General features: G+C 42.9%; 3 protein-coding genes across 8 annotated transcripts in view; 1 reads left to right on the forward strand and 2 right to left on the reverse strand.

Annotated features, from left to right (window-relative positions):
• The first annotated feature begins 15229 nt into the window (after window positions 1–15229).
• LOC120035100 (pericentriolar material 1 protein-like) lies at window positions 15230–55556 on the forward strand. 6 transcript variants are annotated; one of them, XM_038981874.1, is made up of 40 exons: window positions 15230–15389; window positions 20193–20316; window positions 21168–21419; window positions 21761–22090; window positions 22749–22919; window positions 23640–23759; window positions 24095–24275; window positions 24409–24518; window positions 24883–25168; window positions 25452–25641; window positions 29253–29462; window positions 29804–29970; window positions 30081–30304; window positions 31274–31404; window positions 31578–31707; window positions 31890–32075; window positions 32351–32529; window positions 32729–32914; window positions 36511–36793; window positions 38822–38967; window positions 39506–39732; window positions 40833–41010; window positions 41504–41823; window positions 42218–42376; window positions 42553–42609; window positions 43293–43465; window positions 43751–43882; window positions 44729–44864; window positions 45035–45187; window positions 45559–45662; window positions 49241–49375; window positions 49818–50042; window positions 50163–50222; window positions 52051–52183; window positions 52478–52620; window positions 52700–52775; window positions 53054–53250; window positions 53456–53548; window positions 53680–53800; window positions 54065–55556. In XM_038981874.1, exons 2-40 carry the CDS (start codon window positions 20212–20214, stop codon window positions 54088–54090), a joined length of 6435 nt encoding a protein of 2144 aa, XP_038837802.1. In that variant the 5' UTR covers window positions 15230–15389; window positions 20193–20211; the 3' UTR covers window positions 54091–55556. The 6 variants fall into 6 exon arrangements, with proteins under 6 accessions (XP_038837802.1, XP_038837803.1, XP_038837806.1 ...); XM_038981875.1 differs by having other exon boundaries at window positions 32354–32529; XM_038981878.1 differs by lacking the exon at window positions 50163–50222.
• Window positions 55552–60300, reverse strand: LOC120035101 (acid ceramidase-like). The gene is made up of 14 exons (XM_038981881.1): window positions 60164–60300; window positions 59989–60035; window positions 59521–59611; window positions 59329–59415; window positions 59130–59208; window positions 58936–59010; window positions 58758–58803; window positions 58344–58488; window positions 58093–58147; window positions 57925–58006; window positions 57583–57714; window positions 56693–56816; window positions 56426–56482; window positions 55552–56289 (listed from the first exon to the last, which is right to left on the reverse strand). The coding sequence occupies exons 1-14, from the start codon at window positions 60239–60241 to the stop codon at window positions 56200–56202; spliced, it is 1188 nt and encodes a 395-aa protein (XP_038837809.1). The 5' UTR covers window positions 60242–60300; the 3' UTR covers window positions 55552–56199.
• Window positions 60301–62078: 1778 nt separating this feature from the next.
• LOC120035145 (protein FRG1-like) overlaps window positions 62079–71665 on the reverse strand; it is a 19145-nt gene continuing 9558 nt past the window's right edge. The window contains exons 4-9 of the mRNA XM_038981945.1: window positions 70450–70507; window positions 70035–70149; window positions 69649–69753; window positions 69353–69444; window positions 62787–62897; window positions 62079–62374 (exon numbers count right to left, since the gene is read on the reverse strand). Coding sequence (XP_038837873.1) covers window positions 62338–62374; window positions 62787–62897; window positions 69353–69444; window positions 69649–69753; window positions 70035–70149; window positions 70450–70507 — 518 coding nt within the window. The 3' untranslated portion in view covers window positions 62079–62337. The remainder of the gene's footprint in view (window positions 62375–62786; window positions 62898–69352; window positions 69445–69648; window positions 69754–70034; window positions 70150–70449; window positions 70508–71665) is intronic.

A 71665-nucleotide genomic window follows, 5' to 3' on the forward strand; every position in this document is an offset into this window, starting at 1 on the left:
TTTTTTGTCGCCGCCGCTGGACGCGAATCAACGTGGGCTCCCGAGTGGTGCAGCGGTCTAAGGCACTGCATCTCAGTGTTTGAGGCGTCACTACAGACACCCTGGTTCGATTCCAGGCTGTATCACTACCTGCCGTGATTGGAAGTCCCATAGGGCGGCGCACAATTGGCCCAGCGTCGTCCGGGTTTGGCCGGTGTAGGCCGTCATTGTAAATAAGAATTTGTTCTTAACGGACTTGTCTAGTTAAATAAAGTTTAAATAAAACATTTAAAAATGAAAATGTGAAACAGGGAGTTTTAGTTCTTCAGAGAAAGTGTAGGTGTATTCGAACCATTATATTTCCTAAGCACTGAAACATTTTGCCATTTTGGTTTTGGAATCACAATCATGAAACACCCCTTAAACATATTACATAATGTTCTCACTACAATTTAGGACTTACAGTGGCCCAAGTTACAACTGGCTAAATCTATGACATTAAAATGCCTATTTACTCTGTTCCATCTGACTGTGCAATACACTGTCTCATCAGCCCAGCAAGGCAATTTATAAACTTGATCTCCACTATAAAAAGCATCTAGACATTATCTCACATTTATTTTAGACTACCACTTTGAGGTTTGTATAAGGAGATTTGTATAAACCTTGCTGTCTTTCTCTCCGACATTTGCAACATTGTTTCAATATTCAAATTCGATCTCCAGCTGTCCCATAGTAATGAACGTGTCGGGAGCCGGGACGAGACAGACAGTCAGGCAGGCAGGCAGCGTTTCTCAGCCAGTCGAGATCATGAATCAGCTAGCACAATTTAAATGGATATATTCAAAGAATGTCAATTGAAAAAAGGTCAAACGAAACAAAGTGCAGCTCGTTTGCAGTCTTTCCAGCTTCAGTTTGAAGTGATTTTGTTAGCTGTGTTGTTGGCTAGCTCCTCTGAACAACAGTTTCCTGACGAGAGAGCTCATTTTCTATGACAAGCGAAATCGCGCCTCATTAGCTCATTGTTATGGATGTATCCAAATAAATGTCACTAGAAAACAGCGTAAACAAATGCAAAGGAAGCTACTGCTGTTATTCTGGCTGCACTGTTTGACCTGACTGTAAGTTAGCTGTTGTTGGCTAGCTAGCAACAAGGGATAAGAACGTTGCCAGCCAGTATGGCAATGGAACATTTAGAACGAACGACTGGGTCGCATCCATAGATCATGTCTCTGGCAACCGAACCGATAGAATGAACGACCTTGGGTAGCAACCCTAGATTTGTGTTGGGACTATATCTTGTGGAAGGATGAAATGGTATGAATAAAGTAATCAATATAACATTTTTAATGAAAATATGTCAATCATTATTTGAATATGTTGAATATGTTGGTAACCCGTTGTATAAAAGTACTTATTTTACACATGATCAGAGAGGGAGAGTGACATTAACCCCTTTACCAAAAGAGCAACTTCAATCTACAAATATCTATTATTGAACAGCGCTTCACTTAGTTGTAAATGAGAACTTGTTCTCAACTGGCCTACCTGGTTAAATAAAGGTGAAATAAAAAAAAACGTATTTTCACACAATTAAACATCTTGCATGCAATTGTTAAGAGTCATTTCAGGGGCTGGGCCAGCCTACAATATCTATTCAGTTATCTCAATGAATAATTTAATGGGAAAATTGAACAATAACAAGATAGAATGAGACAAATATATAATTAATTTACACCTACTAATATGTCTTCCAGCTGTTTGTTTCCAAAAGATAAGTCGCTTGATGGTTAACCCATGCCCCAGACATCTAATGACGATGGTCCCCTCCTCAAAAAAGCGGTAGGGGAACCAACCTTTTCCACCACATTCATCTAACAGGGAAGACACAGAGCTTGGCGTGGATAACATACATACTGTACATACTGTTTAGTGTTACAGGTAACACAAAACAACAACATTACATGTTGTCTGTAATCTATTGATGTGACTAAATGCATCTGTAATCTATTGATGTGACTAAATGCATCTGTAATCTATTGATGTGACTAAATGTATCTGTAATCTATTTGATGTGACTAAATGCATCTGTAATCTATTGATGTGACTAAATATATATGTAACCCTGCCTGCTAGGGTCTCAGCCATATGACTTGGGGTACCCACCCTTCCCTGACCCTGTGGGCCTGCTGCCTTCAGGTGTGTAAACCTGAGTTGGTACTCTCCTGGCCTCCACGCATGGTCCCGAGAAACGACACTGCTCCTCTAGTTTTACGGCCAGATGCAACTTGACTGTCCTACCGTTGCCCACACCTTTGATTATAGCAATTTTATTGTTCAGATTCCCATTGAAGGCAACATAGGCAGAACAGCAAAGAGACCATGAGGGTGAAGTCCACCTCTAGTTAGTGTGTTTCTGTCGTGTGGAGAAGAGGATGAAAACCATTTTTATCAAGGACACCTCTGTAAAGAGACAATGACAGAAAAGTGCGTGTCCTCTTTCTCTTGGACCAGTTAAATATATGTTTAGCTCGTACTTTTTGATAAGCAAACACACTTTTATTCTCTTTCTCTCTCTCCATCTTTCTACCTTTTCCACCTTGCACTCCCTCCTTTCTAGAGTAAATCATAACCATGCAGAGACTGAAGGAAATTGATCACCTCCAATCGTCTGGCTTTGGTATACCCCGACCCCGACCCAGACACAGGCTTTAACTCCTTCACTGGTTCTCCCACGACTATGTCACATTCAACAACGACAGTGCGATGGTGACAGAGCGCAACCCTAAGAAGGCGTTTCATCGACAACCAACTGCTACCAGACCAGGGCTTACCGTACTATGAAGTGCGCAATCTGAATGCCCCAGGGTCTGAGAACCTGCTGGATTATGTTAGCGAAAACCACACAGGACACAATGACAACAGCAACATAGACCGGATCATCATCAGCCTGCAGTCAGACCTGGTGTTGGACAGGATCTACGTGACCCAACATCACAGAGGTGCTTTTGACCCCAAGTGCACCTATTGCATCAGTAAGGGGTATGTCAGTATCATCCGTAACCTGGAGCTGGATTAACTCCTGGAGCAGACTGGATCCTCTTAAGACTTTCTCCCCAGGCCAAGGTCATAAAGACAGAGGCATCGTACGCATAATCTGATGGTCAAATTCAAAATCTTTCACCTAATTTTTTCCTTCTTCTTAGAAATGTATATTAGGCATGGGTATGACATCATGTCTTCGATATTCCCCATCCATTATGCGTTGTAGGCAATTGTGAATGTTTTTATTTTTACAAAAGGCCTTGGTTTTAGACGTTTCACATTCTGCCACATTTTTTGTTATTTTTCCCCAACAATTTCACCTGCAATAGTTATTGCCACACTAGTCGGAACTAGGAAACTGTAGTTATACATGTGTAACATCAGTCTCACCACATCAACACCATACTTTGAACAACAGACTGTACTGTACTGTTTGACCATTATATCATTAATCAAATAAAATGAAAATGATTTACATAGAATAATGTTCAACAAAAGTAAATGAATCACATATCCATTTCTCTGAAACCTGGGTCATTCCACCAATTAGGTGCCTTTTGAGTGATGTAACCTAATTTTAACCCCCTAAAGTCTAAAGGCCCGGGTGTAAGAGTCACACAACCAGCGCTGGAGATGGAGCCAACTGTAACGGCTGTCGAAGTCGTTCTCCTCCTCAGACGAGGAGGAGCATGGATCGGACCAACACGCAGCGAGGTATGTAGACATAATGAATTTAATTATAATAACGAATACGAAAATACAAGACAAACTACAAAACAACGTCAACAGACCTGAACATGCGAACTAACATAAAACGAAGAAAGCACGAACAGACTAAACAAAACGAAACAGTACCGTGTGGTGCACAAACACAGACACAGCAACAATCACCCACAAACAAACAGTGAGAACAGCCTACCTTAATATGGTTCTCAATCAGAGGAAATGTCAAACACCTGCCTCTAATTGAGAACCATATCAGGCAACACATTAAACCCAACATAGAAACACATAACATAGAATGCCCACCCCAACTCACGCCCTGACCAACTAAACACATACAAAAACAACAGAAAACAGGTCAGGAACGTGACACCAACATGGAAAACCTAACAAACTTTTCTATCCCTGCAATTTTGTGTTTGCAGACTCAAGCAAGTTGCTAGCTGACCAAGATTAGTTTTATTTCAGTAACTTTAACTAAAGTCTAAGGGCCCGGGGCTGGGTTTTCTACTAAGCTAACATATGGAATTATTTTAAGATGGTCATACCAAGGATAATTTGGCTATTTCATTTAGACTTTTAGGACTCTTTTATCTAACAAAATATAAGGTATATACTGAACAAAAATATATACGCAACATGTAATGTGTTGGTCCCATGTTTAATGATCCCCAAAATGTTCCATACGCACAGAAAGCTTATTTCTCTCATTTTGTGCACACATTAGTTTTCATCCCTGTTAGTGAGCATTTCTCCTTCGCCAATATAATCCATCCACCTGACAGGTGTGGCATATCAAGAAGGTGATTAAACAGCATGATCATCATACAGGTGCACCTTGTGCTGGGGACAATAAATTGCCACTCTAAAATGTACAGTTTTGTCACGCAACACAGTGACACAGTTTTGAGGGAGCATGCAATTGGCATGTTGAGGAATGTTCACCAGAGCTGTAGCCAGAGAATTTAATGTTCATTTCTATATTATAAGTTGCCTCCAACGTCAATTTAGAGTATTTGGCAGTACGTCCAACAGGCCTCACAACCGCAGACCACGTGTAACCACGCCAGCCCAGGAAGTCCACATCGGGCTTCTTCGCCTGCGGGATTGTCTGAGACCAGCCACCCAGACAGCTGATGAAACTAAGGAGTCGTTTTGTGAGGAAAAACTCATTCTTACTCCCAAGTGGGTGGGCCTATGCCCTCCCAGGTCCACCCATGGATGCACCCCTGCCCAGTCATGTGAAATCCATAGATTAGGGCCAAATTTATTTATTTAAATTGACTGAGTTTCTTATATGAACTGTAAAATGTTGTGTTTAAAATTTTGTTCAGTATATTGTTTTTAATTATTTGATGAAACACTTAATTTGGCCTTACTGATATTAGCCCATAGAAACACATTGAATAACAGATTCTTACATGGAAAAACAGTCCAAAAAGAAATCAAAAGGAGGTCTGTCCTATATCTGAGAGATACAAGAAAGCTCATAAAAAAAGTTGGGGTTTAATTACCCGTATACCTTTGACATGGAAGTTCCATTCATTTTTCATCCCAGTACCAGGTTACCTTCAGAGGAGTCCCATGACACTTGTGGGGGTCATAGAGCAAAACACCATCATGTTCATGAGAGTCTCATCTTTCCATACAGAGGTCATATTAGTTTGGATGCTACAGGCGTTCTTGTGAGAAGAAAGATTTTTGGGATGTCTCCTGGTCTGACAAACATCACCTTCCACCACAGATGCGGAGGGCCGACATCGGCGGATGCGGTAGGAGATGCAGCCCATGCACAAAATACAGATATCTGTCACGTTCTGACCATAGTTCTTTTGTGTTTTCTTTGTTTTAGTGTTGGTCAGGACGTGAGCTGAGTGGGCATTCTATGTTGTCTGTTTCTATGTGGGTTTCTTGTTTGGCCTGATATGGTTCTCAATCAGAGACAGGTGTTTTGCGTTGTCTCTGATTGGGAACCATATTTAGGTATCCTGTTTTGTGTTGGGGTTTGTGGGTGGTTGTCTTCTGTCTTTGTGTCTATGCACCAGATAGGACTGTTTCGGTTTTTTCACATTTGTTGTTTTTGTAGTTTGTGGTGTTCACGTTGATTTTCATTATTAAACATGATGAACACTAACCACGTTGCGTTTTGGTCCGATCCCTGCTACACCTCTTCAGACGAAGAGGAGGAAATCTGCCGTTATAATATCTCTAGTTTAAAATTTTGATGGGGAATTTTTAAATGATAATTAGATTGACACATGGGTACGTCAATCTATTTTAAAAAAACGTTCCCATCCCAAGAGGTTAATAAAGAAATACTATAGTAAGTGCCTATTAGGTGCCAAATAAAGTAACAGCCATAAATCCCATTTACACTATGATTTGACTATTAGATATTCAATGTCTCGTTTGAAAAAAATATATTTAAAAAGGAATAGTCACACCATATTAAAACATTACAGGGTTGACCTTAAAATGAGGGACAGGTTGTTGTTTTTTACCTTAAAATTAATCACTAATAAAAATCATCTTCAGAAATGACTTTGTCAAAGCAACCAAAAAACTAGGGCTTTACAATGATGGTGAAGACTTTAAGAAAGACTTTAAGTGGGTTAAAATATTACTACAATTCACAGAGGACGCAAAGAGGGACATATGTTAAAATGCAGAATTCTGTCACTTTAGTAAGTCTTTCTTCATAAAAAAATGTTGATTTATAGATTTTTCCATATGGTCTAGGTTATATTAAACAATACGTAATTTAATGTAAGAGGCTTTAAAATATCAACAGCACTTATTTTGCGGAACGACCCACCTACAAGAAGAATGATTTAGAGTTACTTTGCTTTCTTAACAGTTTTGTCCATATCCTGCTTCTTATTCTCATCTCCTGTCAGAAGATCTATCTTAATTGTATTTCTTCTTTCCACTATCTTCCTGTTTTCTTTCTTTGTGGATGAACAGTATATGTCAGTTGAGGTTAACCTTGTAATTTAAGCTTTTTCCAACATTCTCCACATTTAAATGGTTTCTCTTCCATGTGAATCATTATATGTTTGGTTAAGTCACTCTTTTGCTTGAAGCTTTTCCCACAGTCAACACAGCTAAATGGTTTCTCTTCTGTGTGAGTCAGTAAATGAGAAGTTAGGTTCCTCTTCCTATTGAAGCTTTTCCCGCAGTCGCCACAGCTAAACGGTTTTTCTCCTGTATGATTCTGGATATGATCATTGAGGGTCTCCTTGCGATTGATGCCTTTCCCATATTTTTCTCCTGTGTGTATCATTTTATGTTCGTTCAAGGTCTGCCTGCGAGTGAAACTTTCCCGCAGTCACCTTTCCATTTTCGTTCTGTTTTGTCTTTGTGGACAAGCAGTACATGCTTGTTAAGGCTAACCTTGCGATTGAAGCTTTTTCCACAGTCACCACAATTAAATGGTTTCACTTCTGTGTGAACAAATATTTGTTTGGTTAGTTCTCCTTTCAGCTTAAAGCTGTTCCCAGTCTCCACAGCTAAATGGTTTCGACCCTGAATGAATCTTCGAGTGCATATTCATTCGGCCAACCAGAGTAAAGCATTTGCCACAGTCATGGCACCAATTAGTTTTTTTTTTAGACGTGGTGCTGTTCTTTGTTTTTTTTCCCTCAAAGGTTTGCGATCCAACAGTTTAGAGTCATTCCCTCTGTCCCCCAGTCTGGGTTTGGGGAAGATCACATTCACTATTCACACAGGGGGGTGAACATGAACTCTATGATGTCAGCCTCCTGTCCCTGAAGCTGCCCTACCTCCTGACTGGTCCTCATTTCCTCCTGCTCCTCTTTAATCTGTGTGGGCGCTGTGTCCTCCTGCCGCAGACTGGGGCTCCACTCCTGCTCAGCTATAACCTCCTCCTCCTCAGAGACAGCGAGAGATAACTGGAGGGAGTCTATTCTACGTAGTTTAATCTCCTGTGTGACCCGCAGCAGTCTCTGAAGCCGATCATTCTCCTGTTTCGATCTGGAAATCTCTGGCCGATACTCCTCTACCACGTTCTCTACTACGTCAAAAATCTCCACTGCAGCCACCATTAAACGCTCACTAATAAATACACTCAGACTGTAGTTTAGCCATTGTCAGAGGACTGAGCGTTCGGGATTCAGTTCACTGCGTCGAAACCCACGCAAAGAATGTGCCATGTGCAAAATCAAAACAATCCCCCCACTAATTCTACTTCTGTGTTTTCTTTTCTGTTTGTCAGCGGTTGGCTAGTCCCAAAAAAGAAAACAGCGCCCCTAGCTGGATAGTGTTATGAGCTGGAGATTAAAGGTTGATATGGCGAGTGTAAAATATTTAAAATAATCAATATAATGGAATTAATACAACGGGTTGTTCTAATTCTGAATGCTGGATAAAACCGCGTTCCAGCCGGTGTATATTCCACAAGTTACCACCGGCTAAATCTATGACGTTAAAATGCCTATTTACTCTGTTCCATCTGACTGTGCAATCCACTGTCTCATCAGCCCAGCTAAGTAATTCATAAACTTGATCTCCACTATAAAAAGCATCTAGACATTATCTCACATTTCTTTTAGACTAACATTTCGTTTTCAACAGCGGAGATTTATTTCCAGCTTCAGTTTGAAGTGATTGTGTTTGCTGTGTTGTTGGCTAGCTCCTCTTAGAGTCCTGTTTAGATCGAGTGAGCAAATGTTCTATAACAGGCGAAATTGCACCTCATTAGGTCATTGTTATGGATGTCACTAGAAATGTATCTAGAAAACAGCTTAAACAAATGCAAAGGCAGCTACTTTGCTGTTATTCTGGCTGCACTTTTTGACGCGACTGTAAATTAACCGTAGTTGGCTAGCTAGCAAGCACAGGATAAGAACATTGCCAGACAGTATGTCAATGGAAATTTTAGAACGAACGACTGGGTCCATAGATACAGAATAGACTAAACGACGGGGTCGTGTTTCTAGCAACCAAACCGATAGAACGAACGACCAGCCGGCTTGGGTAGCAACCCAAGATTTGTATCGGGCTATATCTTGTGGAAGGATACATTCTCAATAATGATTGACACATTTGCATTAAATTTAATGCAAATATGTCAATCATTATTTAAATATGTTGATAACCTCGAAGCCAATATAACAACAGTAGTGCCACTATATCCTCCAAACACCGGCTTCTCGAGCATTGTCACTTTTATACAACGGATACCAACATTTTCAAATAATTATTGACATATTTGCATTAAAAATGTTATTTTGATGAATTTATTCATACTAATTTATCCTTCCACAAGATATAGCCCCGATACAAATCTAGGGTTGCTACCCAAGCCGGCTGGTCGTTCGTTCTATCTAATATATATATATATATATATTACGCTTTATCTGCCTTCCCAATATAAACTAGTTTGAACTCAAACAGATATTTTATGAAAAAGAGATGTTGGATGTTTCTGAACGATGCACCATGCTGCATTGTTGGCAATATGACAGTGGAGTGGATTACTGTTCTATTTGAGCAGGGCACACCCACCTTCACTGGATTCACCCGGTCATGTGACAGGCCATAGCCCGGTTCAACTCGGAGTAGCTTAATCAAACTCCCTCACTGATAAGTGGTCAAGGAGAGTGTGCTTTTCTCAATTAGATTTGCTCAACTCCTGCATCCTCTCTCCTCCGTCCTCTCTGGCATCCTTTTGAAAAAGGTAAAAGGTAATCAAGGAAAAGCGGTGAGGAGGGAGAAAGTGGACGAAAATGTGCTTGCATGAAATGAGACTCCAATCGCGCGTCATCAGGCAAATTATGTTTACAGGATGGAATCCCAAAATAAATGTATAAAGTGATAAAAACAAATTTAGCTAGTTGTGCAAAATATTTTACAGATGAAAGGATATTGTTTTTAAATGTTTGCAATTTTTTCTCATTCAAGAAAAAAATACCTAATTCAAAGGGGGTGTTTCAGATTTCAGGATACACGTGCTTCCTCTCCAAAAGGAGGCTATAGAGGAGGTGAGGACCTTCCGTTTGCCTACTAGCAAATTGACACTCCTTGACCACTCATTGGTTTCCAGGTCACTGAGGAGAGAGGGCGAAGGACGGACTTTTGTCCAAACAGGAAAAAGGCCCGTGTCAAGTCGTTAGTAGGCAAACGGAAGAGTGTCCTCCACTCGATAGCCTCCTCCCGCCAAAAATACTCATGAGTATCCTCCCAGCGGCTAGAGTGGAAGTGTTTTAAAATCTGCCACACCCCCTTAGAATCAGCTGTTGTTTTTCTAAGGAGAAAAGCATGCACCCATTTAAAAAACGCTACTTGTCATTTTATCTATAAAATGTATTGCACAACGAGCTACATTTGTTTGGAACACTTTACAAATTTGGGGGGATTCCTCCTATGTAAACATAATTCGCCTCTCCTCAGGAGGCGAAGAGAGGATGGAGGTGAGGACATGAGGAGTCAAGCACAACCAATTGAGATTCTCCCGTTGTTTGCGTCCCAATTCTCCACACTTCTCCCAAAGTGTGCACTTGAACAATGCCCGTAATAGATTTCAAAGCATTGGGTTGGTGTTAACATTGGCTGGAGGGAGTTTCCATCATTATCAAATCCATCAGGACCCGAGAGAACATAAAAGAACAGTGTTCCTCACTCCATTCCCGGTTGACCCCCAGGGAGTGCACATTTTTGTTTGAGCCCAGCACTACCACAGCTGTTGGTAATCAGGTAATTTAATCAATGATTGGTTAATTAGTTCATTTCCCCTTTTTCCACCCTGAAAATTATAACATGTTTAATGTATTGATAACATCAGTTTTGCCATTCTCTCATTTCCATGAGAGACCAAAAACAAGCAGGAATTCCTGTTTCTAATAAGGTGAAAACATCAACATACTTTGAACAACAGCAGTGTGCGTTTCCTCACAGATCAGGACTGTTTTTTCCTACAATACTCTGTACTCTTTGGTCATGAAATTAAATCAAACTCATTTTACAAAAGTAAATGAATCACACATACAGTATATTTATCTTAAACCTACAACATGAATGATCCAGAGTTGCTTTGCTTTCCTAACAGAGTTGTCCATCTCCTGATACTCTCCTGATCTCTGTCTTCATTGTCTTTATTTTTTTCCAATTTTGTTCTGTTTTCTTTCTTTGTGGATGTTCTATATAAACTCAAATAAAAAAGAAACGTCCCTTTTTCAGGACCCTGTCTTTCAAAGATAATTCGGAAAAATCCAAAGAACTTCACAGATCTTCATTGTAAAGGGTTTAAACACTGTTTCCCATGCTGGTTCAATGAACCATAAACAATTAATGAACATGCACCTGTGGAACGGTCATTAAGACACTAACAGCTTACAGACAGTAGGCAATTAAGGTCACAGTTATGAAAACTTCTACTGATTCTGAAAAACACCAAAAGAAAGATGCCCAGGGTCCCTGCTCATCTGCGTGAACGTGCCATAGGCATGCTGCAAGGAGGCATGAGTACTGCAGATGTGGCCAGGGCAATAAATTGCCATGTCTGTACTGTGAGACGCCTAAGACAGCACTACAGGGAGACAAGACGGAAAGCTGATCGTCCTCACAGTGGCAGACCACGTGTAACAACACTTGCACAGAGTCGGTACAGCCGAACTACACACCTGCGGGACAGGTACAGGATGGCAACAACAACTGCCCGAGTTACACCAGGAACACACAATCCCTCCATCAGTGCTCAGATTGTCCGCAATAGGCTGAGAGAGGCTGGACTGAGTGCTTGTAGGCCTGTTGTAAGGCAGATCTTCACCAGACATCACCGGCAACAACGTCGCCTATGGGCACAAACCCACCGTCGCTGGACCAGACAGGACTGGCAAAAATTGCTCTTCACTGACAAGTCGTGGTTTTGTCTCACCAGGGGTGATGGTCGGATTCGCATTTATCGTCGAAGGAATGAGCGTTACACCGAGACCTGTACTCTGGAGCGGGATCGATTTGGAGGTGGAGGGTCCGTCATGGTCTGGGGTGGTGTGTCACAGCATCATCGGACTGAGCTTGTTGTCATTGCAGGCAATCTCAACGTTGTGCGTTAAAGGGAAGACATCCTCCTCCCTCATGTGGTACCCTTCCTGCAGGCTCATCCTGACATGACCCTCCAGCATGACACAGCCACCAGCCATACTGCTCATTCTGTGCGTGGTTTCCTGCAAGACAGGAATGTTAGTGTTCTGCCATGGCCAGCGAAGAGCCCGGATCTCAATCCCATTGAGCACGTCTGGGACCTGTTGGATCGGAGGGTGAGGGCTAGGGCCATTCCACCCTAGAAATGTCCGGGAACTTGCAGGTTCCTTGGTGGAAGAGTGGGGTAACATCTCCCAGCAAGAACTGGCAAATCTGGTGCAGTCCATGAGGAGGAGATGCACTGCAGTACTTAATGCAGCTGGTGGCCACACCAGATACTGACTGTTACTTTTGATTTTGACCCCTCCCCCCCTTTGTTCAGGGACACATTATTCCATTTCTGTTTAATCACATCTGTGGAACTTGTTCAGTTTATGTCTCAGTTGTTGAATCTTGTTGTGTTCATACAAATATTTACACATGTTAAGTTTGCTGAGAATAAACGCAGTTGACAGTGAGAGGATGTGTCTTTTTTTGCTGAGTTTATTACTGTCCATGTTCAATTAGTGTTTGAAGCTTATCCCACAGTCACCACAGCGAAATGGTTTCTCTCCGGTACCTTTATGAGTATGCATATGCGCAGGTAGGTTTTCCTTGAGTATGAAGATTTTCCCACAGTCACCACAGTTAAATGTTTTTTCTCCTGTGTGTGTCAGTAAATATACAGCTAGGTTCCCCTTCTTGTTGAAACTTTTCCCACAGTCATCACAGCTAAATGGCTTCTCTCCTGTGTGAATCAGAGTATGTTTGGTTAGGTCTCTACCTTATGCTTGAAGCTTTTCCCACAGTTACCACAGCTACATGGTTTCTCTCCTGTATGAGCCCATATATGCCTGTTAAGGTTAACCTTCTGTCTTCAATTAGTGTTTGAAGCTTATCCCACAGTCACCACAGCGAAATGGTTTCTCTCCGGTACCTTTATGAGTATGCATATGCGCAGGTAGGTTTTCCTTGAGTATGAAACTTTTCCCACAGTCACCACAAACAAATTATTTTTCCCCTGTGTGAGTCAGTACATGCCTGTTAAGAGAAACCTTTTGATTGAAGCTTGTCCCACAGTCACCACAGCTAAATGGTTTATCTCCTGTATGAGTCTTTATATGCTAATTTAAGGTCCCCTTGCGATTTAAGCTCTTCTCGCAGTAACCACAGCTAAAGGGTTTCTCTCCTGTATGAGTCTGTATGTGCCTGTTCAAGGTCCCCTTGCAATTCAATTTTTTCCCAGTGTGAGTTTAAAGAAAAAGTGGTGCTGGGTTTCTTCAATGGTGTGTTGGGATCCAATTGGGCTGATCTGTGGCTAGAGGCATTGTCTTGATTATCTGGAGGGTCACAGGGATTGTCAAGGTGGGTCACAGTGACAAAAGGTTTGAGATTCACTGGTTTAGAGTCACTCTCTCTTTACTCCACCATTTGGAGAAGAGTCAAGGACCGAAGTTGATCCTCCTGATCATTTTTCACACAGGGGGGAGTGAATATGAACTCTATGACGTCAGCCTTGAGTCCCTGAAGCTGCCCTACATCCTGACTGGTCCTGGGGGGAGTCCTTTTCCTCAGAGACAGTGAGTGAGAACTGGCGGGGTCTATTCTACATCGTTTTATTTCGGGTGTGATCCGCAGCAGTCTCCCTAGCCGGTCATTCTCCTCTTTAAATTGGGAAATCTCCTCCTTGTAACTCGCTACCACTTTCTCTATTACTCCCAAAATCTCTACTGCAGTCACTGTTAAACGCTCACTAGCAAACACACTCAAAGACTGTACTTTGGCCATTTTCAGAGGACTGATTGGTCGGCATTCAATTCAAAACAAACTCGCCTCGACTTGCAGAATTGTTTGCATTGCCTTCCTCCTTTGTGTTTTCAGCGGGTGGCGAGCCCAGAAATAGATAACAGCGCCGCCCGCTGGATGGTCTGGGAAGGATACAAAAGCAAATTTGAAGGGTTTTATTGTGAGTGTGATGTAAACGGAATCAATATAATAATGTATTTCCAGTATATAGTAATAGTTCAGATGAATGACGAGGCTGTACAGCTACCGTTGAAATACAAACAATTATATTGGGTATAAAATAACAGAGAGAAGATGCTACTGTGTCATTCTGTATTCACTATGTTACAACTTGATGTTAGATGGTTCCTCACCCTGAAAGTAGTCTATGGGCCAAGAGAAACTGTAATTTATGGTTCAGTTGATTTTAAACAGTCACTACAAACTTCAGCTAACCTTAGCAGTGGTGTAAAGCACTTAAGTAAAAATACTTGAAAGTACTACTTAAGTAGTTTTTGGGGGTCTTTGTACCTTACTTTACTATTTATATATTGCCAATTTTACCTTTAACTTCACTACATTCCCAAATAAAATTATTTCTCCATACATTGTCCCTGAGACCCAAAGGTACGCAATGCATTTTGAATGCTTAGCAGGACAGGCAAATGGTCTAATTCACACATTTATCAAGAGAACATCCCTTGTCATCCCTACTTGAGTCTGGCGGACTCACTAAACACATGCTAAACATATCACTAAACACATGCTTATTGCTATCCGCAAATAAAATAAAAACAAGTAAATAATGCAGTCTAGTTTGCTTTCGTCCCAACAACGAATATTCAACATCAAAACAAACTCGCCTCCACTGATGTATGCTCGCCTCCAAATATATTTCTGCGTTGTCGTGTTCTGTTGTGTTTTTCATCGGATGGCGAGCCTCTAGCTGGATGGAGTTGTAGCAAAGAGTGCCGTTGTAAATTGGTGGTCGGACACATCATTCTGTAAACTTAAGCAGATCTTGCGGTGTTTTTTTTTATACTTCTCTACAGTCTAAATGTATTATTAATATAGATTATAGGGATTTATTGTGTTTTTATGTGTCTGTGCGTGGCAAACTTTCAGCTCAGATGATAAGGGTAGGTTCTATTGATTCACAAAGGTGCCTGTTTGTTTATCATATAATTAGAGCTTGTAACAGTTTGAATATTTACACATTTCCATGACACTAGTGTGAGTGAATACTGTAAGTCATTGGCCAATTTGATTAAATTGAAATAAACTTGATCTGTTCAAAATGCAACTTTTTGGCAAAACACTGACATTATTGCAACGTAACGTTAGTTAACCATCCGAGAGCCCAAATAGTACCTTATTCAATAAGGGTGCCATTGCCTGTACATTTTGTCAAAAATATTGTACACAATTACACTCACTTTGATATACTATTTACATGTGTGTGTGTGCATTTGAGGAAAAACATAACAGTATTGATGAGGGCTCTTGTGCGAGTAGCACTACAATTTTATATCATTCCGCCTCCTTGAACAGGGAATATAATGGCTGACACTGGGCCGATAAGTGTACATTGACTGAGGGGACTCATCAACAACACCGAAACGACTTATTTGTATTTATTGAGACACAGTCTTCTCCTGGCTCTTAGAATGAGCCGTTGACCATAAAGTGTTACGATAATTTCTCAAAAACTCACTGAGGTAATTCATTTCTTTCCACTACTTTTATTAGCCAAGGCAAGTGGCTAGTTCACCACCAGCTAGCTAACGTAGCATCATCACGCAGTTCGCTAGCTAACTACCTACCTCCTTACCCAACACAAAACTAGGTTGGTGCTGTATTTTCGAGGAGACATTAGCTAATGTATTTAACGTGTGCTTATTTTGAAACTATTATAGGCAACAATAACTAACTAGGCAGCTAGCTATCTAGGCATGCAATCTTGTCGGGCCGTGAAATCTTGTTTGTTTTTAGTTAGCCAGCTAGCTAGCTAGATAGGTCACGTTAGCTAACGTTACTAGCAAGTTGACGTTACCTACGCAAGTGTCTGCAAGGTATTGTAAATCCTAGCTAACTGTAATTCCGACTAGATAGTGACAGTACTTTCCTCTCCGAATTTAACATTAGCTTTTGTTTTGAACATCCATTTTTCAAACTTTCAAAGGGCAGTGAATGCAACAATTGTAACGTTTGTTAGCCTTCAATGTATTTTCCATTGTCGGAATTTCACCCCCAGTTTTCGCGGGGAAGGGGAGGGCTCATGCGTTACCATGGCGTGCAACTTCATGTTGCCAAACAGTGACAAAACCAAATGTAAAGTAGTTTAGATTTGCATAGCCCCATTGGTATCCCAAATGATGAATACACCGCATCGATAGGCTATTGGAGTGTATATTGATGACGGTTTTTGTCCCCATTATTCTTTTACGTTAGCTAGAAGTTCTCAGAGGGGGGCTCGTTAGTTGTTGCTAGTGACAGTTGGCTCCCTCGAACTCGCTGAAGTGGAGGGAATTTCGGAAACTTTACCGGGAATTCTAGCGGTCTACAACGCTGGTTTAACGCTAATCCCTCTAGACTAAACAGTGCCTTTTGTTGGGAAACTGTTAGTCAACAAGAAATCCGTAATCAGTCCGCGATTTCTCCAAAAGCAAACCAACAAATGAATAGTGGGTAACTGAATACACCACACAGGTACGTAATCGATAGGTAAGGTAACGTTATTGATATCGGCACAGTTGTATTATTTAGCTGTGTCATAAATAAGTCATACAATGGTTTGTAGCTAGCTATGGTGTTTTGGATTATTAACGTTATGCCTCATGTTATGGTTTAGTTTACTGTAATACTTGTCATACTTAGGGAAAGGCCTGTGAATGTTGACTGTTGCTTAGTTGCAGGAACATTCCTCCAAACAAGGCACTGTTTCTGACTGGAGGCTGTTTCTGAAAGCAACAAACACCTCTAGAATCATGCACTCTGTTAATGTCATAACGGTGTAGCTACTTCGGAAACACACCTCTGTATATTGGTTTCCTTGTTTGTTTTGAAGTGTGTGTGTCAGGGTTTCCATTAGGAAAATCTGGTGGCAGACAACGTGATCTGAAAGATTTTAATTTGCTGTCAATTTGAAAAATTTACCTGACCCATAATGTTATGCGTTGTGTGCATGACCCATTACAACGTCCACCAATGGTGCTAAGAATGACAGAAATTTTGATTATGATATTCATTTTAACAGAACACCCAACTCCTGTAATGAAGCAGACACTAAAGCATTATTTTCAAACATTTGCCAAAATGCAATTTGTGGTAAAACAACACCATTCCAAACATCGCACCTGATGCCAGCGGTTCCATATGTGACAGAGATAAATCTCTGTTAAACTTAGGTTGCTAATATAACTGGGATTTTGGCTTCTGGACAACGAAAGAAAGTTTGTATGAAAACCAACAGGAGAGATGCTGGTTTAAATAGCATATGAGGAAGTCCATAAAATAATTGCTTCTGTGTTTCTATGGTCAGATTTTTCCTAGGCTGCTTTGAAGCAAGGTAAGACATGCCCCATAATATGAAGTAAAAACTTTTAGGTTAAAATTGTTTAAGTTTGTTTGCAAAATGCATACTGCTGCCAGCAAACTGGTGGGTGACGTGCTGATAGCATGCCTACCGTTGCACTTGATTGGGAGGCATGTTGCAATTGCCAGTTGAGAAATAAAAGTAGTAGCTCTTTTTAATCGTGGCCATCAACTGTTTTCAGGTGACTGCTTTCAGAATTGTTGCCCAATGACTGGTCTTATAAAAGTACATGTTTTACTTCAGCAGCAACGAGCTGAGGAGCTGCTGCGCAGCACTGTCTGACAAGCGATATTCCGCTCAAAATAGGCTCTGTGCGCAGGTAAGAAATTATACATTACGACCCAGGTTCCTTTTATTATTTTTTCGGCACTGAACAAATTTCAGGTCTGCTGAGCTCGAACTTGAAAGGTGTAAAAATTCTGTGTAACTTCCAGTGTGCATTTACTCTGAACACTGAGGCTGTACCTGCTTTAAGTTAGTTTGAACAGTAGTATGTAGGATACTGTGGCTATTTGATCATAATGTAGACCTACCAGAGTGACCTAACATCAAAAACAATGAAGAAAATGAACCTCATAGAATTTTAACATGGAAATAGCTGTTCTATATTTCAGCCTACAGTAGCAGCCAATGTGTGGTGTTCAATGTAGGTTTACATTCCATGAGACTTTTGGAAAAAACATACAGGGCTTGACAATAACCTGTTCATCAACTTTTCCTTCAGACAAGGTGACTGAAAATGCTGTTTGATCTAAGAAGCCACTTTACAAAATAAAATACATTATTATTGTCATACCATTATTACAGAGAATCAGAAATTATGCTACCCTCTGCCTATGGGCTTAAATAAGCTAAGTAGCCAGTCTCAAAATACAACACTGCCCCTTTTAAGACAAAGCTCTTTAACTGACTCGCTTTTCAAAGATGTCTAGAAATTTACAAGTTTTGTGCTCTTGCCAGAAGCAATCACTCACCCATTGTTGACTAGAAATGAGCTATTACTGACTACTAATTATATTTAACTGCACTAATAACTCACTAACTAGCAAAGGATATGAACAAAATGTGCACACGTGGCTGCATGCAGCTCTTGCTTTGATCTCAAAACAAGCACATCTACTCACAACCACTGTAAACACAATCCAGTTCAAAGTAAATGGCACAGATCCATATATGGCAATGGTTTATTTGCATGTAGGTCTACTGTAGCTCAGATTGTTTATGCTGCACCATTCTGTATGGAGTATTTTTATTTAACTAGTCAAGTCTGTTAAGAAAAAAAAAATATTATTTAAAATGAAGGGCTAGGAAGAGTGGGTTAACTGCCTTGTTCAGTGGCAGAACGACAGATTTTTACCTTGTCAGCTCGGGGATTTGATCTGGTAACCTTTTGGTTACTGGCCTAACGCTCTAACCACTAGGCTACCTGCCGCCCCAGGTACGGGCTGAGTAGTGTGTCAATGCAATAGAATCCTAATCCGACGTGTTCTGCCTACAACAATCTCTTGCATAGTTTTTTGTTTTGTTATGTTGCATTGAAAATGGATAATATTGTGTTGATTCAATCACAATTTCCACAGTAAAGGGAAACATTGATAGTGTTAACAGGGAAAAACTCTAGAACAATTAGGTTTGTGCAGTAAACTATTGGCCCAAAACATTATCACTGCATATTAGCTTTGCTTGAATTGCTCTGTCAACGCATTGTTGTTCGGGCCATTTAAAAAAATATATAAATATTTCAAAATTTGAGGTAGGCTATATGATCACACCGGTAATAGAGCCATTGATGTATTACTTGTGAAGCACATCTGAGTGAGCATATGTTTTTAATAATTAGCTTTTAATTTGAATTTTACTGGGCTGATGGTGCCTGCATCTGATGGTCAGTCTCAGCAAAGGAGAGGGCAGCAGACTGAGCGTCCGCCTCTCAACATCCCTCCGCTCTCCCTTTCCTCCACTGACCAAAAAATGGACACCGTCTTCCAGCTGATAGTGAAACTTGAGTCACACCACATTATTTCTGCCTCGTGCACAAATTCATGTTACTCCTATGGACAGAGAAAGTGAAATATTCCTCTGTATTAAAAAAGACCCAAGCTGCTAATAATGACGCATGCCTATAGATCCACTTTCCTACTCATTCATTACTGCTGCACTGCTAGTTGTAGGGCTGAGTGGAAATAGGAACCTGCATTTCATGGCCTATAAAAGTGTTGACAGTGCTGAGTAAGAACTTTAAAATGAACTCATTCATATAAAAAGCAGCTCTGCTGTATTCGTTGACAGTTTGTCTAGTCGGGGTTTTAATCTCACAGTATCTACTTTGCTGTAGCTTTTTCTTTTATGCATGCGACGATACTGCAGAGATGCTAATCTGAGCCATCCGATTGGCCATCGGTAGGCCTGTAGTGCACTTGATTTGCTCTCTGGGCCCTAGGGAAGGCAGTTTCTACCTTCAGACACATAAAATGGCAACAGTTCGCCTACCCGGCGCGTAGGGCAGGTGAATTGGGTGCACCTACCGCCGTCAGCCCGAGACCTATAAATAAATAGGAACACAGTGCTTTATCATTGGTTTTTTTACAGAAATGTTTTAGCGATTGACTAGGAATTCATTGGAGGTCGATCGACCGGTTGGTGACAACTGTATTTCCATCAATTAATAAAAAAAAGCATTATTTTGCACTGGGGTGTTTTTTTCTTCTTCTCCTGGTCAATTTGGCTGGCAACGATTTTTATCGGTTTTTCATTTTGTTATTGTCCAAAAGCTGGCAATTACCCGCAAGCGGAAACCCTGGTGAGTGAATGAGTTGTGTACAGTATGCCAGTATGAAAGAGACCTACTGTGTGTGTACATGCTTTTGTCACCAGTCCAAAGCCGTTCTAGAGTGTTCACTGACAATGCATGTCAACAACCCAACAGGTGCGGCGCGGAGGAGGACATGGCGACAGGGGGCACTCCCTTTGACGACTGCGCAGAGGATCAGGAGCTGCACAACTGGACCGTTACCAATGGCAGCAGCCTAGAGGACAGGCTCAACAACATGGTACAGAGTAGACGAGAGAGACAATGGCTGCGTCCCAAAGGCAACCCTATTCCCTATGTAGCGCAATGCACTACTTTTGACCAGAGCCCTATGGGTCCTGGTCGAAAGTAGGGCACTACTGGAATGGGGTGACATTTGGGACCATTGAGAATGGACACTAAAAGGTTAAATCCTAACTGGAGATTTGCGAAAGTAACTAAGATCTTTGATTGCATGAGTTTGTGCATATAGCCCCACGGTGGAGGTGTTATAATACCCATAAAACCTTGAGGTCAGGGAAATGGTTCCAATAATTTCCCCACCATTCATCTACACAATATACAGCCCTTGTCTGAAGTTTTTCTAAAATCCCTTATGGGGAAAAATGAATGGTGGAAAAACTATTGGAACCATTTTCCCTGTTTGACCGCAAGGTTTAATGGGTATTATGACTCTTGCTGTGGTACTCGAAAGCTTTAGTAAGGATTCAGCTCCCTCACTGTCTAGCTCTAGAGTCTGTCAGTCTACCTACAATGCTGACCAAAGCGAGACATGGATTTGAAATAGTATATTACAAGTTTATTGTAATGTGTCCCTTTTGGGGAACCATGATGTGCTTATCATCAAGCAAGTACAGCATTATACAGTACATGGTATTACATAAAACACATGCATATGTGGATATGACCTTCTGTCCTTTTTTAAAGCTCCAGGGTGACGTTTCTCCTAGGTAAATGTCAAGGATCAGCTTCCCCACCCTCAATCCCAACCTGAACCATTTGTGGTGGGGAAATGCAAAACTGACCCAAGATCAGTGTTTAGGGATAACTTCACCCTACACCCCTTTTTGAAAGCTTCCTGTCCCCTCTCAGGACTGGGGCATCCAGCAGAAGAAGGCGAACCGCTCGACGGAGAAGAACCGGAAGAAATTCTCAGCCGGCGGCGTGGCGGAGAGCCGGCTGACCAATGACATCTCCCCGGAGTCCACACCTGGCACGGGGCGGAGAAGGACAAACACCCCTCACTCCTTCCCCCACGTCAAGTACACCACCCAGATGTCGGTGCCTGACCAGGCCGAGCTGGACCGTCTCCGGCAGAGGATCAACTTCACTGATCTAGACGAGGTGAGAGGATTATCCCTAGAGCTTTCTTAACTAAGCATTTCTTCTTGGAGTATTCGTCTGTGATTGTTCGGGGTTGGTGTCTGGAGGGGGGTCATAGTTAATCCAGAAATGTGTTCACCGAAGATGTTGTGAAAGGGTACTGTTCATGTAAAAACGCACGCTTTTCTTGGTGTGTTGTCTTCACGAATGTGAAAGTTTTTTAAAAACTATTCAATGTTCCAAAGAACCTTCTTTCCATCTTTTTATATCGCAGAGGTTCTGCTGCATTGTTCTGTTTCAGAGTACTGTAATTTAGTCTGGAAGCCAGGTTATGATACATCCCTCGCTCTCTCTTTTCCCAGAGGAGCGTGGGCAGCGACTCCCAGGGTCGTGTCACAGCAGCCAACAATCAGCGAGAGCTGGCGGCGGAAAACAAAAAGCCCTTCAAATTCCTGCCGCTGCACGTCAACACCAACAAGAGCCGGGAGGCGCCCTCCGCCTCGGCCCCCGCAACCCCCTCCGTCGCCGCCACAGCCAAGAAGCAGAGCCCTGGCCTGGGTCTTGGTCTCAGGGAAGCGTTCACCCCCTCCCTGCCCAGCAATGACACCCCCAGGCTAGGTAGAAGGGCCGAGAGAGGGCTCCTTCCCTCTAGGGAGGATGGGAGAGGAGAGCTCAGCATCGACAGTAGCCAGGTAGGTAACGTCTAGGCACTTTTTTATTCACATTTTATACTCTCTGTATGTAGTCTGTTTTGTTTGATCAGCCACTTATTGCACAATGCAAATTATTGAAGTTTGTAGTTTCAATACTTAATTAAAATAGAACAAACATAGGACAATGCTTACAACAAAGTTAGTTTAGTTGTGGGTACATAGAGGAAAAACTTGTAAATTTGTCTTACTCAGTAACACATTTTGAACACATCTATATAAATAGCATACCTTGGAACAGCATTTTCACCACTCAAGTCTGTGCTTGCGCTGAACTGATCGTCCTGTACTGTCTGCAAACGGTCACATGGCATGCTGTGCTCTCGATCTTGTAAGAAAATAAATGGTAGAACAAGGATGGTAGACTAGGCAGGCAAGATGATGATGAAACCAGTGCTTATTTAGGGCAATTTAAAAATATGCCACCACCGCAGGTTCCCAAGTGAGTTCTGCCCTCGTTTAGCTCAGTCTGCAGTGAGCGGACTGGTATCCACGCTCTCACACACCATTTCTCTGTCTCGCTCTCTCTATCATTTACACTCTCAGACATGCACGCACACATGCTCTCTCTCTGCTGTGCCACTATCTCATAAACACCCTGTCTCTCACACACCCTTACACACTCTGGTGTCCCTATCAGGTGGTGAGCAAGTTAGTTCAGATCCGGGAGTATATCGGCAAAGCCAGCTCCATGAGGGATGACCTGGTGGAGAAGAACGACATCCCGGCCAACGTGGAGCGCCTCACCCACCTCATCGCCCACCTCAAGGAGCAGGAGAGGTCCTACCTCCGCTTCCTGCAGAAGATGCTGGTCAGTACAGTACGCTGGCTTATCACGGCTTTCTCACTGTCTCTCTGTTTTTCTCCTTTCTCTGTCTTTGGCTTGATCTGTGTCTTTATTTTTCTCTTTCCATCCTTCTGTCATTTAAGGATGAAGGGGGCTGCTTTCGAGAGACTTTCTAAGTTTGAATTCACTATGGTATTTATAGTAAAAACAAGCTACGGCAGCCTTGGGCTTTTCTCTGTTAAAGAAGCCTGCAGTCCACTGCTTCTTTCTCACATTGCTGTTGATAGTTCAAGGTGTTGTGCTTGGGAACTTTTCACTGCACCCTGATCATGTATTTTTAATGCCAAGGCATCTGAAACGCCGGCAAGACAGTTGTGTATCTTGTTCCATTTGGCAGACAAATCTAGGACATGACACACATTGCTTCTGAACTGCTGGATGGCACGTGTCATTTGATCTTGCTGTCAGCGCATTTTGCAATCAATATTACATAGGTTACCCCCCTCCGGCATTTATGTGCGAGTAGTTATGACTATTTCCATTGTTGTATAGCAACTTTTTCCCCAACCACTGTTCAAGTATTACATTGAAAGTGAGGTGGAGAAAGGGAAGGAAACGGTTGAAGACCTGTGTTCCCATAGCCACTACACCCTCAGTGTCCATAGTATCATAGTTCGGGCTAAAGAGGGAGACCGTGCTTGCAGTCCGTGCCTACTATTTTACTGACCGCCGCCTCTTCTGTAGGCGAGGGAGAATGAGGAGGAGGAGGCGGGAACACTGGACTCGGCCGTGGGTTCAGGCTCATTGCCAGAGAGCACCACCCTCAACATCGAGGTGCGCTCCTCGGACGCCTCCAATGCCACCGTAAGTAGCCCTTCCTCTAGTTCTGACAACCAACTCATCCTGCTAGTTTTTTGTTTTATAGAGGAGTTTGGATTGGTCACAAACGAGATCATCTGATATGCTGCTACCAGATAGTAAGACACTTCTTCTAGAAGTAGTCACCCAAGCAGACCAAGGCTAATTTTATTGCTGCCATCCCTCCCTCATCATCCCACTCCATCCCTCCTTCTCTCCCTCCCTCCTTCTCTCCACCCCTTCCATTGCCGGTGTAACACCAGGAAGTCTGCGCTGTCAGCATCTGACGCACAACCAGTTCTGCTTGTGCTGGAGATTTCTTATGTGCGTGTCTCCAACAGGGCCGTATTGCAGGCCGCAGTGACCAGAAGGAGGAGCTGGAGAACTTGAAGAAGCAGCATGAGCTCCTGAAGAAGATGCTGGAGCAGCAGGAGCAGCTCAGGACTCTACAGGGCCGTCAGGCAGCACTACTGACCATGCAGCACAGCTCCCAGCAAGCCACACAAACCATGGCTGACACCGGTGAGACACGGGCCACATAGAGAGAGGGCGCGCATGCAGAGGAGTAAACACACACTGGACACACGGCGCATATGCAGAGCTGGTAGCTACACACACACGTAACCTTATTTAATTTGTTGTGTGTGTGTTTCAGTGCCGACAGAGAACACAGGCAGTGTGTCAGGGCTGAGCATCACCTCGGAGCTGAACGATGAGCTGAACGACCTCATTCAACGCTTCCACAACCAGCTGCACGACTCCCAGGTACCAGCTACATACAATACTGGGTTGTATTAATTAGGGCACACCACAGTCAAAAGTATTAGTGCTTTGTTCTGCCTAATGAATACAATCCTGGCAAATGTCAAAAGTTGTAATAACATGATATTGTTACCCCTCTTTTACAGACGTGGTGTATAACCCTGTAACTAGAATGATTACATTTAAATGAAGGGATAACTGGGCAAAATGAAGTCTTCATGTTGAGTAATTAGAACTTGTTACCATGTTATTACTACTTTATCCTGTGGTAATGTAAAGTGCTACCCATCAAAGTAATAAATTATGAGTTGAATGTTTGTTCAACTACTAACACCTACTAACATCCTGTGTGCCTTTCCTTCCTCAGACCAAGGCAGCCGTTCCAGACAACCGCAGACAAGCCGCGAGCCTCTCCCTCTCCCGGGAAGTCTGCCGCTCTCGCTCCTCCCAGCCTTCCCCTCCTTCCCGCACTGCCTCCTCCTTCCTCCATCCCAGCCCTCTCACCTCCCTGACCTCCATCAACCCCACGTCGGCCTCGGCGGCGAGCGCCAAGCTGACCAAGTTGCAGGAGCTGCAGGACAAGAAGCAGACCATGGACAAGATCCTGCAGGAGCTGCACTCACTCCGTGACCAGACCCTCAACAACAACTCCTGTAAGTTACGGTTTGTCTCTCTAACTGACTTGGAGTAGGATAACACCGTCAGGGAGGGGGGGGGGGCAGTGATATATTTTTGGGCGAGATTCTTGCTAATTTAAACACCTACAAATGCCATTTCCTGCAAAACATTGCCTTTAATGATGATAAACTTGGATTTTTTTTATTTGGATTCTTTGCGCAGCTCCCATCTAACGTTCTTTGCGGGGAACCTTGGTGCATATGATACAAGCTTGTAAGTTTGCTGCCGTGCATGTGTGAGTAATGTGTGTTCTGTCAGGTCGCGGTGGCAGTGTGTCCCTGTCCTCTCAGCGTAGCCTGGCTCTGGGCGTGGGCCCCTCGGACCGCCCCTCTGGCCTGTATCGGGAGCCCAACGGGGCCTCAGCCATGAGACGGGACCCCTCCACCTACCACCCCTCCACACACACCCAGCAACCCCAGCATGAGGACGCTCCAGCAGACAAACTCCGGTACGCAACTTCAACTATTATTACGATCAGTGCACATCACACCACAGTTGTATTCATAAGAAACCAAATGGTAGAAAACTGACTGAAATGCAGAGGGACTTCCTGCACTTGTCCAAATCACATTTTATTGGTTGCATACTCATATTTAGCATATGTTATTGCGGGTGTAGCGAAGTGTAGCGACATGCTTGTGTTCCTAGCTCCAACAGTGCAGTAATATCTAAACAATACACACAAATCTCTAAAAGAATGGAATTAAGAAATATTAGGACGAGCAATGTCTGAGTCTGGCGTATGAATATGTATGTGTGCATGTATACAGTGCATTCGGAAAGTGTTCAGACCCTTTGACTTTTCCCACATTTTGCCTTATTCTAAAAGGGGTTAAATATTTTTTTCCCTTCATCAATCTACACACAATACCCCATCATTACAAAGGAAAAATGGGTTTTTAGACATTTTTGCAAATGTATTAACTATAAACTGAAATATCATATTTACGTAAGTATTCAGACCCTTTACTCAGTACTTTGTTGAAGCACCGTTGGCAGTGATTATAGCCTCAAGTCTTCTTGGGTGTGATGCTACAAGTTTGGCACACCTGTATTTGGGGAGTTTCTCGCGTTCTTCTCGGCAGATCCTTTCAAGCTCTGTCAGGTTGGATGTGGAGCGTCGCTGCACAGCTATTTTCAGGTCTTGCCAGAGATGTTGGAGCGGGTTCAAGTCCGGGCATTGGCTGGGCCACTCAAGAACATTCAGAGACTTGTCCTGAAGCCACTCCTACGTTGTCTTGGCTGTGTTCTTAGGGTCGTTGTCCTATGGGAAGGTGAACTTTCGCCCCAGTCTGAGGTCCTGTGTGCTCTGGAGCAGGTTTTCATCAAGGATCTCTCTGTACTTTGCTCCGTTCATCTTTCCCTCAATCCTGACTAGTCCCCCTGTCCCTGCCGCTGAAAAACATCTCCACAGCATGATGCTGCCACCACCATGCTTCTCCGTAGGGATGGTGCCAGGTTTCTTCCAGATGTGGCGCTTGGCTTTCAGGCCAAAGAGTTCAATCTTGGTTTCATCAGACCAGATAATCTTGTTTCTCATAGTCAGAGTCCTTGAGGTGCATTTTGGGTGTACTCCAAGCGGCTGTCGTGTTCCTTTTACTGAGGAGTGGCTTCTGTCTGGCCACTCAACCATAAAGGCCTGATTGGTGGATTGCAGCCAAGATGGTTGTCCTTCTGAAAGGTTCTCCCATCTCTACAGAGGAACTCTGGAGCTCTGTCAGAGTGACCATTGGGTTCTTTGTCACCTCCCTGACCAAGGGCCTTCTCCCCCGATTGCTCAGTTTGGCCGAGCGGCCAGCTCTAGGAAGAGTTTTGGTGGTTCCAAACTTTTTCCATTTAGGAAAGATGGCCACTGTATTCATGGAGACCTTCAATGCTGCAGACATTTTTTGGTACCCTTTCCCCAGATCTGTGCCTCGACGCAATCCTGTCTCGGAGCTCTACAGACAATTCCTTTGACCTCATGGCTTGGTTTTTGCTCTGACATGCACTGTCGACTGTGGTACCTTACATAGACCGGTGTGTGTGCCTTTTCCAAATCATGTCCAATCAATTGAATTTACCACAGGTGGACTCCCAAGTTGTAGAAACATCTCAAGGATGGTCAATGGAAACTGAACTCAATTTTCAGTCATAGCAAAATGTCTGAATAGTTATGTAAATAAGGTATTTCTGTTTTCTCTGTGATTATGGGGTATATTGATTGAGTTCATTTTTGTATTTAGTACATTTTATATTAAGGCTGTAATTTATCAAAATGTGGAAAAAGTCAAGTGGTCTGAATACTTTCCGAATGCACTGGATGGGATGTATAGACATGGATCGTAAACTCAGCCAAAGAAAAAAAAAAAGTCTTCACTGTCAACTGTTTATTTTCAGCCAACATGTGTAAATATTTGTATGGACCTAACAAGATTCAACAACTGAGACACAAACTGAACATGTTCCACAGACATGTGACTAACAGAAATGGAATAATGTGTCCCTGAACAAAAGGGGGGTCAAAATCAAAAATAACAGTCAGTATTTGGTGTGGCCACCAGCTGCATGAAGTACTGCAGTGCATCTCCTCCTCATGGATTGTACCAGATTTGCCAGTTCTGGCTGTGAGATGTTACCCCATTCTTCCACCAAGGCACCTGCAAGTTTCCTGACAATTTCTGGGGGAATGGCCCCAGCCCTCACCCTCTGATCCAATAGGTCCCAGACGTGCTCAATGGGTCTGAGATCCGGGCTCTTTGCTGGCCATGGCAGAACACTAACATTCCTGGTGAGACAAAACCGCGACTTGTCAGTGAAGACAACTGTTTGCCAGTACTGTCTGGTCCAGCGATGGTGGGTTTGTGCCCATAGGCAACGTTGTTGCCGGTGATATCTGGTGAGAACCTGCTTAACAACAGGCCTACAAGCCCTCAGTCCAGCTTCTCTCAGCCTATTGGGACAGTCTGAGCACTGATGGAGGGATTGTGCTTTCCTGGTGTAACTCGGGCAGTTGTTGCCAATCTGTACCTGTCCCGCAGGTGTGATGTTCAGATGTACCGATCTTGTGCAGCTGTTGTTACGCGTGGTCTGCCACTGCGAGGACGATCAGCTGTCCGTCCTGTCTCCCTGTAGCGCTGTCTTAGGCCTCTCACAGTACCACATCTGCAGTCCTCATGCCTCCTTGCAACATGCCTAAGGCACGTTCACGCAGATGAGTAGGGACCCTGGGTATTTCTTTTTTGGTGTGTTTCAAAGTCAGTAGAAAGGCCATTTTAGTGTCATAAGTTTTCATAACTGTGACCTTAATTGCCTACCGTCTGTAAGCTGTTAGTGTCTTAATGACCGTTCCACAGGTGCATGTTCATTAATTGTTTAGGGTTCATTGAACAAGCAGTGTTTAAACCCTTTACAATGAAGATCTGTGAAGTTATTTGGATTTTTAAGAATTATCTTTGAAAGACAGGGTCCTGTAAAAGGGACGTTTCTTTTTTTTGAGGATAGAATATTTTGTGAGTCTGTAGGATAGAATAGTATATATTCAGCAATAGTTGAATAGGATGGCATTGACTAGAATACAATATATGGAATGAATAAAACAGTATGTAAACATTATTGCAGTGACCAGTGTTCCATTTTCTATTGGGACTACCTGGACTAAATGAAAACAACCCATTGCCGATGAAGCAGAGTAGAGGGAACCAACTCAGTCTATTAGCATGCACCCTTTGTATCTCTCTGGTACCGGCAGCTGAAGATCCATACTGCACTGTTCCTTCAGACAAACTCTACCATCCATCACCCTTATCCCTCTCATTCATTCATTAGTCTGATGAATGAACAATAGATCCAATTAGTCAAGTGTCTCTCCTTCATTGAATCAGTTGTCCATGTATCAACCTTAGTCTCTTTCCCCCATTCCATGTCTCCCCATTCATTCCTCCACACTCTCTCTGAAATGTGACTCAAAAGGAATAGACTGCTTGCAAGTCTCACTTACGGTGCTTTTAAGTCCTTGAGGTTGAGACATTTTAAAACGGAATCAGGCCTAAGTCTCTCTCCCCCCCCTGCCCACCACAGCAAGCTGAAGGAGGTGCACAAGCGTCTGAATGAGCTGCGTGAGCTGGTGCAGTACTACGAGCAGACATCAGACATGATGGTGGACACAGTCAATGAGAACGTGAAGGAGGAAGAGGAGGAGGAGGAGGAGACTGAGGAGGACGGCTCCATGCTGGAGACCATGTTCGACTCGGAGCAGGAGAACCGCCGGCCCCCCATCACCAACATCAGGTACTTGAAGGACACGGACGGAATAGGGTGAAGTCGTTATTATTCCTCATTAGAGCTGTTTATTAGTGGACCATGTCCAATTCTGATTCTAAGCATCGCAGACCTGGGATTCGAACCGGCAACCACGGACAATAACTGGTTAGTTTCAAACCAAGCATATAATCTGTTCCCTTCATGTACCCCAAATTACCTGGTTAATGTAAAATATCGTTTGTGCTCAATTACTTTCCTGGCTAAGAAATGGGAATGATATTATCTAAACCTTTATAACAAGGGCAAATCACACCGGGGAGTGAAATTGAGACTTGACGCTCTTCTCCATCTTTCTTTCCCCTGTTCAGAAACCCACAGCATTCTGGGAACTGGACAGAAATGAACAGTCTGACCAACGGCCGAGGAGGCGGCAGCACCAACAACCATGTTGACGGGAGGCTCAACACCGAGTGTGAGATCAACAACCGCTCTGCAGCAGCCAACCTCCGCAGCCTCAACATCCCCTCAGCCATAGGTAGCGTGACATATACGCACATTACATGCTTGCAACCTGTACGTGCACACACACACACACACACACAACCCACTCATCTCACTAACCCTCATTGTTTCTGTCTCCACCAGAGTGCCAGTACAACCGCCCCTACAACCAGGTCAAGGACGACGATGATGACGATGCCCTGGAGGATGAAGAGGAGGTGCGGGGGGCCCGGGACAGCGAGGGCTCGGGGTCGAGCAGAAGGAGCAGCCTGGAGAACGAGGACGCAGACTTCGCCCACAAAGTCCACCGGCTGCAGACCGCCAAGGAGAAACTACGGCAGCTCCAGGAGCTGGTGGCCATGGTGCAGGTGAGAGGAATGACTAGAAACATAGCATATGAGAGATATAGAATCTGAAATAAATTGTAGGCCCCATAGTGCAAGTCAGTAATGGGACCAATCTCATCCAAAAAGTTGACTCAAGTTTGCCAAAAAGCACCTGGATGATCATCAAGACTCTTGGAAGAATGTTCTATGGACAGATGATTCAGAAGTATAACTTTTTGGATGACATATGTCCCATTTATTCCTGGCGCAAACCAAACATTGCATTCCAAAGTAAGAACCTTATACCAACTGTCAAGCATGGTGGTGGTAGTGTGATGGTTTAGGAATACTTTGCAGCCTCAAGAACTGGATGACTTGCCTTAATGGAAGGAACCATGAATTCTGCTCTGTATCAGAGAATTCTACAGGGAACTGTCAGGCCATCTGTCTGTGAGCTGAAGCTGAAGTGCAGGACTTGAAAGAGCAGTTCATGCTTGAAAACCCACAAATGTTGCTAAGTTAATGCAGTTCTGCATTGAAGAGTGTGCCAAAATTCGTCCAGTGATGTGAGAGACCGCTCGACTACAGGAAGCGTTTGTTTGCAGTCTTTGCAGCTGAAGGTGGCACAACCTGTTATTGAGTGCAAGGGGACAGTAACTTTTTCACACGGGCATTGGGTGTTGGATAATTTTGTTTATGAAATTAGTATGTCATTGTGTTTTTTGTTCTGTCTCATATTAGGTTTTGGTTGAAGATCTGATAACATTCAGTTAAAAAAAAATTCAAAAGCAGAGAATAGAGTAGAAACATATCAACACACACATATAAGCCAATAATACAAAATAGAACACATTGTATAGAATCTAAAATGACCATGGTGCAGCTGAGTGGTCGAGACAGTTCTGAGTGGAAGAGGACCCTTTTGCAGTCCAAGAAAATAGAGCTGGAATTTGAGTCATTTATGGGCGATGGCTTTATGGAATAGTAACCGTGTGACTTCCTATCTCCCAGAGTGATGATACAGATGCCACCACAGCCGACGAGGGTCTCCACCAGCAGCCCAACAACACCAGAGGTGCTGCTGCTGGCTCCTCCTCCACAGGCAAGAGCCCCAGAGACCTAACCCTCACAGACAAGGCCAGGTAGGAGACTACTCGCACCCATACGGAGCACCAACACACGCGGTAGAGGCCATGGAACCATAACAAGTGTATGAAAGTACCTGTGTCTATATCTAAGTGAGTGCGTTTAAGCATGTGAATTACACAGCTGGTGATTCTGTTTGTGAATCTAAAATATTTTCTATGTGTCTCAGGGAGAAGCTGTATGAGGAGAAGCTTTGTCAGCAGCAGCAGGAGTTGCAGCAGCTTCACGAGGAACGCCAGCGGCTGATGGAGATCCAGGACAAGATCCAGGACCTGCAGTGGGCCTGCCCCGATCTGCAGGTAACACGTGCACGCACACACACTGATCACACACCACCCTATTTCCTGATTGATTGTGTTGAAAGGCTTTGGTGTCAGAACTTCTTTCTGACCTATTTTAACCGTAGTGTTCTATATTGGTAATGGGGTATTATTTGAGACAACCTCTCTCACACACTCTCTCTCTCCCATCTTCTCTCCAGTCGTCAGTGTCCAGCAGCACAGTGAGCCAACAGGCCCTGATGAGGAAGCCCCCAGCTGCAACTTCCACCCCGGCCCCTCCCCCTGCTCCGGCTGCAGCCCCCAAAGCCAATGCTTCTCCTGCTGCCACCGCTGTGCTCAAACCCACAGCCCAGGCTGCTGCTAATGCCTCTGTCACCGACAACGAGGTGGGTTCTTTATTTTGATTTGACAGGGTCAGTTTACTGTAACATCAAGGATAGAATGCTCATCCCACAGACTTAAAGTGCTTGCTTGACAAAATCAAATGGAACACTTGTATCACCCGCTCAGTGCAAGGCTTTTCTTGAGGGTTAACTGGTAAGGGTTAGCGTAACCGAGTTAGCCATGGCTGGATGTCCGGGAGCTGTATAGTAGTGTGTGGGTTATCTTGCAGATGTAACCATGAAAATGACACTGCTCATTTACCTTCATGGTTCTCCAGCAGCTGTGGTGTGAGATGCGGCGCCACCAGATCCTGCGGGAGGAGCTGCGGCAGCGGAGGAAGCACCTGGAGTCCCTGATGGCCGAGCACCAGAGGAGGAGCGGCCTCAGCGACTCCCCCTACAAGATGGAGGACCCAGAGGGACACGCCACCTCACAGCCACTTAGCAGGGACGAGAGGTGAGCGAAGCGTTACCCCTAAATTAAGACCCCTAAATAATCTGGGGGAATTCCATGATGTGAAACATTCTGAATGTTGCAGATACAAGTAGAATGACGCTTTTAGCCATTGTGTGCTTTCATATCTACATGAAGTGCCTTGGGAGATCGGTTTAGTCTCTGAGTGGGGCCTTAATTTACTTGTTCCCCTCCTCCTCAGGACCATGGCCACGTGGGGCGGCTCCACCCCCTGTCAGCTAGACGAGGACGGCTACCCCTCTGAGATGGGTGCTGAGGAGGAGGAGGAAGAAGAAGAGGACGGCGCAGAGTCCAGCTCCAGTGATGACCTGCATCTCTACTCCACTAGGAAGCAGAGATCCTACAGCAATAGGAAGACACTGGGCAGGTCTGTGAAATTCATACAAGGATACCCATTTTATTTTTTTCCTATTCAGGGCACAATAGTCTTAACCTTTTAAAAGTCTAAGCCGTGGGAGGGGACTAAGCTACATAGGGAATTGTTTTAAGATGGTCATACCATGGCTCGTTTATCTATTTGATTTATAATTTTAGGACCACTTTGGGTATTAACCTCTCTTGGGTACGTGAGACGTTAGCGTCCCACCTCTTCAACAGCCAGTGAAAATGCTGGGCGCCAAATTCAAATACAGAAATACTCATTATAAAAATTCAGAAAGCAAAACATATTTTACATAGGTTTAAAGATTAACTTCTTGTGAATCCAACCACGGTGTCAGATTTTAAAAATGCTTTTCGGCGAAAGCATACCTTACGATTATTTGAGAACATAGCCCAGCAGACAAATCATTACAAACAGTAACCAGCCTAGTAGAAGTTACACAAGTCAGAAATAGAGATAAAATTAATCCCTTACCTTTGATCTTTATATGGTTGCACTCAGCAGACATTCATTTACTCAATAAATGTTCCTTTTGTTCGATAAAGTCTCTTTATATCCAGAAACCTCAGTTTTGTTTGCGCGTTTTCTAGAGTAATCCACAGGCTCAAACGCAGTCAAAACAGGCAGACAAAAAATCCAAATTGTATCCGTAAAGTTCATAGAAACATGTCAAACGATGTTTATATTCAATCCTCAGGTTGTTTTTAGCCTAAATAATCGATAATATTTCAACCGGACAATAACGTTGTCAATATAAAAGGTAAACAAGAAAGGCACTCTCTCGGTCGTGTGCATGAAAAAGCTCTGTGACACTTTAGGGTCCACTCATTCAGACTACTCTTACTTCCTCATTTTTCAGAATACAAGCCTGAAACAATTTGTAAAGACTGTTGACATCTAGTGGAAGGCATAGGAACTGCAATTTGAGTCCTAAGTCAATGGATACTGTAATGGCATTGAATAGAAAACTACAAAAAAAACAAAAAAAAAAAAAAAAACTTCCTGAATGGATTTTCCTCAGGTTTTCGCCTGCCAAATCAGTTCTGTTATACTCAGACACTATTTTAACAGGTTTTGGAAACTTTAGAGTTTTCTATATGCATATCATATCTTCTGGGCCCGAGAAGCAGGCAGTTTAATTTGGGCATGCTTTTCATCCAAAATTCCGAATGCTGCCCCCTACCATAGAGAAGTAAAAAAAAATATATACAGTTAGATTTTAAGAAAGATCAGGAAATATTTTAGTTTTTTTTGGACACATATTTAACCCCTTATTTTTGTTGCCACTAAACTACCTCCATACTTCTATTTGTTTGCATGGGTTACCTTCAGACGAGTCCCGTGACACTTGTATAGCAAAATGGAGAAAAACATCATGTTCGTGAGAGTCTCATCTTTCCATAGTCGTAGTAGTTTTGTAGGCCAAACCGTTCCGACGCTAGACTTTTTCAACATGAAAATCTGTAATGTCTTATGTTTCACTAAGTCGTGGCTGAACGACTACATTAAGAACATACAGCTGGCGGGTTATACACTCTATCGGCAGGATAGAACAGCAGCCTCTGGTAAGACACGGGGCGGGGCCTATGCATATATGTAAACAGCTGGTGCATGATATCTAAGGAAGGTTTTGCTCGTCTGAGGTAGAGTATCTCATGATAAGCTGTAGACCACACTATCTACCCATAGAGTTTTCATCTGTATTTTTCGTAGCTGTCTACATACCACCACAGACCGATGCTGGCACTAAAACCGCACTCGATGAGCTGTACACCGCCATAAGCAAACAGGAAAACGCTCATCCAGAGGCGGCACTCCTAGTGGCCCGGGGACTTTAATGCAGGGAAACTTAAATCAGTTTTACCTCATTTCTATCAGCATGTTAAATGTGCAACCAGAGGGAAAAAAATTCTAGACCACCTTTACTCCACACAGACGCGTACAAAGCTCTCCCTCGCACCTCCATTTGGCAAATCTGACCATAATTCTATCCTTCTGATTCCTGCTTACAAGCTAAAATGAACGCAGGAAGCACCAGTGACTCTATAAAAAATTGGTCAGATGAAGCAGATGCTAAGCTACAGGACTGTTTTGCTAGCGCAGACTGAAATATGTTCCGGGATTCTACCGATGCCATTGAGGAGTACACCACATCAGTTACTGGCTTTATCAATAAGTGCATCAATGACGTTGTCCCCACAGTGACTGTACATACATACACCAACCAGAAGCCATGGATTACAGGCAACATTCGCACAGAGCTGAAGGGTAGAGCTGCTGCTTTCAAGGAGCGAGACTCTAACCCGGAAGCTTATAAGAAATCCTGCTATGCCCTCCGACGAACCATCAAACAGGTAAAGCATCAATACAGGACTAAGAGCGAATCGTACTGCTCCGACGCTCGTCGGATGTGGCAGGGCTTACAAACTATTACAGCCTACAAAGGAAAGCACAGCCGAGAGCTGCTCAGTGACACGAGCCTACCAGATGAGCTAAATAATTTCTTTGCTCGCTTCGAGGCAAGTAACACTGAAACATGCATGAGAGCATCAGCTGTTCCGGACGACTGTGATTACGTTCTCCACAGCCGATGTGAGTAAGACCTTTAAACAGGTCAACAGTCACAAGGCCGCAGGGCCAGACGGATTACCAGGACGTGTACTGGGAGCATGTGCTGACGAGCTGGCAAGTGTCTTCACTGACATTTTCAACCTCTCCCTGTCCGAGTCTGTAAAACCAACATGTTTTAAGGAGACTACCATAGTCCCTGTGCCCAAGAACACTAAGGTAACCTGCCTAAATGACTACTGACCCATAGCACTCACATCTGTAGCCATGAAATGCTTTGAAAGGCTGGTCATGACTCACATCAACACCATTATCCCAGAAACCCTAGACTCACTCCAGTTTGCATACCGCACCAACAGATCCACAGATCTCTATTGCACTCCACACTGCCTTTTCCCACCTGGACAAAAGGAACACCTATGTGAGAATGCTATTCATTGACTACAGCTCAGCGTTCAACACCAGAGTGCCCTCAAAGCTGGACTTCCTGATGGGCTGCTCCCAGGTGATAATGGTTAACAACACATCCGCCACGCTGAACCTCAAAATGGGGGACCCCAGGGGTGTGAGCTCAGTCCCCTCCTGTACTCCCTGTTCAATCGTGACTGCACGGCCAGGCACGACTACAACACAATTAAGTTTGCTGATGACACAACAGTGGTAGGCCTGATCACCTAACCCAACTCCAGTCCTAGAGAGATACTCTGGGTGTGCAGGCTTTTGTTCCACCCCATAGGTTTCTATTGATATATGGTTACATACGGTATTGTTCTTCCATTTACTTGGTTGGCATTTTCTTATTGTTGTTGCATTGTCGAGAAGGAACCTCCAAGTAAGCACTTTGTTGGATGATGTTGACCATACGTAGCCCGTTTTTATAAGACTAATAAATCTTGAATCTTGGCATCATGAAAGTTCTGGGGGAAAATTGGGTCATGCATTCACAGCAGCACCCACAACTCGTTGGACACCCAATAATACAAATATATCACTCTTCCCCCTTCTTTCTCCAGCAATGTTCTGAAGCCACCCCAACAATTTGCATCTGTAGCTAGTGGACGACCCTCTACCCGTTCTCGAGCCAAACAACAACAACAACAGTCCCAAGCCCATTGCGGCATCGGGAGTGCGAGGCGCCAGGAGAACCTGCGTTGGGCGGCTGAGCTGTCATTCCAGGAGGGTTCTGGCACTGGGTCTGCGTTAGCATCACACCACTGGCAGGAGCAGGTGGGCACACTACAGAGGCAGCTGGACTTCAGCACCAGCATGTGTCAGACCCTACTGCAGGACCAGCAGGTTGGTATAGCAGTTAAGTCACCTCACACCAATACATAAGCTTATCTAAAACATTTGACATGGTTGAGGCGTGCCTGATTTAGCTTGTCAGGTACGAGGAAAGCTGGCATGAGGAGTTTGATTTCTATGTACCTGACAAGCTAAGCTATATCAAGGGAACCTCGCATGTCAATTCTTTGGAATGTATTGATTTTAGCTTGTCTGGCATGAGGGATTTGTGTGCATTTCAGACTATTCCATTGTTTTCTTTGTACCTTCCAAGCTAAATTAAGTGCCTCAAGTATTTCAAATGTTTGGAATACGTATCGAACCATGTCTGATTTCACCAAACCAAAGGAGGTACTTGAGGTTAATTTAGCTTGCCTGACATGAGGAGTTTGTTTCCATTGTACATGACCAGCTAAGCCAAATAAAGTACACCAAGTATTTCAAATATTCTGAATATTGTGTATTCACGCCTGGTCTGTGTCGTGACTTTACTTTCATTAATCTGATGACTGTTATTTATCTAATCAAATAACTGTTTAATTGTTACCCAATTTAAATTAACTCATTAACAATTAACTCATTAGGAATTGGGGCACCACGAGAGCAGTTCTTGAAAGAGTTACCATCTCCCGATTTAAACTCTAAGGGTCTTTACCTATCACATCCATAAACGGTCAACGTATTAATGATAACCTTGTATCATATCATCATTCTGAACAGTTGTAACCTCTTATCTGCAAAAACCCCAGCCTTATGATTCAGTGCTACACAAATTGGTTTAATTTATTTACTAGCTAAATGGTAACAGAGGATAAACATACACACTTAATACATTAGCAAAAGGTCCCTAGTGGAATAAAATAATATGGCGGCTTGTTACAACGGGAAGGGGGACATAATACTTTGCACACGAACCGCCACCCGTTTGGAGTAAAGTCATCATGAATATATTTACGTGTAAATGTCTTTGTTGGTCATGAACACATGCTTTGTTTGTAAATTATGTTGGAGTGTACCTCTAGCTCTCCGTAAGTAAAAAAAAAAAAAAAAAGAAAGAAAAGAAAATGGTGCCATCTGGTTTGCTGGGTGACTTTCACTTTTACTTGAGTAATTTTCTATTAAGGTATCCTTACTTTTACTCAAGTATGACAATTGGGTACTCTGTCCACCACTGATACATTTCAAGTTACAGTAGTTCCTTTCTATAAAAAAAAATATGACATCACAAAATAACAACCAAACGACAGTGTTCTTTTAGGTCATGTCTGCCCATTCCCCATGTTGTATGTTAGAAATATTGTTCCAGTATTTGCTGTAGAACGTGTTAGCGTTTCGGTGGGAAATGTCTATGTAGACAAAGGCGCATTCCTGTTTGAACATTGGAGAGGGATGTTCTCTCCTTGATTTACTATCTCCCCACCCCCACCAGCTCCCTTCTCTCCCCTCTGTGTGTGAGGGGGTCCGGCTGAAGTTATTTATTGCAAAGCTTATCTGACCTATTTGGAGTCAGGACATCTGTTTTCACCCAACCTACAGAAAAGGTAGCAGCAACCTAAGTAATGTTTGGCATTTCTGCTCGCTTTCCTTTCTGTTCATTGTCTATTACATTTCACTAAGGTCAATAAAGTACGTTAATAAAGAAAATGTATTACTCACGCCAGTCTTGTGTTAGAGGTGCCTAAATGGATTTTCTCCACGTTGTCATTGATATAGCATGGTGGCGGTGACACTTAACCTATAGGGCATGGTGTTGAATTTGAATTTATTCAGCGTGTGTCATCCTGATGGAAATGCAAACGCTGCTATTCCTTTTATAGAAATCAGCCGTTGGCTTGAGATCCTATTTGACTGGGTGTCAGAACCTGTATGGGGAAACCAATTGACAGACAGGTTCATGAATACAGTTTTGTTCTCTTCTCCTTCTTTCTATCTCTTTCAAACTTTCTTTCTCTCTCCACACACACTCTTTCTACATCTCTTCCTCTCACTCTTCTACCTGTTTTCCTTGTCCCTACCCGTTCTCCCCTCCCCCCTCTCCAGACGTTGTCCTACATGCTCCAGACCCTGCTGACAGGACCGTACAACGCGCTGCCCAACAACCTGTCCTCCCCCCAGGTCCACCTGGTCATGCACCAGCTCAGCCAGTGTTACACACAGCTGGCCTGGCAGCAGAACAATGCCGAAAGGTAGAACAAACACACACAAAAAATCAACTAGAAATACGGATTCTATTGGTTTATTTAAATTTGTCATTTAGCAGAGCGACTTTTTCGTACTGGTCCAACCGTGGGATTCGAACCCACAATTCTAGCGTTGCAAGCGCCATTCTCTACCACCTGAGCCACACAGGACCCATTTGACACAGATAATGTACAACAAACATTGCTATGTATACTGTAGCTAATTCTCATCTGAAGTCCCCAGATACTTTACTAGTTTAATGATATGTTAATGTCACTGGCTCAATGTATTGCATGAGGGAAATGATCAGTGTCTGTTTTCCAGACCTTACAGTTCAGTTGAACATTTATTCATTGCAGCTTTCGTTTGTTAGGTTCACACGCATCTCATGTCTACATTAGTTTATAGCTCTAAGTGCATAGCCAATCATGGTTAAATGACTATCTGGAGTACATGTGAACATGACATCAGGTTTAAACATGACTTGTGAATACAAGAATGTGGTTAGGTTTTAACACTTGACTTGCCTGTATTTGTCCCCAGACTGAAACTGGTGCTGAGCGACCTGCTTCGTCAACAACAACAACAGCAGCCGCCGCCCTCCTCGTCGTCAGGTCAGCAGGCCCAGAACCAGGGTTCCACGTCCCGGGACTCCGGCAGTGCCTGTCCCCCCTTCTCCCCCACCAGTCTCTTTCTCCCCTTCATCTCCTCCATGCCCCCCTCCCTGAACCTGCCTCCCGGCCTGGCCAGATTCTCACCCCTCTCCTCCGGTACGCCTTCCAACACCCCTTTATAGATACATCTTCCATCCATTGTTTTTCGATCCTTCCTCGTTGATGTTATGACATATGTTTTGTATGAGTGAAAGTTCTCAAAGTAATGAAAAATCCAAAGAATGTACACAGTGTATACCAAACATTAGGAACAACCCCTCAGAACCGCCTCAATTCGTCAGGGCATGGACTCTATAAGGTGTCAAGTGTTCCACAGGGATGCTTGCGCCCATGTCAACTCCAATGCGTCCCATAGTTGTCAAGTTGGCTGGGTGTTCTATTGGGTGGCGGACCATTTTTGATACACACGGGAAACTGTTGCGCGTGAAAAACCCATTAGCGTTGCACTTCTTGACACAAACCAGTGTGCTTGGCACCTACTACCATATGCTGTTCAAAGGCACTTAAATTCTTGCCCATTCACCCTCTGAATGGCACACATACAAAATCCATGTCTCAAGGCTTAACAATCCTTTAACCTGTCTCTTTTAAAGCTTTCATCTCATCAGTCTGTCATGGAAAGAGCAGGTGTTCTTAACGTTTTTGTGTAGTTAGTGTTCAAATTATGTCTCTTTCAGGAACTGGGTGTGCAAAAATTTAATAATGCCATAGAAGGCACTCTTTAAATACTCGTCACCTTGACCCAGTTCAATTCAGAGGTTAGCTTTAGAAATGGAGAAGCTCTGGCACATATGAGTGTTATTGAGGAATAGAGGGCATACTGCAATAGTAGGAGAAATTCCTGATTTGATATGTTTGTAACCAAGTGTTTTCTAGATTACGATATACGCAGGTTGACGTTTATTGTCATCAGTCTTGTCCTGGAGGAAGAACTGAACGATTTCCCCTTAAATAAGCCAGTCAAAATTGTCTATTGTAAAAATTCATAAAATTAAAAGCTTTTTAGTCTTAGTTTTTAGATTAGGGTTAGCAAGTGGGGTTAGGTTTATCATCAGATTTTATGACTTTGTGGCTGTGCCAGCTAATGACCACGCTGCAGATTTGCCTCCAGAACCAGATTCATGATGGAAAAACCGCTAACCTGCACAATATACCTCAATATGTGTGCTCACTTCATTTCTTTCTCTCCTCCACAGGGTTTAACTTCAACCCCATGTTCCCTTCTGCTATGGGGGAGTTCCCTCAGAGTGCTGGTGGCCAAGTCAGCCCAGACAACCACCAGCAGCAGCTGGATCCCAACACCTCAGTCAAGACAGAGTACTTGAGCTTCCCCCCGCCCCTACAATGCTCCCCACTCAACACTATAGACAAAAGGTGTGTGTTAGTGATTGATTGGAGAAAAAAATCATATCATGATATTGTATCGATTATTACTGACGTTTGACTCCAAGTATCGATTTGTAAAATCGATGTAGGCAGCGTTAGCTAGCGCTAGTCGGCTGTACCTGTGCCAAAACTCCAGTATTTATTCATCCTATAGCATGTTCTCCGTCTTTTTTAAATAGTGAGCCAACATGCTTTCAGTACTTCTATTTCCCTGACTGATCAAAACTATTTTTCTCTTGCCCCTTTTTGAAGCAGACGTATAGTGAGCAATATGTTTGGAACATCAAATCGCAATACATATAGAATCGCAATGCATATCGTATTGGCACCTAAGTATCGTGATGTCCCTTGCAATTCCCCGGCCTGTGTGTGTGCGTGCAAAGAATGAAAGGCATACTTCATTGCTACTTAGTTCTCTCTTACTCACACATTTTTTCCTTCGTTAGTCCAAACATCTTTCTGTCTGTATCCATCCCACCAGGCCCCAGAGGCAGAATGAAGGAACCGGCAGTCGTGGCCATGAATCTGGCTGGCTCAACGTCTCCCAGCCTCCAGCTCCTATCACTGAATCCCCCTCCCCTCTACCCCATAGAGGGGCTAACAACACCCGGCCCCAGGCCTTCGACCAGGCCTTCCAGGAGAGCTCCAGCAGCATGCCGGACCCGGCTGACCCCACCATCATCACCAAGGCCTTCAGGGCAGGGCGTAAGGCCTCTGCCCAGGCAAGCCTGGCCTCCCGCGACAAGACGCCCAACTCCAAGAGGAGGACCCGGCTGGCCAAGGGACACCACAAGAACACTGGTACGGGGACATGGGATACTGTGTAGGGACCTTTAATGATTTATATTGAGTGCTTTTTCTCTAAAACTTGACATTTCCTTCCTCTCCGGCAGCTCAGTTAGGAAGGCCGGGAGGTAACTCGCTCCAACCATCACCACTGTGTAGCACCTGCCTGTTGATATATTTACAAGATCATAAGACTAGAGATTTGAAGACCTCTCAATATTTCGGAGACACAAATGAAACAGTATTGCTCAAGGCGACTTGGTCAACACTATCTATTAAAAAGATGAATGCACAAATAGGGTATTATTTTAAACATACGATGTGTGTAAATGTTTATTTTTGCATATCTCATACTTTCTCCCCTCTATTTGTTTTGTGTGTGTCTCTTTCCTTGCTTGTGTATCTCCAGGAGTGGAGAGTGACAGCGTGTCCAGCACGGCCGACTTTGTCCAGAAGAGGGTGCCGCAGCCCCATCGCCAGCGGGACCAGAACCAGAGCCTGCTTGACAAACTGACCCAGGAGAAACTGGACACCAAGACGGGCAACAAGCCCAACGACCTCTCCTCCGGTACAAAAACTTGACCCGATCACACTACACCTTGTCCACTCACATCTTCAGTTATTCATTATTATTGTTATTTGAGTTTATGTCCTCACCTTTTTGTACCGTAACCACGTTTTACATTTTTGTTTACTTATTTTTTGTTTATTTATGTCATTACTTTTTGTTGATTTTCCTCACAGCCTATGCTTGGAGAACACCTTTCCTCTCTAACAGAATTGCATGCACTGAAGTGCCAGGTAAACTCACCCCTAGCACACAGCTAAGCACCAGCTAACACTGATTGTCACTGATTTGAAGTTTGGGGTGTTTTTTTCACAACTTTTGTGTAATATCGGTCATCCAAGCACCTCATGCATGTAATAATTAAACTTTTAACGGACTCAAACTAGATTCCAACCTTAGTGTAACCTTCGAGTCTCTCGCTTGATCTAATGGACTTGGCTAACAATTGAAAGGGAAAGGGTGATACCTAGTCCGTTGTCCAACAACGTATTCAACTGAAATGTGTCTTCCGCATTTAACCCAACCCCTCTGAATCAGAGTAATATGCTTGGCATTCTAATTGGCTTTAAAAGATTTTTTTTTTTTTTAATGCAATTGCTTTTTCTTTTACATTTAGGAATTTGTTAGAATGTGTTGCATTGTACAGTATCATTGCCTTCGATACATTACTCTTAGAGAACTACTAGGTGCGCAGGCTTTTCCTCCAACTCTACTCTAACACGTCTGATTCAGCCAATCAAGGTCCTGATGAAGGTATGTTTCAGCAGAGCTGGAGCCAAAGACTACACCGCCACCTGTGCAATACTGGATGGATATATATATATATAATCTCCCCAATAGACTGCCACATATGACTGCTTCTTATACTTGCGACAACATCTTCTTGAGTGTCTGTCTTGCGTTTTAACACCTCCAGATGCCAGCAGTGACTTCTCCCTGTTCGAGGCCCTGAGGGAGACCATCTACTCGGAGGTGGCCACGCTCATCTCCCAGAACGAGTCGCGGCCCCACTTCCTCATCGAGCTCTTCCACGAGCTGCAGCTGCTCAACACTGACTACCTGCGCCAGAGGGCACTCTACACCCTACAGGTAAACACGTCCGAATGAGGATCTAGTGCTGATCCTAAGACCAGCACTCCTACTCTGAGACTGTAAATAGTATTTCATACAATCTATGGGTGAACCTCCTAGGAATGGATACAAGCCACAAGGAGCTGCTGATAAAGACCTGAGGTGTCAAAATGTTGTTGATAAATCATGTAGGAGCATAGAATGCAGTGTTTTTTTTTCTTCTAAATGTACAGCTCATGCTTGTAGCCTTCCTTGCTGTTGGATTCTCATGTTTAACCATGTCTTTTTGCTGTTGACCTCCAGGACATAGTGACCAGGCACCTGACGGAGAAGAGTGCGGCCGAGTACCAGGCCTCCACCCTGGGCCCTGTGGCCTGGGCAGCCGGCTCCCAGTCAGAGCTCACCCCCAGCGAGAGCCTGGCCACCAGCGACGGGGTGAGACAGACGGATTTACACACACACACACACACACACACACACACACACACACACCTGCCTCATTAAATCACTTGCCTGTCATATCTCCCACTCCCTCTTTTCTCTTCTCAAGCTTTCCCTATCTCTCGCTCTTTTCTCTAGCTCTCTTGCCCATGTCTCATTCCTGACAGCTCTCACTTTTTCTCAACATCTCTTGCTCTTTCCAGCCATCCATCTTAAACACTGTCCATCTATTTTTATTTCACTCTCATCCATCTTAAACACTCCATCCATCTCTTTTTCTCTCTCTCCCTACCTCCTTTGTCCCCCCCCCCCCCCCCCTCGTCTTTGAAATTCAGTGCTCCAGTTGTCAGTAAGGCTGTGCCTTGAGGCCCATCTGTCTGAGCGAAACGTTGCGGTTGCTGCCTGCCAGACAGATTAGATGTGTGGCTGGGCATGTCTTTGTTCTAGCCTAGGTCCCCGGATGTTTCGCTAAATTATAACAATCCCTTTTGTCTTTGTAAATCACTCCTTTGTTCCCCAGTGATGGATGAGATGCCCGATTTCCACATGTTTGGAGAAAAGGATACAAGGGCAGATGCGCTACCCATTGTTTTTAGTCTTTTGCATCCCTCGCTAATTTCACGAGATGGAATAGACGCAAAATCGGTCAAGGGAGTTTAGCAGAGCGGTCTCTGCAATGAATCAACGTTTTTTTGTTGTTCTCCCCCCTCTCTTCCTCATTCGGACAATGAAGGATGAATGGGTTCTCGTTTAGGATTCTTTTTTTTCTTCTTAATTGTGTTTGTTAGCCCCCATGGGTGAGTGGTGTGTGTGACTGAATTCCCTTTTTACCTCTCTCAGGATGTGTCGGAGAAGAACATCCGGGTCATCAAGCATCATGTCCCGAGTAAGAGGCTGAACGACGCAGAATCGGTAGACAACGAGAGCACCCTGTCCACCACCTCCAACCTGGAGCCGTTCGCTAACGACGACTTAGGTATAAAATATAATAAAAAAACACATGCTCTAATATACAGCACATTAGGTTAAATAACTTCAGGTTGTGGCCAGTTGAGTTTATTATCCCGCATTGCTCTTATACCCTTCTCTTGTGTTCTCTCGCTCTCTCCCTCCCCTCTCCTGCCACTTGCAATGCTGTGCTGCCAGGTAACACAGTGATCCACTTAGACAAGGCTCTAGCCAGGATGAGGGAGTACGAGCGCATGAAGCTCAAGGCTGAGTTTAGCCCCAACACCACCGCTGCTACCGCCTCTGAGGCCTCTGCTAACTCTTCTGCTAGCGCTGCTCAGCTGCTGGAAGGTACACCTCTCTCTCTCTCTCTCTCGACTTCTCTCTGTTCTACATCTCTATCTCTGGTAGAAATGCGTAACGCTTGCTCTCCAAAGCCATGTGCTTCGTCCCACTCTCCGGTGTTGCGGTCGGCGGCACTCCCACACACGTGTTTCCAAGTGCAAAGCACTTTGGCTGTCTGCGGTCTCATGTAGAGTCCTTGATGTGTGCAGTGGCGCCCTCACGCACTTAGTAAAGAAAAATGGGATGTGGCAATGGTGTGCTGAGCTGTTTTGATTTCTCTTGGTGCCAGCTTACAAAACACACACCTCAGATGGGAGATAATAATAAGTCTGTGTGTGTGTGTGTGTGTGTGTGTGTGTGTGTGTGTGTGTGTAAAGGTGCGGGAGTCTGGTCAGGTGATGTCCACTGTCCCCAGATCGACACCCAGCAGCTGGACAGACAGATTAAGGCCATAATGACCGAAGTCATCCCCTTCCTCAAGGTAGGAACCCAGGACCCGCCTCAATACTCTATAGTGGTCTCCTGTCCTTCATTTATACTAGGGGTGGTCAATCCTCATCCTGGAAAGCTACTGGTCTGGATGTGCGCAAGCCTAGCTCAGATAATCCCTACCATTGTGTAGCAGAGTTGTCATAATGCTTCAGCGAATGTACATTATCCCAGGGGCGTTGGCAGACACAATGTAAGTAACTTAATTTGTGTCCCTCTAATTGCCATGAATGCAAATTATGTACCTATGGACCAGTTGTACTGTTAGCACTGAGACGGTGTGCCCTAGGAAGTCCACTGTATGCAGCTCACCCTGCACTATCAGCTCGAACATAAATAACATGAGCATGTCTACTTATGCTAAGCTTCCCATTTAAAGCAATGAAAACAATCAAGCATCCCAGAAAAGTGCTAAAAATAGCCCACATTAACATATGTATCCTAAGAAACAATATTCTATCTCAAACACACATTGATAACACCTTTGATACAGTGGTAGCAATACATGGTTATAACATCTACAGAAATGCCAATGGTGGAGGTGTTGCTGTTTTTATATTCAGAACCACATACCTGTAAAGCTTAGAGGATCTCATGTTAAATACTGTTGAAGTAATATAGCTACAGGTTCATCTGCCTCACCTAAAGCCCATTGTGGGAAGCTGCTATAGACCACCAAGTGCTAACAGTCAGTATCTGCATAATATGTGTGAAATGCATGATAATGTATGTGATCTCAACAGAGGTATACTTTGTGGGTGATTTTAAATATTGACTGGCTTTCATCAAGCTGCCCACTCAAGAAAAAGTTTCAAACTAACCAGTGCCTGCAACCTGGTTTAGGTTATCAGTCAACCTACCCGGGTAGTTGCAAACAGCACAGGAATGAAATCATCAACATGTATTGATCACATCTTCACTAATGCTGCAGAAATGTACTTTAAAGCAGTATCCAAATCCATAGGATGTAGTGATCACAATATAATAGCCGTATCTAGGAAAACCAAAGTTCCAAAGACTGGGCCTAATAGTGTGAGGTCAAACAAGATGTTTTGTAGTGATTCCTATGTTGATGTAAAGAATATTTGTGGTGTGTAATGAGGAGCAACCAGACGCTGCGCTTGGCACATTTATGAAATTGCTTATTCCAGTTAAGAAAAAGCATGCACCCATTTTTAAGAAAATAACAAAAAATGGTTAAATTCCCTTGGATTGATGAGGAATTCAAAAACGGTATGGATGAGGAAAAAGGAATGGCAAGTCTGGGTGCACAACCGATTGACAAACGTACTGAAAATTGAGAAATCATGTGACTAAACTGAGTAAAAAGAGGAAACTATAATATGAAACAAAGATGAATGATAGTAAAAAGCTTTGAAATGTTAAATGAAATGAAATGTTGGGCAAAAAGGCAAACTCTGCTCCATTCATTGAATCAGATGGCTCATTCTTCACAAAACCCACTGATATTGCCAATGACAATGACTTTTTCATTGGCAAGATTAGCTAACTTAGGCATGACGTGCCAGAAACAAATGCTGACACTACACATCCAAGTATAACTGATTTAAATTTGGAAAGACGAGCATTGTAATTTTGAATTCCATAAAGCGAGTGTGGAAGAAGTGAAAAAATTATTGTTGCCTATCAACAATGACAAGCAACCAGGATCTGACAACTTGGAAAATGACTTAAGACTTAGGATAATAGCAGACAATATTGCCACATCTTATATATATATATATATATATAAAAAAAATTCACCTTTATTTAACCAGGTAGGCCAGTTGAGAACAAGTTCTCATTTACAACTGAAACCTGGCCAAGATAAAGCAAAGCAGTGCGACAAAAACAACAGAGTTGCACATAAACAAACATACAGTCAATAACACAATAGAAAAATCTATGTGCAGTGTGTGCAAATGTAGAAGATTCGGGAGGTAAGGCAATAAATAAGCCATAGAGGCGAAATAATTACAATTTAGCATTAACACTGGAGTGATAGATGTGCAAGTAGAGATACTGGGGTGCAAAAAAGATAAATAACAATATGGGGATGAGGTAGTTGGGTGTGCTATTTACAGAATGGCTGTGTACAGGTCGAGTGATTGGTAAGCTGCACTGACAGCTGATGCTTAATGTTAGAGAGGGAGATATATAAGTCTCCAGCTTCAATGATTTTTGCAATTCGTTCCAGTCATTGGCAGCAGAGAACTGGAAGGAAAGGCGGCCAAATGAGGTGTTGGCTTTGGGGATGACCCGTGAAATATACCTGCTGGAGTGCGTGCTACGGGTGGGTGTTGCTATGGTGACCAGTGAGCTGAGATAAGGTGGAGCTTTACCTAGCAAAGACTTATAGATGACCTGGATCTAGTGGGTTTGGCGGCGAATATGAAGCGAGGGCCACCCAACCAGAGCATACAAGTCACAGTGGTGGGTAGTATATGGGGCTTTGGTGACAAAACGGATGGCACTGTGATAGACTGCATCCAATTTGCTAAGTAGAGTGTTGGGGGGCTATTTTGTAAATGACATCCCCCAAGTCAAGGATCGGTAGGATAGTCAGTTTTACGAGGGTATGCTTGGCAGCGTGAGTGAAGGAGGCTTTGCTGCGAAATAGGAAGCCGATTCTAGATTTAATTTTGGATTGGAAATGCTTAATGTGAGTCTGGAAGGAGAGTTCACAGTCTAACCAGACACCTAGGTATCTGAAGTTGTCCACGTCTACTGTTGTGTGGTCATGTGCCACAAAGAGGGACCTCAGAAATGTACAATTGGCTCAGAACAGGTCAGCACGGCTGGCCCTTAAATGTACACGGAGAGATAACATTAATAATATGCATGTAAATCTCTCATTACTTCGTAAGAAGTGTTGACATGCTGAATGCACAGAGGTGTCTGTTTTTAAACAACTAGCACACAGCTCGGACACCCATGCATACCTCACAAAACAAGCCACCAGATGTTTCTTCACAATCCCCAAGTCAATAACAGACTATGGGAGGCACACAGTACTATAGAGCCATGACTACATGGAACTCTAATCCACATCAGGTAACTGACACAAGCAGTGGAATCTGATTTTTTTTTTTTTTTAATACACCTTGTGGAACAGCTGGTACTGAAGAGACACTCAGAAAAAAACACTCATACGCACACACACGCTAGCACACCCACTCTACACACACGTACGTTATAATATTGTTGTATGGTGGTATTATACATTTTGTATTGTAGTGGTGTAATAATGTTATGATGTACTGTTTTATGTGATGTAAGTGCCTTAATGTGTTTGGACCCCGGGAAGAGTTGACAGCAGCTAATGGGGATCCCTAATAAATACAAATGTGCAGACTCATGCTACATTTGGAGTGCGATAACTTAAGAATATTGTGACTTGAGCAATTTTTCACTATTGGCAATGGAAAAGCCCTTGTTTTTGCTTTGACAAACAATTTGGCAAACTAGCATGATTTTGAATCCAGAAACAGTCAGGTACCCAGGCTAGCAATATACTATGTTAAAGGCAAAGAACTGAAAGAGGTTGTTTTTGTTCTTGTGGTCTGTCAGGAGCACATGGACGAGGTGTGTTCCAACCAGCTGCTGACGTCGGTGCGGCGCATGGTGCTCACCCTCACCCAGCAGAACGACGAGAGCAAGGAGTTTGTCCGCTTCTTCCACCGACAGCTGGGAGGCATACTGCAGGTATGATATAGCAAATGTAGAGGTTTCCCCCACTGCGACTCAAACCTCAGATTTAGTCCGGTAACTGTTTTTTTTGGTATAAGAGCTGAAAACATCCACTCGAACAAGTTAACAAAGTGCAGACTAAGAATTTATATCCAGAAATATTGGTTCAGCCGTTATAAAAAAATCTTTGCTGATACCAATTTTAAAACTAAGCCAAGGTAGACCACAGCCTGTTGTTTCCATGGGAACAAATGAGCTATAGTGGGCAGAACAAGCAAGGAGGGGGCAAGAGCCAAGCACGGGCTAGTGAGATCCTATTGGTTCAGCCATTTTTTAAAATAAGTATCAGTGTGCAGCTTTCTTAGACAGATTTTCTCAACACCTATTCTATCTAGTGCTGTTTTTAAGGTATCGTTATTGTCAAAATAGAGTCCTAAGTTTCTCTCCCTCCCCTCAGGACTCTCTGAGTAAGTTTGCAGGACGTACTCTAAAGGACTGTGGCGAGGACCTGCTTGTGGAGATCTCTGAGATCCTGTTTAACGAGCTGGCCTTCTTCAGACTCATGCAAGACCTGGACAGCAACAGCAGTAGTACTGCTACTATAGCTAACTCCCAGGCCAGGCACAAGACCCACAAGAGACCTGATAATAACCAAGTCAAGCAGGAACACAGGAATAATGAGGTAGGTGGAGGGGATAGGGGTGTGGGTGAGTGTTTTCATATTGGATTTGTGTGTGTCATTCAATCTAATACGAAATGAGCGAATACATTTCAAGACAAGTGAACATTTGACTACTTTCAGGAGAACAAGTCTCCGGAGGTCGAGAAGTCCTTTCCCCCAGCATATCTCGATGAAGACAAAGTGAGGAAATCAACATTCAACATCTGATTTTCTTGTGTGGTTTCAAGCCAGATCTGTCTCTTTAGACTACACATAGTGTAATCCAGGGGTGTCAAACTCAGAAAATGTGTTATTTCTTTGCCGTCGACGCTCCCGAACTGTCTAGCTTTCATTTCAGTGATTATTAGCAAGCTGGATAATGTGTAAATGTAGGTCCATTATAATTTCTACAGTTTCAATTTGGTTTAGTCATTTTAAAGTGTGTGTTGTGTGTACTCAGCAAAAAAAGAAACTTCCTCTCACTGTCAACTGCGTTTATTTTCAGTAAACTTAAGTGTATGTGTAAATTGTGTACATTTTTGTATGAGCATAAGATTCAACAACTGAGACATAAACTGAACAAGTTCCACAGACGTGATTAACAGAAATGGAATAATGTCTCCCTGAACAAAGGGGGGGGGGTCAAAATCAAAAGTAACAGTCAGTATATGGTGTGGCCACCAGCTACATTAAGTAATGCAATGCATCTCCTCATGGACTGCACCAGATTTGCCAGTTCTTGCTGGGAGATGTTACCCCACTCTTCCACCAAGGCACCTGCAAGTTCCCGGACATTTCTGGGATGAATGGCCCTCACCCTCCGATCCAGCAGCTCCCAGACGTTCTCAATGGGATTGAGATCCGGGCTCTTCGCTGGCCATGGCAGAACATTGACATTCCTGTCTTGCAGGAAATCACACACAGAATGAGCAGTATGGCTGGTTGCATTGTCATGCTGGAGGGTCATGTCGGGATAATCCTGCAGGAAGGGTACCACATGAGGGAGGATGATGTCTTCCCTTTAATGCACACCGTTGAGATTGCCTGCAATGACAACAAGCTCAGTCCGATGATGCTGTGACACACCGCCCCAAACCATGACGGACCCTCCACCTCCAAATCGATCCCGCAACAGAGTACAGGCCTCAGTGTAATGCTCATTCCTTCGACGATAAACGCGAATCCAACCATCACCCCTGGTGAGAGAGAACCGCAACTCGTCAGCGAAGAGCACTGTTTGCCAGTCCTGTCTGGTCCAGCGGCGGTGGGTTTTTGCCCATAGGCGACGTTGTTGCCGGGGATGTCTGAGGACCTGCCTGACAACAGGCCTACAAGCCCTCAGTCCAGCCTCTCTCAGCCTATTGCGGACAGTCTGAGCACTGATGGAGGGATTGTGCTTTCCTGGTGTAACTCGGGCAGTTGTTGCCATCCTGTACCTGGCCCACAGGTGTGATGTTCAGATGTACCGATCCTGTGCAGGTGTTACACCTGGTCTGCCACTGCGAGGACAATCCGCTGTTCGTCCTGTCTCCCTGTAGCGCTGTCTTAGGCATCTCACAGTACAGATATTGCAATTTATTGCCCTCGCCACATCTGCAGTACTCATGCCTAAGGCACGTTCGCGCAGATGAGCAGGGACCCTGGGAATCTTTCTTTTGTGTTTTTCAGAGTCAGTAGAAAGGCCTCTAGTGTTCTAAGTTTTAATTTCTGTGACTTTAATTGCCTACTGTAAGCTGTTAGTTTCTTAACGACCGTTCCACAGGTGCATGCTCATTAATTGTTTATGGTTCATTGAACAAGCATGGGAAACAGTGTTTAAACCCTTTACAATGAAGTTATTTGGATTTTTATGAATTATCTTTGAAAGACATGGTCCTGAAAAAGGGATGTTTCTTTTTTGCTGAGTTTATAGATATACATATTTAAAAAAAAATATATATATATATATTTGACACCCCTGGTGTAGTCTAAAGGTTGGGATTAAGGCGTGTAAATGTCTTAACTTTTTACATCTCACTCTGTGTGCCAGGATGAAGATGAGACGGAGCAGAAAGAGACCGAGAGGGAGCAGCACGGAGGAGAGGGGAAGGACAGCAGGAGCAGTGAGACCTCTGAGATGGAGGAGGAAGAGGGGGCTAGAGAGGGACTGCTTCACTCTATTAGTGAGTGAACACTACAATGCGAGAAGCCTCAATTAGCCTTAAAGCTACTCTGTAAAAGGAGTTAGTTCAACCACGGAAAACCTTGCTAGTGACTGTAGCTACTAGAGGAAGCTTGTGATCGAGTGTTCTGCAGGTTTACAATGGAGGATTTGTTGTGAATCTTTATGGTCACGTCATTATAACTGTCGCCAACCTGTTTCCAACAAAGTAAACTCCTACTAGGATTATGACAAGTGCCACACCCATGACTAGTTCTCCTAGTGCTAACCCTTCATTGTTTGTGTTCTTTGCCAGGTCTGTCCAAGGCGGAGACCCAGGCCCTGACTAACTACGGCAGTGGGGAGGATGAGAACGAGGTGGAGATGGAGGAGTTTGAAGCTGAGCCCCAGGACGTCCAGACCTCCCTGCAGGCTAGCAATGATGGCGGAGAGCAACGGGTTAGGACACACACACACACACACTCAGTACACACACTTCCGTTAGACTGTCTGGTTACCATCTTCTCCTGTATTTCAGGAAGCAGCAAATGAAGCCCCATCAAATGGAAACCGAGAGACGAAGTCTGACCAAGAAAGCTCTGGGAGTAACGATGGTAAGAACGCTCACTGTTGTTTTTCTGTCTCTTGGCTTTTAGTCAGCCAAAATAGTATGTTTTTGCATCTACTTTTTGCTGTGTACCTAGTCCACATTTTGGTAAATGGTTGTCAGATGTTTTCATTATAGTAATGTTTGGTCTGATGGATGCCTGTGTTTTCAGCCCCTCTGATTCTCAATTAACCCCCCCCAATCCTGTCTCTCCCTCCCTCCTTTTTCCTTACCTTCTCCTCTCTATCCTAAACTTTTCTGCTTGCTTATCGCCCCCACCCCCAGTCAAGAGCAGTAAGTCCGAGTCCATCGAGGTGGTGGACTCCCCAGAGGGTGAGGGTGTGGAGCACGGGAGGCCGGAGGGGGAGAACCAGGGAGGTGCAGCCTCAGACACCACCAGCAACCAGGAGGGCTCCCACTCACAGGGCTCAAACAGCAGCAGTAGCCCTGACACCGAGTCACCTGTCATGCTCAACATAGATGTAACACCACTACATAGACCTATGATCCTTTTTAAACTACAAAAATCTTTAATAGTGGATTTTATTTAAGTCTGTAATTTTTATATATATATATATATATATATATATATATATATATATTTATATGTATGTGTGTGTATACATGTGTATTCCAATGTCTTTATTACTTCTCCAAACCCTTTATAATGTATATGCTTTCATGCAGGAGGTGGGATCAGGAAACATGAGCCAAAAGTCAGATGAGGAAGACTTTGTGAAAGTGGAGGACTTACCCATGCAGCTGAGTGTCATATGTGAGGTGGGACTAGCCAGAATGACTCCATTTCCCCTGTTATCAATATGTCCACTTCCTTTTGTTCCCTCTTCTTACAAACTGTCTGATCATTGGTCTTGTGAAATCGAATAATGTTCTCTGTGTGTGATGAACAGGAGGCGCTCCAGAAGAGGGTAGTTGAGGAACAGCAGAATAATAATCTGTCTGCTGAGATCCTCAATGGGAACACTGACACTAGTGGACTAGTGGGCAATGGACACACACTCAAAGAACCAGGTAGGTACATGCAGTATCTAGTGAAATGATTCACTGTTCTGGCACAGTTTTCATTTCAAAATTGTTTCATGAAACTGGTAGAGAGCAACTTCACAATGTCCAGGGAAATAAATGTATGTTGCAGAACCGATATTAGTCTGCCATGTAGACATGTAAATGTTGGCTATGTACTATTTATACTTTATACTATTGTATCCATCTGTGTTTGCGATATCTCTAGGAAGACAATGATTCGTCTACTTTTTTTCCTCATCTTTCTTACAGAAATGATAGGTGCACAAAGTGCATAAAAAGACCGTCTTGTACAAACATTGTCAAATGACCACTACAGAATAATCCTAAAGATGTTCAGACTCCTATTGGTACTTAATGATTGGATGGTAGCAAGGGGTGGCGAGACAATGTCATGACGTGCCAGTGACTAAGCTTCGCTCGAAACCATTTGACCAACTACAACGGTTAAAAACAACTACAACTGTAATGTAATCAACACTGTTTTGTTTATTTCTACTCCTGAGGCTGTATCTATTAAGCACATCAGAGTAGGAGTGCTGAAGATCAGTTTGGTATTTTTGATCATCATACATACTGATTGTATGGACAAGTTGGACCTGATCCTAGATCAGTACCCATGCTCTGAGACACTTGATACATACAGCCCCTGATTACTGAATGTGTTCTTTGATTTGGGGATTTAGGGTGGGGTCTCTCTCTCACTCTGCTGCTGTGTTACGTATACAATTTCGTTTGAATCCTCTAGTCTAGCAAACTTGTTGAAAATCGCCTTAGTTCTGTTTTTTTGCGGATATGGGATCAGTTTGGAATCGGTTTGTCATTTTGAATAATTTAATTTGTTCATCTTCTTGGCCTTGTCTTATTCTCTCTTGCTAGCGCCCATGCTATTCAAGCATCTGACCTTTTTGAACTCTTAACTACAACACTAATGAACTACAAGTACGACTTCAAACTAGATTCAGGCTGCTGGTGAGTCATTGCCTCACCTTTGGCTGTAAAGACTACATTGACACCTAACATCTTTTCCCTTATGTCATGGGGCTGTCGTCGCCTTTTACTGCACTCTTAATGTTACCTTTTCCCTTCCAAATCTTAGTTTGACCTTTTTTGTAGGCATGTTGACTTTTTGTTTTCTCGGGGCAGTTTCCCATGTCATTAAAGATAACTACTGTATGTAGTTTTAAAGAATAAAATGATGGAACTTTTCAAAGCGGTTGCTTGTCTTTGGGTTTAACAAGTGTAGTTTACTGGAAGGCTAAGACCTAAAATCAGATTACTTGAATGCAAACTATGAACTGATTGATCAATGCTTTCATGAGCCCAGTTTATACCTGGTGCTGACATGTGTCCTGGGCACTTTCTCAATTGTGTAAAAATCTGTCCTCTACTCTGTGACCTGTAAATAGATTTGGTAAATGGAGGCGTTTCCTCACCAATCATTCCCTACCGTGGTAGAAAGGCTCTATCGTTTAATATAAATTACAGGCTAATACATGTTAATTTGGAACGAAGCGTGAATGGCTAAATGTTTTCTAAATATTAAGGTGCCATTTAACTCTTTACACTTGTGGGAATTGGCCTATTGAAATGTTTATCAAAGGCATATGCATGGAACCGTGTGTAAATTATTAGACCAAAGGGGAGTACACAAGTTCAACTGAATCCACATTTTACACATGATTTGCATTTGAGCTTTGTGTACATTTTGATAATAAATAAATAAAACTCCAGATACATCCAGTAACAAGACTATTATTGGGAAGGTGCAACAAGACATGTCTGAATTGCCTTGTGAAAGCATAACATTGTAATTTTGCTGCGCATAGAAAGGAGTCATGAGTGCAGCAGCCCAAAAAAATTCAAATGGGCTAAATTTTTGCAGAAAAACCAAGGGTATGATGACATTACATCTTAACTGTACATCACAGTGATCATAAACATTTGGCACTGTATAGACATGAGTTTTAGTATTTGGAAATGTAAAGTGCACATTTGGACTCCCAGGTGTTGCTTGTATGACAGTGGCATTTATTATAATCCCGTCATGTTTCAAAATACATCGAGTCCTCTTAATTTACAGCATTTCTCACTCAGACAAAGTTGCCCAATTACTGGGAAGGCAACTTGTTGCGTAATGCTCAAGTTCAGAGAATGTGATCTCTGACATGTATAGCATGTTACTGTACAGCTCACTGTTCCAATTTGGGTGCTTAACAGTGCCCAAATCTGCCATTTTCAACCCATGTATGAGTGTTAAGCAATATTTCGATTGGAGCCTTGAGTTACAGCGCAGACTTGAAATATGTATAACAGGTTTCTCCAGTTTCTGAATCAGTTAAGCCCATCTCCCCACCACCGTTCTGTTAGAAACCCATCTGGAGGCTTCACCAGGGCATACAGGGGTTGGGGCAGTCACGGATGTAGGATTCCAGTTTGCCCTTGTTCACGTCCATCAACGTGGTGTATGTGGTCAACTGCAATGACAAGTCAATGTCACTCGGGTGGTCTTTTCAAAAACGCTAACGGTACTTACGCATTAGACCAGATTTATTGCATCGATAGAAATGCCTTGAATGGTTCATAATGATAAAACAGTAAATAAGGGCTCACCTTGTTCAAGACTGGTTTTGTCGACAGCACGTCGTACACGGTCTTCAGTGAGATGTTCTGAGGAGAAAGGATAGGGGGAAAGAATCTTACCACTTTGTTAAGCACAAAGATACCTTGTCTGAATTTGTACAGGAAATTGAAACAAACATCCAGAAATATGAAATTAAGGAGCAGAGCCAAATTATAGTTGACTTTTTATTCAGCCATGGAATGGTTGGTGTCTGCCCAACTACATCTATATGGCTTATCTATGGTTGTAGTACTCACTGCCTGCATGGTCTGGTTCATACACTTCATGGCTGGAGTCCTGCGGTTGTCCAAGAACAGAGGCTCCTTCCAGTGATCGTAGTTGGTTTCCAGAACGTACCAGCGGCCCAGCTTCAGCTCAATCCTTCACAACAGGAGTACAGTGTTTAGGAATGTGATGCTTCCTGATTAAATCAGGAATATCTAGGCCTCCTGCGTTGCGCAGTGCTAGAAGTGTCACTACAGATCCGGGTTCGATGCCGGCCGCGACCAGGAAACCTATGAGGCGGCGCACAATTAGCCTAGCGTTGTCCAGATTTGGCCGGCTGGTATGTCCTTGTCCCATCGCGCTCTAGTGACTCCTTGTGGTGGACCGGGCATATGCACGCTGACTTTGGTCACCAGCTGTACGGTGTTTCCTCCGACACATTTGTGCGGCTGGCTTAAGTGAGCAGTGTGTCAAGAAGCAGTGCGGCTTGGCAGGGTCGTGTTTCGGAGGACGCATGGCTTTCGACCGTCGCCTCTCCCGAGTCCGTACGGGAGTTGCATTGATGGGACAAGACTAACTACCAATTGGACGTCACGAAATGGGTAAAAAAAAAATCTACTTTACATGTATCCTTATGTAATAAATGTACCTATTGTCTAGACATTTCAGATTTCCCTATTTTTGTAGTCTGGATCACATCCCTGAATGTTAAACAATATGATTTGTATGACCAGTGTGATGCAAGGTGATCTTGTTCCACCCCAGCACCTTTTCAAATCAGGCATGCTAGTGCTGAGCTGGAACAGAAGCCTGCACAGCTAGTATTTCTCCATGACACAAGTTAGAGACCCCTGCTGCACTAGTAGTGTGTTTTAGTATTTCAGTAGTTGAAATTGGATAGTAATAAGTTTTAGCCACTCACTCCCAGATGTCGAGGCTGAGGACTCTGGAGCGGGTGATGACACAGCCCTGGCCCGTCTGGTTCCCTCCCAGGATGAAGTAGGCCGGGGCCAGCAGCTTGGTCTGGGCCAGAAGTTTCTTTGCCTCCTCGTAGCTGGACACACAGGGTTAAAGAAAGGGTGTGTTTTCACTCGAGACCAAAGAAATTTCCGTTTCATAATGCTGGTCTTGAATGTGCTCAGGTTTTCCTCCATAATACAGCCCTCATTAAAGCAAGAATGTGTATTATTGCGGTCAATAACAAAACATGTCAACTGTAGTTAAATGACATTGACATTTGATACTTCCATGAAAGTAGAGATACCTGGTAGCATTCTCTAAGACGGAGCGAGTGAGGAAGCTCATCCACATCCCATCTCTATTCCCCAGGATCCATTCCATGATCCCTGAGAGGACAGACACACTTAATATTCCCCCCTCCGCATTCATAACAGGTCTATAAATGTACTGATTTGAGAGTTGGGTAGCTCACCGATGTATCCTCCATCAAGGCTGAATCGCTCATTCATGGTCAGAGTGAAAGCATGCTTCAAAGAAAATGAGATGTGAACATTTTAGTCAAATATTACACTTTCACATCTACCATGATGTTAAAACAGATGTTTGTCATCATTGGCTAAAAAAGATGCCACTTCAGGGTCATGTTCAAAAGGGATTTATTTTTCCCATTTGAAAATGTTGCTTTCTTCCATTTGTGCCTGCTGAATGCAGCCCGGAGCTCACCGGCTTAATGCCAGTCAACATGCCCACGTAGCCAGCGAAGTTAGTGGACTTGAAGACCGTCTTGTTGCCTCTCTGGAAGTCAATGTTGACCACCAGAGGCTTGAGTTTCTCTGTTATCAACCAGGACCTGTTCTTCATGTCCCAACTGGTAGAGAAAGAAACAATAAGGGGGTTTATTTTCAGTAAAGAATTAAAGATGTAGCAACTGGAAAAAAGTTTACCGAAAACCAGCACAAATTTGGTTACCCAAATTACAAATGCACACTTGATATAAATCAGTGACTGACTAGTGATTTGGGTTTGTAATAGCTACAGTTTCCTATTTAACACAATGGAGTACAAAACAATGCATGGTAGGACCCTTGGTAGGACCCTTGACGCTTTGTCACTAAACCGTAGCAGTGACATTCTTACCCCATGAATAGTCCAAAGTCCATATTCCGCCCATGGATAAGGTTACCTATGACAATGCAAGGAGAGAAACCAAAATGCTGTGTGTGCATGAAAATGTCAAGCATCACGTCCTACCATGATGACATGTACATAACTAAAGTATTGATTCAAATGTCATAACATAACATGAGCTACTTACCATTTGAGTCCTCTGCCACTAGAGAAGTGCACACCGTAAAGATCTCATAGAAGATGTTGTAGAGGATAACCTCGCCTGGAGTGTAACAAGTGTAATAGAATCAGAATAGAGGGAGGTGAGAAACTAGACACTGAATGATAGTGACGTTGCGGTCAGGGGTTGGGAATAAGCAATTGTGGGTTACTGTATATTACCAAGGGGAACACCCGAGGCAGTCGCGATTCCTTTTATTTCCTCATTGAATGGGTAGGGTAGGGTATTCACTAGCAAAGGCTGCAGAACACACAAGACCATTAGTAATGGATTAGAAAGTTACATGATCAAATTAAATAATAATTGAAATTATTTTATGAGGTGTAATAGTTTTCCAGTGAAATGATCAAACGCTCTCACCAAGTCCTTGTCGACCAAATCTATCAGTTTCCCACTAGGAACAAATGCGTTGGCCAAATCCCTGATAGCCTGGATCATGTTGACCAACTGAAGAAAACCAGACAAATAGTGAATAAGAAAACAGTATGAGTATTGATCCTACAGTAAATACATTTACGTAATTGATACAAACAAGACATGTAATACTCTCACCTCAGCTTTTTTGTCGGTGATGATTAGCTTCCATCTTTCGCTGGGGGGCAAATCCAGGTCTATTGTGTACCAGGTGACAGACCCTTTGAATCTGATCAAAATCGTGACATGAGAAATGTTAGATTGATGCATAATGACATTGAGGTCACTTTACTATCCCCTGCAAGTGGTATTACACAATATTGTCACGTGAGATTTATTTTAAGGCTACAGTAGTCAAAGTTACCCCAGTCCAATTACAATGGACAGAGGCAGGTAGCTAATGACTAAATACACCTGGTTATACACAATACAAACACTTGTTAACCTGGCATAAGTGTGCCGTCTCATGTATGAGCCATGATCTGGGACCGGCCGGGTATTACAAAACTTATGCCAGTTGTTTAGATGTTATGGACATTTGACAGCACCTTGGACAACTACCTAACTTAGCTAGCATACTGTGACTAACTAATGGCAAATACTTACGTTGGACCTTTGGGAGGGTACATGCCCGTCTGGCATTCTTCGGTATACTGTTAAGAGGGCAAAATAAACCAAAGCTTTGTTCAGGTGAAAACGCACTTTCTAGCTAGCACTCAGGCTAACTAATATTTGGTAGACAGTTTACGATTACAGAATATTCATTATTTGGATCACTTACCGGTGGCACAAACTGTGCCGATACTGCAGATAAGGACACCAAAAGAAGACAACACAACCTATCCATCTTGTGTCCCATTGTTTGTGTGTAAAGCTTCAAAATACGGAAGTGTATTCTTTCCTCGTGATTTGAGAGGGAGCGTACCATTACACTATGGGCGGGCGGCTACAACATATTTTATACTTGCATTTTTCTCTAATTCAGATACATTAGTAGTTTTGTTTATGTCACGTATTACATATACACATGTAAGTGTATAAATAGGATTCTACTTATGTGGAATGATATGTCCTCCCACCCCTGATACTGGTACATTCCTGATTGTTATACTGAAGTGAAGCACACACATGACATGACTGGCAATTAAATATCAATAGAATGGGATTGTTGTAGTTAAAATTGGGCACAGGTTACTCATAAAACAACTGAAAGCAAATTTAAGGAGCTGTGACAAATGACTTTTTATTTTTTATTCGCTTGTCAGTGCTGTTTAAAATAGTTTGAAAAAGATGAGGAAAAGCTGAGGAGCCATGTCATATTCATACCTTGAAGCTGTAGGGGAGCGTGGGGTAAATTGAGCCAAACACAAAATTCATAATTTGACCAAATATGTAGAAAGAGGTCATTTCATGGGGTCTGTGAAGCAAGTTAGTTAAAAAAAAATGTAACAAGTCAAATTAATGTGTTAGAGGTTTCATGATGCTTTTATCGAAACCAAAGTAAATCATTGGTCTATACATCAGTTGGTGTCTATAAGCTTCAATATGAGGACATAAAATTAGCATTACAGTGCATCCTTGTAGCTGTGTGGGCTAATATCGTCAAAATGTTTGCCTTGGGATAAGTTGAGCCAATGGCAAACTGAGAAAATTAGTTTATTTTGTTCCCAGGTGAAATGGCTGGGATATGAGGCAACAGGGCCTGGCCTATGTTAAAAGTACAAAGTGTTTGTAAGGTGTTAAGCCTGTGTTAAGATACTTAAAATTATTAAGACAAAGCAATTGTGTTTGGGAACTACAGATAGACATGGTTTTAAAAAGGTTGTGGTGATATTTCATTCAGTAGACATTTGCAAGCAGCTTAAAGGATCCAACCCTTTTTTTAAATGTTCACCTAAAATGACATACCCAAATCTAAATGCCTGTAGCTCAGGACCTGAAGAAAGAATATGCATATTCTTGATACCGTTTGTGGAAATGTGAAATTAATGTAGGAGAATATAACACATTTGATCTGCTAAAAGGTAATACAAAGAAAATAGCATTCATTTTTTTTGTACCATCATCTTTGAAAGAGAAAGGCCAAAATCTATTATTCCAGCCCAGGCACAATTTAGATTTTGGCAACTAGATGGCAGCAGTGTATGTGCAAAGTTTTAGACTGATCCAATATAACCATTGCATATCTGTTCAAAATGTTGTATCAAGACTGCCCAAAATGTGCCTAATTGGTTTATTAATACATTTAAATTCATAATTGTGCACTCCTCACAATAGCATGGTATTATTTCACTGTAATAGCTACTGTAAATTGGACGTGGGGGGATACCGATTCCATAGAGGTTAACTTACCTTGTCCTGCGACTCAGTTTACCACAAGTTTTGCCAAGAGACAACTTTTTTTGGACAAGCTGTTTTCAAAACTGTAAATGGTCACATGAATTTGGATTATTTCCAGGGATACACAACATCCTGAAATGTATATATATTTGCTAGAAAGAATACTATATTTCCCTTGAAGGAGTGATGCTGTAAGCACAGACTGGCTCAACTTACCCCCCTCTTCCCTACAGTATTCCCTAATAAACAAACATCAATGGACTGTCCCAAACATCTGACAGGTCTGCTGATCTGGGCAAAACAAAGATAGTGGTGGTAGGCATGTTGGCAATGATTTACAGGAAATACAATCCAGCTCACCATAACCACTACTGCAGTTTATTATCTGAGAGATGACGCATAGGGAAACCCAGTGAAACCAGCTGAGCAGCCAGCTAGGGAAGGGGTTTAGGGATTGAAATTACAATCCCACAATTGACTTTCTCTTACTCAAATAACATTTATTCATGATAACAGATTAATCAATGCCAGTCAAACAAATAAAAAATGAAAGCCTTTTTGATTTTAACATAAGGAATTCAAAGACGAGTGGACAATCCATAAACTCTTGTATCTTCACTTGCAGTATCGGTCTGCTTTCATCTTGGCTCTCCTGTGGACAAAAACAAAAGTCACAAGTGTTTATTTTTAGTCCTTACATCACCACTATCCACCAGACAATGTAAATAGCTATCATGTGACAAGTCAGCTTGTCGCAACATGTTGAATTGAAACAGGTTTGCGCAAATAGGTTTAGAGTGTGTTGGCAGTTTGACCAGTTATGTGATTGACTCCTGCTATTAAAATGGCCATCAGTAGGAGTCATGTCAACAGTAATTTGGACCAGTTCCAGAGTGATTTCTTGGAAAGGAAATTTGGATGTGTTGATCATTAAAACCAGTTTGTGTGTTTTGTTTGGGGCAGCTACCGCCACTGAAAGAAAATGTTATTCATGTATTGATGTCAATGGGAGACTGAATGAAAATGAGTTTAGGATTTGCCTCTTTATGAAGATGTTCTCCCACCTGTCTAACAGCTCTTCGTGGAACTTCCCGTCTTTTCGGGCCATCTTCAGTGTGGTGCTGTCCTCCTCGTTCACCCTCAGCCGCCTGTCCTGGAAACTCTGGAACTTCTTTCTGTAATATCAGAAATCTGTGTTCAGTGAGACTTATTACACACACAAATGCACACGCAGTTATCATACAAAGCCTCATGATAAGACACGGGAGGACCAATCACACCACTATCAAACACAAAGAATAGCGTCACTGAACAAAAATCGAATACAATTTTATTGGTCGCGTACAGATATTTTACAGATGTTATCGCAAGTGTAGTGAAATGCTTATGTTCCTAGCTCCAACAGTACAGTAATACAAAACAAAAAAACACTCAAATCCCCCAAATAAAATAATTAAGAAATATTAGAACGAGCAATGTCAGAGAATATATACAACATTGCACTCTCTGGGGCATAAACCCGACTACCATGACAAATGTGTAACGTTATATAGCGACTTACGAGTGTAAGTACCGTGCTATTTCCATTGAAGTAAACAGTCCTGAAAGTAGATACATACAGAGTGCAACGGGGCCGCAAACAAACGCATAGATTTTTATAAGCCTGGTTCCTCTCTAGGTTTCTTCCTAGGTTTTGGCCTTTCTAGGGAGTTTTTCCTAGCCACCGTGCTTCTACACCTGCATTCTAGCTGTTTGGGGTTTTAGGCTGGGTCTCTGTACAGCACTTCGAGATATTAGCTGATGTACGAAGGGCTATATAAAAAATAAAATAAAATAAACTTGATTGATTGATAAGGCGCGCTAACGACATTTAGGCCCTCTAGCCGTGGTTACAGTCTGTCAGTGGTTTATGATTCACGGGCAGTGCTCGGTTCATGCAACACGCTCGGGGATGCTAAGCACTACATCACAATGACGGGCTCAAGAGCAGCCATTATCGTCACGTCAACATGATGAGTCCATTTCCACCGTGTTTTCCAAAAAAAAAAACGATGGAGAGAGGGGGAAGATAAAAAAACGGACCACGAAGTTGAAAGGGGAAGAGGAGAAACGGAACACAATGACAGCCTTGTTCACGCTTAGCCCTCAGAACTTAATAGGCCGCCGCAGGCCTGAAAAGCGGCAGCGGCGTTCCGTTCTCGTTTCCATCCCCGCAGCTTTGGCCCATCAATCAGCCTTTTAAGGGAGTGGGATTGATGAAGTGGCGCCCCTATGCTCCCCCCACCTTCTCCTCGCGCACCCGGGCCTGTGATTTAGTTGTCAAAATCTTGCCGGAGCGGAAGGTTGTCAGGTGAAAACTGGAGGGAAATCACTGTCTGTCTACGGAAGGTCACAGTGTTCAACCCCTCCACCTTCCTGGCTGTCTTTTCTACATAAAATGCTTCACCCACCACTATGAGAACTGGTAGGTGAAGTTTAAAGGAAAATTCCACCACAAAATGTTTTGCATGTCAAAAATACATAAACTCAGTACCCTGTCTTTCAAAGATAATTTGTAATCCAAATAACGTCACAGATCTTCATTGTAAAGGGTTTAAAACTTCTTATGGGTGCAGTCCCGGTAACGGGACCGATATGACAACAGCCAGTCCAAGTGCAGGGCGCCAAATTCAAAACAACAGAAATCTCATAATTAAAATTCCTCAGATATTCATGTGTCTTATATCATTTTAAAGGTAATCTTGTTGTTAATCCCACCAAAGTGTCCGATTTCAAATAGGCTTTTCAGCGAAAGCACTACAAACGATTATGTTAGGTCACCACAAAACCACAATAATCACAGCCATTTTTTCCAGCTAAAGATAGCTTCACAAAAACCAGAATAGAGATAAAATGAATCACTAACCTTCAATTATTTTCATCAGATGACACTCATAGGACTTCATGTTACACAATACATGCATGTTTTGTTTGATTAAATTCATATTTATATAAAAAAATCTGAGTTTACATTGAGGCGACTAGATTCACTAAATGCAAAAACATCAAGTGACTTTGCATAGCCCATTGTTTCAACAGAAATACTCATCATAAATATAGATGATAATACAAGTTATACACATTGAATTATAGATATACCTCTCCTTAATGCAACCGCTATGTCAGATTTCAAAAAAACTTTACGGAAAAATAAATGCACGCTATAATCTGAGACGGCGCTCAAAAATAGCATACCACAGCTGCAAAGATGGCGTCACCATAAACACAAAAATACATGATAAATATTCCATTACCTTTGATGATCTACATCAGAAGGCACACCAGGAATCCCAGGTCCACAATAAATGTTTGTTTTGTTCGAAAAAATCTGTTATTTATGTCCAATTGTTAGCGCGTTTGGTAAACATGTCCAAACGCTAATTCTGGTCAGCTTTATATCGGACAAAAACTTCAAAATGTGATATTACCGGTCGAAGAAACATTTCAAACTAAGTCAATCATTAGGATGTTTTTAACATATAGCTTCAATAAAGTTCCAACCGGAGTATTCTTTGTTCTCTTCGTGAGCAATGGAACGTCAGTGGCTTCCATGAAGAAAAAGCATGATCAGGAAATGGCTGCTTGATGGACACCTGACTGATTCTGCTCTCATTCTCTCCCACAACATCATAGAAGTCTCATTGAAATTTCTATTGATGGTTGACATCTAGTGGAACCCCTAGGCAGTGCAACATCATTAATAGCTCAATTGGATTTCTTTAGGGACTCTGGTGAATACACACAGGCTCAGATTTCTCACTTCCTGTTTTGATTTCAACTCAGGATTTTGCCTGCCAATATGAGTTCTGTTAATCTCACAGACATAATTCAAACAGTTTTAGAAACTTTAGAGTTTTCTATCCAATACTAATAATAATATGCAAATATTAGGAACTATGACTGAGGAGCAGGCCGTTTGATATGGACACCTTTCATCCAAGCTACTCAATACTGCCCCTTCAGCCATAAGAAGTTAACCTTTTCTCAATAGGGGGGCGCCATTTCGACTTTGTAAAAAAACATTCCCAAATTAAACTGCCTCGTACTCAATTCTTGCTCGTACAATATGCATATTATTATTACTATTGGATAGAAAACACTCTAGTTTCTAAAACCGTTTAAATTATATCTGTGAGTAAAACAGAACTCATTTTGCAGCAAACTTTCTGTCAGGAAGTGAGAAATCTGAAATCGGGCACTCTGTTCCAGGGTCAGTTTATTAATTTGCATGTAATCTATGGGTTGACATGCACTGCATACGCCTTCCCCTAGATGTCAGTAAGCAGTGAGAATTGGAATGGGGTGTCTAGGTAGATCTGAGGCCGTACAAAAGCTCTTGGAACCGGGTGTGCAGTCTTTTTCAACGTTCGTCATGGCGCAAGACAGACCTCAGGATTGCATTCTGAAAAGCTCTCGTTATAGGCGTTAGATATATCCGGCTCTGATTTTATTCGATATAGGTGTTAAAAACATCAATGTAGTTATTTTAAACCGAGTTATATCAGTTTATATCAGTATATTGCGATTTTCGGTATTTTATTTGTGCTGCGTTATGGTGAGTTGGACACGTCTTCGCCACATGGCTAATGTTTGCTGCTAATTCCAAAGTTGAAGACGACAATCTACAACCGAGCAACGATTATTCTGGACAAAGGACAACTTGCACAAGATTCTGATGGAAGCTCATCAAATAGTAAGAACTATTTATGATGTTAATTCGTATTTCTGTTGAAAAATGTTAAACTATTATTTCGCCATTAATTTCGGTGCGGTCTCACTTTAACGCACGCTGTATGTCGTAGTAACGTTAATTTTAAAAATCGAACACAGCGGTTGCATTAAGAACTAATGTATCTTTCATTTGCTGTCCAACCTGTATTTTTTAGTCAAGTTTATGATTAGTTATTGATTAGATTAGGTGCCTCTCCCAAGATTTCTCCCGACATTTTGTTTGCAGTTTGGCTACTATTCTCATTGTATAACCACGATTTGTGCCGCTAAATATGCACATTTTTGAACAAACCATATATGTATTGTGTAATATGATGTTATAGGACTGTCATCTGATGAAGTTTTGAGAAGGTTAGTGAAAAATGTAATATCTTTTGCTGGTTTATTCGCTATCGCTAACGTGCATGAATCAATGCTGCTGTGTGGTTGGCTATTGTAGTAAGCTAATATAATGCTATATAGTGTTTTCGCTGTAAAACACTTAAAAAATCTGAAATATTGGCTGGATTCACAAGATGTTTGTCTTTCATTTGCTGTACGCTGTGTATTTTTCATAAATGTTTTATGATGAGTATTTAGGTAATTCACGTTGGTCTCTGTAGTTATTCTAGCTGCTTTGGTGAGATTTTGTGATGGTGGCTGCAATGTAAAACTATGATTTATACCTGAAATATGCACATTTTTCGAACAAAACATATGCTATACAATAAATATGTTATCAGACTGTCATCTGATGAAGTTGTTTCTTGGTTAGTGACTATTTATATCTTTATTTGGTCGAATTTGTGATAGCTACCTATGCAGTAAAAAAATGGCGGAGAAAAAAAAGTTGGGTCTTTTGCTATCGTGGTTAGCTAATAGAAATACATAGTGTCTTCCCTGTAAAACATTTTAAAAATCAGAAATGATGGCTGGATTCACAAGATGTGTATCTTTCATCTGGTGTCTTGGACTTGTGATTTCATGATATTTAGATGCTAGTATTTACTTGTGGCGCTATGCTAGGCTATGCTAGTCAGCTTTTTTACTGATGAGGGTGCTCCCGGATCCGGGATGAGTACCAAGTAAAAGTTAAACACCGTTTCCCATGCTTGTTCAATGAACCATAAACAATTAATGAACATGCACCTGTGGAACGGTCGTTAAGACACTAACAGCTTACAGACGGTAGGCAATTAAGGTCACAGAAATGAAAACTTAGGACACTAAAGAGGCCTTTCTACTGACTCTGAAAAACATCAAAAGAAAGATGCCCAGGGTCCCTGGTCATCTGCGTGAACGTGCCTTAGGCATGCTGCAAGGAGGCATGAAGACTGCAGATGTGGCCAGGGCAATAAATTACAATGTCCGTACTGTGAGACGCCTAAGACAGGGAGACAGGACGGACAGCTGATTGTCCTCGCAGTGGCAGACCACGTGTAACAACACCTGCACAGGATCGGTACATCCAAACATCACACCTGCGGGACAGGTACAGGATGGCAACAACAACTGCCCGAGTTACACCAGGAACGCACGATCCCTCGATCAGTGCTCAGACTGTCCGCAATAGGCGGAGAGAGGCTGGACTGAGGGCTTGTAGGCCTGTTGTAAAGCAGGTCCTCACCGGCAACAATGTCGCTGGACCAGACAGGACTGGCAAAAAGTGCTCTTCACTGACGAGTCACGGTTTTGTCTCACCAGGGATGATGGTCAGATTCGCGTTTATCGTCGAAGGAATGAGCGTTACACCGAGGCCTGTACTCTGGAGCGGGATCAATTTGGAGGTGGAGGGTCCGTCATGGTCTGGGGCGGTGTGTCACAGCATCATCGGACTGAGCTTGTTGTCATTGCAGGAAATCTCAACGCTGTGCATTACAGGGAAGACATCCTCCTCCCTCATGTGGTACCCTTCCTGCAGGCTCATCCGGACATGACCCTCCAGCATGACAATGCCACCAGACATACTGCCTGTTCTGTGCGTTATTTCCTGCAAGACAGGAATGCCAACGTTCTGCCATGGCCAGCGAAGAGCCCGGATCTCAATCCCATTGAGCACGTCTGGGACCTGTTGGATCGGAGGGTGAGGGCTAGGGCCACTCCCCCCAGAAATGTCCGGGAACTTGCAGGGTCCTTGGTGGAAGATTGGGGTAACATCTCACAGCAAGAACTGGCAAATCTGGTGCAGTCCATGAGGAAGAGATATACACCAGTACTTAATGCAGCTGGTGGCCACACCAGATACTGACTGTTACTTTTGACCCCCCCCCCCCTTTGTTCAGGAATACATTATTCAATTTCTGTTAGTCACATGTCTGTGGAACATGTTCCGTTTATGTCTCAGTTGTTGAATCTTATGTTCATACAAATATTTACACATGTTAAGTTTGCTGAAAATAAAGTTTATATGCAGCCAGAATTATGCAGTTTTCATCATATGATGCAAAATGAATCACACCGGCTGTATTTCTGATTTTGAAAGTTACATATCTTAAATCTGATAAGATTTTGGGACTATATTAACAATAGACGAATGAAAGATAGTTTTTGGGTGGAGTTTTCCTTTAACTGTGATGCATGCATTACTGAACTGGTATAATTTCAGTACTGCACTGTAATTTAGGTTAACAGTTCAGTGTTGATTCTTGTTGGGCATATCTTAAAAAAAGGTCTGTCAAGTTTTTCATAAATGCATAAAACATTGTTTGTCATGATATAGGGCAGGGCATTGCATTTCCTATACCTTTACCGTGAATTAAGTTCATTTGGACAAGACCAGCCGTACAACTGGGGTTACAACCTCTCTAGACTAGAGGGCATGGAATGACCACCGCTGCAAATGTTGCTGCCACTGTGACATAGGTAGACAGATGGTACATACACGTAGTTGAGCTCGCAGTTCTTCACGTTGCCCCTGTCCTCGTCGGCAATGTCGTCGTTCCGCTTGACCTCCCTCTCCGCGCATGACCGGATCTGCTCATCATCATTTAGAGAGGCAGAAGGAGAGAGGGGGAAAACACAAAACAGTTGCATGTTGAATAGCAATATCCTGGCGGGGGGCCAGAGACATTTCGTTTTTTCATTCCGTCACCAACTTCAGACTCCCCCATGGTGATGTAATTTCTATATTATAGATGGGGGGGATTATGGAGTGACCTTGTGAAATATATACATCACCTTAACCATCTCGTCGTCCCCCGCCAACTTGCTCTTTGCCTCAATTTCCCCACTTTCACTGTAGGAGATGAAACAGCTATTTGCTGCCATGAGAGCCATTTTGCCCTGGGAAAAAAATGGAAGACAAAACAGAAATGAAGAGATTAGTTGACAGATGAGTTTCACCTCATGCTGATACACCATTTGCGAGGTAAAAGCTCAATTATATGCAGAGAGCGTCAAGTTCTCTCCGATACGCATCAACGAAGCAACAAGCTGTGAGGAAAACGAGCGTTATCTATATCTAGGGTTACTATGCAACACATTCTATATGATATGGCATTATATCACAGTCTTTGTATGCATTGACTTTGACGTTTTTTTTGATTGGCAGTCGCTCCACTCACTTCCTGGAAAACAGGTTCCCACTGTTCCCGGGAGCCGATGGCGTCGGAACGCCCCACCACGACCCCCTCCGAGGTGATCCCTAGATACTTCCCATAGCCAGACTTCAGGGCTACCCTGGGGGGGGAAACACAGGAGAACAAAATTCATTTCTGGATAATGGCAAGTTGATTTGAGTGTCTAACAACTTTTCCAAGGTCTATTCAAAGATCATTTGAACAACAGAAGCGAAGCTCCTTTATAACGTTGTAATTAAAATCCAATTTTGTGTTTACAAAATTGTATACCTGCAGAGACTGTAAGTGTTCTTCCCGAAGTCTATTATAACTCACCAGGATACACTTTCCATTCGGATTTGGGGGGAGAGGAAGTCAACATAAAATGTGCATAGGTGATATTTACTCCTTTCATACGCACCTAGAGTCTGACAACTTGATGGCAGTGAACTGCTCCGGGGGGTCTGGCCCTTCGTCGTCTGCAAAATATCAAAGACAACATTTCCCTTTTAGAGTCACGAATCACTGATTGATATTCTAAAAATCAGAGCATTCTCTCTTTATCCTCCCAGAGGAGCCTTCGTTTTGGTTTAATGAGGATTAAAAACAAGATGACTCTTTACTATCACTTCAAACATTTGGGAGCTTGGCTCTGCCGACTTAACATTCAGAGTGTCGAGGCGTTGTGTACGATTTAGCATTTCTCACGTTCTCTCGCCAGGTTCGTGATCTTGAGAAAGAAAAAGAAAATCTGTCGCAGTGGTGCCAATACAATGCATTTGATCTCGGATGTATTAGCGTACAATTACGATGTGTCATTCTGAAAACAGACAATTGCATAACTTCCTCTAGCAGCGGGTCTACCCTTGAGACGTACTGACGTAGAGCCTTCCTGTTTTACTAATGCTTCATGGTCATTTATAAACACACAACCTCGGGCTACACGACGTTGCTGCTGGGTGCTATTGATCGCCTACACCCACCCTAATCTCGGAAACCCAGACCTCAAATCTTGCGTAATTCCATCAGATGCTCGATTAGGTTCTGGGGTGAGATGTATGAGAACAGATACTAGAGAAGTCTCCAACCCCTTAAACGGAAACTCTCAGCTAAAGGCTCCACCCCTTCAGAAAATGTTCCACTTGTAATCGTTTCTTGAAATCCCCGCCCCAATTTAAGCACCGTCGTCACACAATCCTGATCTGGCCAAAGCCAAAGCACCGGGACTACTGTTGCTCGTTAGTCATCATAGTCCATCCACAAGAGATTAAATCCACCCTGACCGATGTAAAATGACAGGCAATCCTTATCCTGAGTTCCAAAACTCTTCTCTGGCTTTGTAGGCTCGACCCTAATTTGTGTTCTCTGTCACCTGGAGCTGCATGGCAAATTGTCCAGGAACAAAGGACAATTCTGAAGGACTAGTCAGCCCTTGTATCTCTCTGTTACAGTATCCAGTGGACTGACTATAAAATGAGTGATAGAATAATGCTGTAATATCCATGTTTGGTACCTATCTGAAACCTGTTCACTCAGGATAACTCTGATGCTAACTATATGGATGTATCTTGTATAAGGTGAATTACTATATCCAAAAAGGTTTTATGGTCCTGTCTTATTTACATTGGTCTCATCCC

This window comes from Salvelinus namaycush, chromosome 42 (genome assembly GCF_016432855.1).
Source record: "Salvelinus namaycush isolate Seneca chromosome 42, SaNama_1.0, whole genome shotgun sequence".
Taxonomy (NCBI): Eukaryota; Metazoa; Chordata; class Actinopteri; order Salmoniformes; family Salmonidae; genus Salvelinus; species Salvelinus namaycush.

Bases quoted from the DNA above. Each gene is read 5' to 3' on its own strand.
- LOC120035100 (XM_038981874.1), top strand. From the start codon at position 20,212: ATGGCGACAGGGGGCACTCCCTTTGACGACTGCGCAGAGGATCAGGAG. The intron at 41,011-41,503 runs GTGTGTGTTAGT...CCATCCCACCAG, and splicing joins CTCAACACTATAGACAAAAG to GCCCCAGAGGCAGAATGAAG. The intron at 43,883-44,728 runs GTGAGACAGACG...TACCTCTCTCAG, and splicing joins GCCTGGCCACCAGCGACGGG to GATGTGTCGGAGAAGAACAT.
- LOC120035101 (XM_038981881.1), bottom strand. From the start codon at position 60,241: ATGGGACACAAGATGGATAGGTTGTGTTGTCTTCTTTTGGTGTCCTTA. The intron at 58,148-58,343 runs GTGAGCTCCGGG...TTTTCTTTGAAG, and splicing joins TGTTGACTGGCATTAAGCCG to CATGCTTTCACTCTGACCAT. The intron at 56,817-57,582 runs GTGAGTGGCTAA...CCTGTTGTGAAG, and splicing joins CTCAGCCTCGACATCTGGGA to GATTGAGCTGAAGCTGGGCC.